This window comes from Sardina pilchardus, chromosome 21 (assembly GCF_963854185.1).
Source record: "Sardina pilchardus chromosome 21, fSarPil1.1, whole genome shotgun sequence".
Classification (NCBI taxonomy): Eukaryota; Metazoa; Chordata; class Actinopteri; order Clupeiformes; family Clupeidae; genus Sardina; species Sardina pilchardus.
The window spans coordinates 28,864,180-28,936,268 of NC_085014.1; the positions used below are offsets into that span (position 1 = coordinate 28,864,180).

Below are 72,089 nucleotides of genomic sequence, written 5' to 3' on the forward strand. Positions count from 1 at the left end.
TAGAAAAGTGACGGTTGATGATGTGTACTAGACGAGCAGGCTCTGCCTTCTCCTCCTGCAACGCGCCTTTTTTGTGTACCCTTGCAAAAAGGCACTTAATAGCACCCCAGCTTATGCTACCCTGTCACGAAAGGTACTTCTCAGTACCGCACAGGAAGTGTACCCTTTCATCAGAATAAAGTACTTATTTTGTACCCTACAGGATGTGTACCCAAAAGGTACTTCTTAGTACCCCTTGGGAACACAATAGGACCTTTAATGGTACATTTCTGAATGTTGTACCTTAAAGAACTAGATTGTACCTTCACTCTTACTTTATGTATGATAATGTACCTTTTCAAAGGGTACCTATATGTACTTGTCAGCATTCATAATTCATTGTGTGCCTTTTTCTTTGGAAAGGTACTTATTTGTACTCAGCCAGAGACATGTTAGTAACTTGGATGGTACAGTTCTGAAATTTGTACCTTTAAGTACTTGATTGTACCCTCACTGTACCTTTATTTCTGAGAGTGTACACAAGAGACAATGTAGAACGTCGGTCATTAACGAGAAAATAAAACCGTCTGGCGTAAATCAGAAGCACAAAACCTATTGCCACTGACAGCGGTTATCATACAGTATGTTTCAGTGGTAATTACACGATGTGTATTTGACCATAGAGTGTTTGTGGAATCCCATTCAAGTCAATGGAGTGCTCTAGTAGCATTGTGATGTTAATTAATTAAAAATATATAATGCAAAATAAGTGTATGAATGAGCACTGTTTGTTATCACATATTTTGCATGATATATTTTTCAAATAATTAACATTACTTTGTAGAGATATGCTTTCACTTTGACATTAAAGGGAAGATTTTTGTAAATGATTGAAATTAAATTGATCACGATTCGATTTTATAAAAGCAGTAGAGGGGGAATGAAACTTTCTATAGGCACTATAGAATAAGATTCAAGATTCAAGATTCCTTTATTTGTCATTTTTATGGGCCACATTAAACTGTAATTGAGTTTCAAACATTCACCAGCTATAAATAACAAGCTAATAAATAAATAAGAACATCTATAATTTAGCTACAATAGATCATTTGATTAAAAATGTTTTAAAGGGAACAGTCCCTGACATGCAGTTGACAACCTCTGGTTTAGCAGTCTGATTGTGGGTAAGAGGCAGTAGAGCTGGGTAGTTGTTGACTGGGCTGCAGAAGTGTGAGCTGAGCATGAGAGGGATGTGTGGAGCGACACGATGGCGTTTGCGTTGCACACACAGCGCTCAGTGTGGAGGTCCTGCAGACGTGGCAGCCAAGCTCCAATTATTCCTTCTCAACTAGTCTCGCTATCCTGTTCACTTTGTGTCTCTCCTCTGCTGTGCTGGTGGTGCCAAAGAAATGCAGTCGCAGTGATGGTTATGGTGGGAGGGGAAAGTCAACCTTGTTCAGCCTACGCAGGGACTGTAGGCGCTGCTGTGCCCTCTTGGTGACAGCTGTGGTCACATGAGGTCACCTTGTCTTTAGATGGATCCCCAAGAGCTTGGTGCTGTGAGCCCTGTCCACCTCAGAGCTGCTGATATCGTGGGAGATGGTGCAGGTGACCAGTCCTCCTCAAATCAGTGACCATCTTCTTGGTCTTGGTGTTGATGGCAAGGGGGGGTGTGCACCAGACTGTTACCGTAGCTACTCCACCTCATTCCTGCAGGCTGAATCATTGTTGTGATGAGACAGCGTGGCGCTGTGGGCGATCTGTATGATGTGGTTGGCAGAACAGTAGTGTGTGGGCCGTGTGGAAGGTATGGGGCTCAGTACACACCCTTGTGCTGATCTTGTGCTCACTGTAGTTGTTCTAGATGTTACACTACCTGCTCTGACTGTCTGCCATCTCTCCATCAAAAAGCCCATAATCCATCTGCACATGCAAGGATCCACACCCAGCAACAACAAGCTGATCCTGTGAATTTTGTTGCTAGGTTACAGGTATTTCTGCTTTTTATTTGCTTTTTTGCACTTCTGGTTAGCACTTGGTTGTCTTTGTACATGTACTCTGCACAGTGACAATAAAGTGCTTGACTTGACTTGACAACTGCATCTTTAAAGGCTGAGGGGCTGTAAGTAGGCTACTCAAGAGAGATATAGCCAACTGGACAATATATGAGATTAGGTTGGATTAAGTGTTATATGAAAAGTCATATGGCAATAGCTCATGATATTTTCTTTAGTTTCAGCCTCAGGCTCTGCAGGAATAATTATTTTCAGTGTATGCCTTGTAAGTATATTTCCAGCAGTTTAACTCAATAGTCATAAGGAAGAGTAAACAGAAAAATCAAACATGACTACAGCATTTCATCCCCATTCAGTCCTGTTTCGTCTCAAGAATTATTTACCAGTAATCTCAGTCAGAAACCTACAGTATGTTTGCCAAGGACAATATAAACATTCCATGTTTCCATTCCATTCCATGCAGAAAGCTCTTTATAGATGGAGTGATAGAGTGATGAAGGGATAGAGTGATGGAGGTATAGAATGATGAAGGGATAGAGGTGGAGGTATAGAATGTTGGAAGGATAGCGTGATAGAGTGATGGAGGTATATAATGATGAAGGGATAGAGTGATGGAGATATCGAATGATGAAAGGATAGAGTGAAAGAGTGATGGAGGTATATAATGACAAAGGGATAAAGTGATGGAAGAATAGAATGATGGAGGAATAGAGTGATGGAGATACAGAATGATAGAGGGATGGAGGGATAGAGTGATGAAGGGATAGAGTGATAGGGATGGAGGTATAGAATGATGGAGGGATTGAGTGATAGATGGTGGAGGTATAGAATGATGGAGGGATAGACTGATGGAGGTATAAAATGAGGGAGGGATAGAGTGATAGTGAAGGAGGTATAGAATGATGGAGGGTTATAATGATAGAGTGATGGAGGTATATAATGATGAAGGGATAAAGTGATAGAGTGATGGAAGTATAGAATGATAAAGGGATAGAGAGATAGAGGTATAGAATGATGGAGAGATAAAGTGATAGAGTGATGGAGGTATAGAATGATCAATGATGAATCTACCTGTTCTGCTCATCTACCTCATGTGCACTTCAATCTTATAGTTACAATACATTATTTTTGCCCTCTTTACCCTCTTTTCAATTGTATATTGCATCTTGCTTGTGCCTTGTGCTTGTTGAGGTGTCCATGACCATGGCAACCTGACAGGGACAACCAGAAGGCAGACATTCCCAACTGCACTCCTCCTCGGACAGCTGCATTCCCACCCATAGTGTTTATTTATTGCAAATGTACATACTGTATTTACTCTTCTACAGTACATAGCCTTATTCTACTGCCCTCCATTCTATTCGTACTGTTCTGTATTTTTATTATTTTTATGTTTTATTTGTGGAGTGTTGAACTTTGAAAGCAAAGATTGATCAGAGTCAAATTCCTTGTTTGTTTACACAAACGTGACCAATAAAGCTGATTCTAATTGTGATGACCCACTATGTTGATAATGAGTAAAGCTTGACATGCTCGCTGGACAGTTTCTAATGCAATCTGGCTCCATTTGTGGGCCACTGTGCCACTGGGGCTTCTAGTTCTACACCTTTAATTTGACAAGACAGCGGAGAGAGTGACAGGAGGCAAGTGGGGAAGAGAGATTGGGTGGAATCGGGAAATGACAAGGGCTGGACACGAACATATCTTACGCTACAGCGCCCTCCCACACAGAGCTGCTTTTTACAATGACCACAGATGACGTGACGTGTGGATAAAATAATTAATAATAAATAATGTAGCTACTTGGGCCGCCGTTAACAATGGAAAGGCCCACACAAGTCCAGTGTTTAGGCTGAATGAGAAATCCTGGCTATCCACGCAGCAAAACACGTTACCTACACCTAACGGCGCAGTCACACGCTTGCGTCGGCCAACGTTCGTCCGTTGTTTTCCCATTCACTTTACATTGGCTGGACTTCATTTCATGCCGCACTGAATTGTGGGTCCGATGCGTTGCCTGACGGTACGGACAGATCTTTCCGGCACTTCACTTTGTCGTGTCGGAACCCGCTATTTCCCTATGGGTGACGTCAAGCGACTTTAACGGACCCGCAAAGCATTCCGGGAAGGCAGCGCTGCATTTGAAAACCTGTCGCGCGACAGAAAAGCTGGCCGATCCCCAGCTCTATGCAAATGAGTCCGTTGAACGCGAGCCGTCTGTCCAATGAAAGCACGAGGTAGTAGGTTCGTCGTTGTAGTACAACAGTGCCCGTGAAACTTGGTTCCGTATACAAGTCAAATTCATGTTTAAACGAACTCTTCCACGACCAGCTAGTTGTCCATAAAATAAACGAAACTTGGATTTGGAGAAATACATTGACTGTTGGTGTTTCTGGTGAGGATTTGAGATTGCATTGAGTAGTTTAAATAAAACAATATTTCAAAATGGCTTGCATAGTTTGTGTAGGCTATTAATATTTTCGTATGCTGTTAAATACACGCCTAAAATGGTGTATATTTGTGAGAAACACTTTAGACAAGTTAAAACGAACTGCTTATGAACTGCTAACTGACAATTCAAACGAAACGCCCACTCACGACAAACGAGGGGAAGACGTGCGACACCTTCCGACACATATGTAGTGCAAATGTGTCCACACCGTGAGATACGTTGCCTCCGCTAAAAAGTTGAGAAATGTTCAACTTTTGACGGATCGCGCAAGCGCCAGCCAATGAAATTCCGTGTATGCAAATTTTCGAACACTGACAAACCAATCAGTTCGCGTTTATGAGAATGTGACAAAATGAGGCATACGTTGGCGGACGGAGGCGTCTGACTGCACCGTTAGACATGTGAAATGCATCTTCACATTCTATAATGGACTTAGTTAAAATGCCATCATAATATTTACCCTAACCACAGAATTAAGCACCGCCATGGAAGATATTGCTCTGAGCTCCCTCGACTATTCATCTTTATTCCCTGAATCATGACTCTACTCTTCCACTTCATGGAGACAGATGAATCTGGGATGCTCCTGGTGTCCTCGCCAGCCTCTGCTTATCATGCAAAGCCAGCGGTGCAGCTCCACAAAGCCATTCCATTTCTCTCCCATTCACCCTAAATGATGACAGCCGTGTCCAGGACCACAACGCAGGATTAATGAAATTGCTCTTCTTGCATCCATACAGTTTCACATGCAGGGCTTATGTGCATATACATATACATATAGCCTACATATACATATACATATACATTAATGTGATGTACTGTATATAACTCTCTCTCTCTTTCCCTCTCTCTCTATCTCTCTCCTCTCTCTCTCTCGCCCTCTCTCTCTCTTACACACACACACACACACACACACACACACACACACACCTCATTTCCAGACTCACACTGTAACATTCATTGCAAAACTATTGGATAAGTCCTCTTCTCTTTATTTGGTGCAGTACACTCCCCTCTGCTGTCTCAGAGGAAACATGGCTTTTGATTTACATTCACATTTTGAGGACCGATTTGTTATCAGTTCATTACCTGCCTCGTTGCAAGAGCATTTTCCCTAATATGCAGCGCTCCGTCCATGTTGTCCTCTTAAACACAACCAGTGTCTTTCTTTCTAGGTTAGGCTGCCAGTTTTATAGAGAATAAGTGGTCGTCCACGATTTCAAGCTTTTTTCAAGCTTGTCTTTATACTTTTTTTTTGTTGCTAAGAGAGAGATCAAATGGGGCAAAAGCGAGAAAGGAGGCAAGTCCTGCTATTTCTCTTGTTCTTTCCTCAGTGCTCTCTCTCTCTCTCTCTCTCTCTCTCTCTCCTGCTGTGTAGACTGATGAGGCATGGCTGGTTTGTGGATCAGTGAGGGGCTGGTCTCCAGGGAGCGGGAGCAGCCCGCAGGAGAGCGAGGATGACGAGAGGTTAGCCTGGGCGCTGGGGGAGCAGCTAGCGGAGACAGGAGAGCCCATCGGAGGGAGTCCAGGCACGGCCAGAGCCGCTGGGGGAGAAGGAGGCACTCCAGAGGAGATGGAGGGAAATGTTCTGACTTCTGACCTGGACTTCTTCCCATGCTGAGTTGGTACATGACAGTCGCTGTATAATCTTTGCTTTCATTACATTTGAATTGGACGGCTGACACCCCCATCCCATAGTGTGGGGACAGCAGTGCACATGGCTCTGTATGAAACATGCATGTGTTATTGATCTTGTCTGTTTGCCTCAACCTTGGGCCGCTGCAAGGGATCCAGCCAGTGTTTGTGTTCACCACCTGCTCCCTGCATTCACTATTCAGTCTGCACACACTCACACTGGGCCATTATCGCCTCCTAAAAACATATTGACCTCCTGTCCTCCTCCTCCCACACTGTGTGTCTTTTCTACTCTTGCCAGATCTAGCTATACTCAAATGTTCTCTCAGAAATGTTATAGCAATATTCATTAAAAAAAGGACTACAATGCTTACGTAACACTATAAGCATGAGATTGGAGGAGGTGTTTAGCACAGCAGCAGAGGCCAAATTCATTAGCTTGGGCTCCTGCAGCTGCGGTCAATGACATGATAATGGAGAACATGAGTGAATACATAAAGTTAATTTAAAATAAATTGCATTCTGTCTTAAAAGGAGAAACTAAAGGAGTTCCACATTCCCCCCCCCCTTAAGCTATTATCTGGGACAGGTAGGTGTGAGAGGTAAGAATATTATTCTGAAGCAATGACGTAACGCAAACCACCGTGTTTAATGGAAGAAATGTACATTGTATTAGCCTACTTGAGTCTATTAAAATACATGCTAATAAATGCATAGAGACATCTCTAGAGTTTAGAAGAGTAGTGGAAACACAGGGACAGCACTAGGGCACCAGAACATGTCCTACATTAATCATGGGAACAAGTGAGTGGTTCTACAAAAAGATTAGAACGGTTCCACGGACGCCTGACTGGTGAAGGTCAGACGGCTAAATCCCTGTTTGCTATGAATAATGATAGGAGTGCACATGAGGGGATCATGCCCGTGTGGAGCGGAGGACAATCACAAGCTGTGGGGCTATCAACGGCAATGGGCTAGGATGTGGGGATCGTGTGTACTGTGCAGTCTTTACTGTCTTGAGAGGAGATATGCAGGGACATCCAGGAGAGGATTCCGGAAGCAAAGCTTTGAAAAGACACTAAAGGGAAAAAAAAAAAGAATTTCAATTAGTATGTTAGAGTAATCATTTAAAATTGAACTGAAGAGGATTTGTGAGGCTATAACCATTGAGATTTTGATAGCAAAAGCCAAAATCCGACTATGAATGTCCAGGGTTCCTTTGAAATGATCGCTTAAGAATTGACTCTGTTACTCTGGAAGCACTGGCAGCTGTAGGGCAAAATACTGGATCCAGGGCAATGGCGCCTCTTTGACAGTTCACTGGCTGGTGCTTTTATGAGCCAAACAGAACAGATACCAGGCAAACACACACACACACACACACACACACACACACACACACACACACACACACGCACACACACAAACACACACACACACACACACACACACACGCGCACACACACACACACACACACACACACACACACACACACACACACACACACACACACACACACACACACACACACACACACACACACACACACACACAGGAATCACACATACAAGTCTGGATAGAGCAGTAAAGCTTTTTCTCCCCCCCCCCCCCCCCCCCCATCTCTCTCAGCGTGCGGCTGAAGGGTCTGAGTTGCAGATCCATGTCCATTAGATGGCATTCCCCACATCTCTCCCAGGAGCCACAGTGAGGTCATCCTCAGAGCAGGGATGCAGCAAAGCACCACTGATGCTGAAACCAGGCAGTTCTGGATGGCTCTCCAGATGCTCTCCAGACACCAGACACCACACCTTCTCCCTTGTGTGAATTACCCCTAAATGCAAGTGAGGTATCCAGTAGGCCGACACAGTGGGATGCATCAAATAATGCACAGGCCTGCAATGTAGCATATGGTGGAACAGAAGGAAACATTCCCCACTTGCAAATGTCATTCAATATTTGCCATGAAGGCATGTAAATTCACATTAGCTCAGATACTTTTGAATCCAAAACCTTTGTCACGATTCACCCTCCTGTCCACATTACATCATTGCATCCAAGCCCCCGGAAGCAGAGAAATGTGGATCTGCTTGCGACCCTGTAGTTTTGACTTTTGTATTTGTTTTTTAACCACCAAACTATGACATATCGGAGGATAACAGCAGTCCAAAAAGATGTGTTATTAGATATATTATAGAAATGATACCTATATTATTTTTTTCTTTTGTGCTAAAGCTGTACAGTATGTGTTCTGGAGACCATGACAGTTTCTGGGTGCATGTGGCATATGATCATTGTGGAGAGCTGAGGACTCTTGGCTGAGGGCCAGAAGTGAGGAACTGAGTTCAGAGAGGAGTTCCTAATGTTGGGGGCATTCAGCGTAGCCTATTTGGGTCAGCTGGTCATGTAAAACTGCTTCAAGTCAAAGGAGATGTCCCTTTTAAAAATCCATTTCAGTCTGGTATTTTCTGCCCTCATTCCCATTCCTTTCCTCTTCACTTCTAAATCATAAGTTGTGCTCATCCAACCACATAATCTTCTGTGGAGAGAAAACTCATTTTAGCTATTGAAGTAACCAGCCCCTTTTCTTCATCTGTTTAATACTCTGCAACTTGAACCACAATTGACAGTGACCTAATGGAGGATCAGGAGGGATGAGAAATGAGATAGATTTACAAATTCAGATTAAGGAATGTAAATTATATTTGAAGTCCAATGAAATTCCCTATGTACCGTACACTTGATACTAAAATGGGCTTTTAAGGATAATGGCCTATTACTCACCTTTGAAGGAATATCTGGGACTACACTAAAGTTGTGGGCCACAAAGGATGGGGCATTCTGATTTCTGGGTGTGGGATGTTTTCATCTTAAATTGCAATGGTTTAGGTAACAGGTATGAAATCCCTGGAGAAAATACAAAATATCAGAACTAAGCCCAGGCCATTTGTAAATACTTATAGAACAGATAACACAGGCCTTTCCGTAGTGCCATTACAAGATCCGCTGGGATGCAGTAGAAATGTGCATGAGATGATTTAACCTACATTTACACTGCAGCCCTCTTCAGCTCCGTCACTCCCCTAGTCTTGCTCTCCATGCAGGAGCTGGACCTTTCCCCTGTGTCTAATAGTTAAATAATAGCTATGGCACAGGCTTGCCTTAAAAGGGAGGAGATCAGACAAAGGCTCGTTAAGTTGCTTCCTGGGCCCTAATTGATTTTCCTGGATCTACAGCTCTAATGAGGTCCAGGGGAGCACTCATTACTCCACTCCATGTTGCCTGAGATGCAATGGGACTGTGAGTTAAGTGAAAAAAGAGGAATTCAATTACACTCCATGGCATGGAAGTCTGGCACACTCTGATAAATCAAACCTCCAGACAATCCTCGAATATCTCCAGCCCTGCAGTGGGCACATGGTACATGTAGCTCATAACATGGTGGAAAATATGGGGAAAGAGCTGTGTGGATGTGTTCCCGGGGGACACACTGGGGGTAATATGTACTACCTATTGCTTCCTATTAAGGCCAGTTTCAGCGCCTGCTGTGCTGGAACCACTGAATGCTCTCTGCAGGGCTGGGATGATGGAGTCACTTTGTCTCCATTAGTCAAATTAGGGACAAAGCTGGCTATTTCAAACAGGAACTTTTACACATCACTGGAAACAAGGTGGTAAACATTACTTATGGTTCATTTCTACAAACTAAGTAAGCATCAATATCACTAAACAGCACCTTTAAATAGTATTAATCTATTCTAAATTAACAACAGTAAATGCAGGCAATTATAACAGACCACTGTTTCTCTCTATTCAGTTGAGAACAAATATGTTGTCATCAAAGGTAGCTTTGGCTACATATTCATGGATAGCTATTCTTCGATGTCGCTCCATCCCATTTTAGAATGTGAAATAAATGAGATGAGCATGAAAGGAAATGATCTTAGTCCATGGCTGTTCAATCTCAGTTCAATGACTGCTGGCTCTTGCCAATGTATTTTTTTTCCTTTTGAAATATCCATCACACTAAATATAGATGAAATGAAATACTGTCGTCTCATTCATCTCTCTTGATAAAAAGCGTAGACCACTAGTGTCTATGAAATTAGATCATACAGTTGATGTCAGACTGTAGTACGGTAACTAGCAAAATGTGCTGAAGACCTCTGAATTAAAAGGTGAATATGTTGATTCATCATCGACCAGACATCTGACCATGCACTTACAGAATGTCAAAACTATATTTTCAGCTGAAAGCAGCTGAAAAGGCAACCAGAGGCGTGGTGGCTGAGCTCTGTTCTGAGTGGATGCGGAGGGGGAATGAGCACCATCTTCTCCCCTCTCTCTTTGTGAGGCCTGAATGAGAGGTCTGTGATTATATCTGACAGATTGCTTTGTGGGCTTTAAAAGGAAGACAGAATGCTAGAATTCAAAGTGTGTTTGAAATGAATGGGCCATAGAACAAGACAAGGCAGAGGGCAGGTATTTAAACCCAACCATAAATACAGGTAAAGTCAAAAAGGTTGTTCACGAACTAGCTTTTTAATGACTGTTTTCACTATGTGTAGCCTACACACATTTCCTACATATTCTGATGAAAAGAGATAGTTTGTGACCCTGGGAACACTATAGCACTCTACAAACATTTCACGAATTCAAAGTTTACTCTTATTGGTCCGTTTCTGTACAGTAATTTCCTCTTCCATTCAGTCAACTAGACTTTGAAAGAATGAGATCAAGCCATTCCTCTGAGTGATAGAAATGTCTTATTACCATGCTTTGTATTACAGTAAGGGTGACTATCATACGCTAGTGTGATTGACAATAGCACTAACATCCTCTTTTTGTTGAACTTCAATAGAGGGAAGCGGTATTGAAGAAAAAATGTGCACAGATCGATTTTCTTTCAGCACACACCCCCTAAGAGAAACAGAAGCTGAAAAGATGTTCCAATGACAGAATGAAAGACAAGCAGCCCACACAGGGCACATGGATGACGTACATGCACTCGTTTTGTACCTGTGTGGGAGTTGATGTGTGTTCACACGAGAACTGGTTATACGTGTGTGTGTGTGTGTGTGTGTGTGTGTGTGTGTGTGTGTGTGTGTGTGTTGTGCAGTCCCTATATGTATACACATGGTTGTGTCAGTATGTGTGTGTGTGTGTGTGTGTGTGTGTGTGTGTGTGTGTGTGTGTGTGTGTGTGTGTGTGTGTGTGTGTGTGTGTGTGTGTGTGTGTGTGTGTGTGTGTGTGTGTGTGTGTGTGTGTGTGTGCAGTGCCTATATATGTATACACATGGTTGTGTCAGTATGGGTGTGTGTGTGTGTGTGTGTGTGTGAGTTGTGCAGTGCCTATATGTATACTTGGTTGTGCCAGTGTGTGTACAGTATGTGTGTGGGGGGCAAGTGAATGCTGCCTTAGGATGGTAAGGGCTGATGATGCACCAGAAGAGGAGGGGAGCTATTTTGATACTCTGTCACGGGGCTGCTGGTGCTGCTGCTGCTGCTGAGGATGGGAGTGTGAGCTGTTCCCACGCACCACACCACACAGTGACTGATCACACACCACAGGCTGCTGCTGCTGCTGCTGCTGCTGCTGTCGCAGGGCTCTCCTCATGCTCCAGCATCTTTCAGCTACAAGAGTTTATATGCAAAAAACACCTGTGTCAAACTTACTGCAATCACCCTGTTAGCTTAGTTTGTGTTAAGATCACAGAATGAAATAACCACCCTTGGAATCTACCCACAACTAGGCATAGGAGCACATGGGGATAGCTGAAGGTTTCGCTTGACCATCACTGTGTCTAATCCTCAGTTCAATGGAGTCTTGAGTAAACCCACTCCTCTTTCTCTCCAAGTGTCTGTGCTGTGCTGCCACTGACAATGACCTTGTCCTTCCAGGGATGAAAGACAATGTAAAGGATTAGCATGATGCTAATGATGGCAGAAGTGGCTAGAGAGAGGCCGCCGTGGGATCACAGCTTAGTTATCAAGGAGAAACACAGAGCGAGAGAGGAGAATCAGCTTGGCATGGACCATTACGGTCTCACTATATTGAAAATCTGTCACAAAGGTAATATCCTCGTGCTGTAATGGTATGCAAATGTATATGGACGCTCTCAAAAAAGGGCACCGTTCAATTTCACCCCCCCCCCCCAACATAATGACCACCCTTGCATAATTACAGTTCCATCTTAGCTACTTTTTTTTTTATACCTCTTGATGCTTTATTATTTAAAACAGGGATCAGAGTTGCCATGGCAGCTGTTGTCGTGGTTACAAACAACTACGCAGGTCTAGGAGAGTGAGGAATGTCTTGTGCTCGCGCATGTCTCTCTCAGAGCCATGGCTGAACTGAACACATGAACTGATATAGACATTTCACACTAAGAAATAAAGATTATCCCTAAATTATCAGTCATTTTCACTGTGGTACTGAATCACCCCAATGTATTCTGAATTAAGACAGTGAAAGTAGCTAGATACCATGTTCTTATAATTTCTGAACCAGTTAGGCCTATGGCTTTTATCGAGATTTGTTTCACATGAACAAATCCTTTCAACACGTTATACCACATTCCAAGTCACTACTATCTACCCCCATTAACAACTCTGATTCATATGCATTTTTCATATGCAATATTGTAATTTAATTTTCATCAAAACACCCTTACTGTGGTTTAAGCAACAGCTAATTTGGAAACAGTCTTAAAGTGTATGCAGATGTTTTCCTTGATAATCCTCAGACTTTCTCAAATAAGATATTTGGTTTCATGGTTAGTTTTAGCGACTGGCAATTCAGTTCATTCCAATGGAAGACTCATGCACAGGAATGAGGGAAGAAGAAGTGTTTTGTGGTTCACCAGCACTTGACATAATGCTGCCTTGTGGCTTATTTGACATTCTACTCTGTGGTATGAGGACATGCCTCCCTGATCACCACAGTGAGTCCATGTGAATACATCTCCACCTAGTGATCAACATCATCAACTACATCAGACCGGAGATCTCTGTTCCCAGTTTCATTATTGTGCAATGCAGTGTCCAGTTAAATGCCCAATGTCAGTCTGCAAGGAAAGACCAAACATGTCATTACTGGTCATTTTGGTCATTCCATAGGTCATTCCTGGGTAGACAAGATACAGTGCAGTTTAATCAGGTGAAATGTGGCTCATTTTCTTTTTTCTTTTTTTTTTTATGGAAAGCCATCTTTACATTCCAAACATTTAATGATTACAAATGTCAGCAAATTGTGTCATAGAATGCATAGCCTCCTTCAAAAATCTGTTGATATAAAGACACTCTTGTACCATGAGCTCCTGATAAATAATTTTATATTGTGAGGTTTCGGGCGTTAGCCCTTCCTCAGACAATTTCTTCGATTCATTTGATATCCAGTTTGTCCAGCACCCAGATTTTAGAGATTGGATGTGCATGCTTTGCTTTTTTTTATTTTTATAAAGATACTCCTGGACATATTCCATATCCTCAACCCTTTCTATCCTAGATTCTCAGCTATTGGAAGTTCCTGAAAGTCATATGAACATGTAAACATACAAGATGTTGCCCTTTTTAACCCTCAAGAGGTCTCACCATTGCTTGGTCTTTCTATCATCTGGCTCAGAGTGCAGTTGCTGGAGTTTGATTTCACTTTGGTTCATATTGCGCGACAGGGAGAGGGTCTGCAGTCGGCCGACAGCTCTTGTGTCATGTTTGTTGTTTTAATGTTTCAATGTTGCCAGAAACAAAATATTAAGAAACAAAATAAAATAAATCATCAGTAGACTTGAATTCAAGTGCTGTGCAATGTACAACATGATCAAATGCTACCACTGTCTTAAATATTGCAATTACTTTGAAAACATGATGTGTTTGGATTGTAGGAAAAGACATTCTGGTCAACAGGAGAGTTCAAAGTCAGTGTCTCTGCAGAATGACCCTACGAACATTTACAAAAGACCATCAGCAAGATGAAATTTCTGCTTGCCAAGTAGTGTACTGTACCTCAGTACTGTACTGTACTGTGCTGTACAAGTATACCTCACTGTCAGTGAGGCTCACAATTAGAACACATGTGCACTCCTCTGAATAAGGATGTGCTCTTAGATGACTTGGCCCTCCCACTGGGAGCTGGGCAACAGCTGATCTTCATGTAATGCAGAGAGAGAGAGAGAGAGAGAGAGAGAGAGAGGGAGAGAGAGAAGAGAGAGGGAGAGAGAGAGGGAGAGGGAGAGAGAGAGAGTACATTGGTCCCGTATCCCTCTCGTGTCACACCACAACACTCCGTGTCAGAGGATATGCCCCAGGTGGACAGAGCCATTGAGCAGCAGGGCTAGACGGGAGACCCAGCCCCTAGTGGACCTAATCCTCACAGTGTCCAGTCCTCCCTGACCACGCTGGTCCCACTGGCCATCTAACTGGGCGGGCCATGGAGCTGAGGACCATTCCCTTGGGCACACGCAGAAGGGCCAGCTCTGCCTTCACTGACCCTCTGTACGATAACTGCCTGTCCCACTCAGAGAGCAGCGACCTCGGGGTGACCAGCGCTCTCCCTGCCCCGGTCACCGTCCTTCCTGCCGCGGTTCCCACGCTCCGAGGGAGAGAGGATGGCAGCGGTCCAAGCGGCCCAGGAAGCAGTGGATGGGCCACGGGGGGACAGGGCTGGCCAAAGCTGGCCGCTGAGGACCATGACACTGTTAGCTGTGGCAGTACACACGAGAGCATCCTCTCCCTCTACGACAACCTGGAACTGCCCAGGAGCCCCACGGAGGACAGCCTGGACACGGACCGCAGCGAGAGCGCGTCGGAGCTCTCGGAGCCCAAGGACTGGACAGACTTCACATGGAGGACAGAGAACAGATGGATGTCCTCTTGTGAGAGTCTGGAGGACAAAAGCCGAGGAGCAAAAGGCCAGCCCAACAAGAGAAGCGGTTGCAAACCCGACCCCTTTCTTTTCACGGCAGTGGAGTCCAGGCCAAAAATCTTAAAGGTTCCACACCCGTTCTCCAGCACAGAACCTCAGACGCAACCTTTTGTCAGAGACATTGCTGGAGACGTCTTACATCAAGGCACTAGAGACCTCCACGCTCCGCTCTCTCTAAATCTGCCGCTGGTCCCAACCCCTTACCCCTCTTCCTTACCTGCGGCTCTTCCACCATCAACCAGCCACCCTGAGGTCCACGTGGTCCAGCAGTCCAGCCAGCCGTCCAGCACAATGACCGTGCTTCTCACCAGCATCAAGCAGCAGATAGCCCGACAGAGGGACGAGTATGAAAGCCAAATAAGGAGGTAAGGCTCATTTTGCTTTCAAATCCTTACATTTCATTTTTGAAATAAGAGGCAGAAAATCCTTTAAAATTATTGGCTATACTGAGGTGAAATTAAATAATTTGGTGTAGACATCATTAGACAGCCTGATTAGTTCCTCTTCCTAAGTGATTGGCTTTCCTTTCAGCATTTTTACTGTGCAGGGCAAGGTTGAAGATGTGTGGGGTTAATGGAGGGTTAACTCCTATGGTTTAAATCGTGATGTTGTTTTCTCTTCAGTCAAGTCTCTGCAGCCATAAACAAAACAGGAAAACAGGCACTGAGATGAAATGGACTCTATTTCTAGTGTAATGCTGGAAGCAGCTATTTGCAGTGCTGCTGCTGAACAAGACACTCCCACATACTTCCACCCAACTAATATAGACTCAGAGGAAAGGTCGGACTTTCAATCCTTGCAGAACATTTCCTGGTTCTTTTAAGATAAGATGAGAGTGTCTGCTATGTCTACAAGCAGCACAATCACTTTGTCGTTTACAAGGTGAACTTTAGGAAAGGATGAATACAATTAAAAAGAAGTTTACATGCTTACTGTAGCTCCTGGGAGGTTTTTAATCCATGGACCATGGGAACCCACTCAAATATCTGGGAACAATTCTGAAGCAGACACACAGTACTGTAAGTGGTACATGCAATAGAGCCATTAAATGATTATGACTAGCACCCTCTTCAAAATATTTGAAGTAGAAATGATCAGTGTTGTCACTGTATAACTTCAACTAGGGCCATCACAGGAGATGGTGAATAGCAAGTCAACAGCAGCCCCAAACTCAATAAAGATGCCCATGCTGATTAGGCTCCTCTGTTATCTGCCTCCATGTGTACTCTGGCCTCCACCTGGCCTCCACCTGGCCTCCACCCGGCCCGTCAGGCTGGAGCAGCGGAACGAGGCGCTGGAGGCGGAGGTGCTGGGGCTGAGGGCCAACCTGGAGCAGCAGCGCCGCTGGTACCGCGCCGTGGAGCTGCGGCTGTGTGAGGTGGAGCGGGCGCGGGCCGACGCCGACCGCCGCAACAGCGAGCTCCAGAGCCAGATGGAGCAGTTCTTCGACGCCTTCGGCGAGCTCACCAACGAGGCCAAGAAAACCGAGCGCATCGTGCAGGGTTTCTGACACATGACAGTGACACCCAGAAAATACTACTCTCATGTACACTGGTGTTGATACCAGTTCTAAGCAGAGGTAACAGTCATCTGGTTTTAGGTGGTATGAGAAAGGTAATTCCCAAGTTTATGTTTTTAGGTCCCAGGGTTTCCTTTGGTAACTGCTACCATTACTGTAAGAGTGCAATAACCTGCCAATATTGTCAAAAGTTGAAATTTCAATTAAAAGTAACTCATAAATGAATAATTGCTTTCCATGTTTCCATTTTGAATTAAGATTTTTCTCCATTTAATTAAAAACAAATTTCCTGGATTCAAATAGATCATTTCATTGAATTTTGTCATCATATAGTAAGGCTCATTTTCCTGGCAGCATATCTTATCCATGCCTGGAAAGGTTTCAGAGCTGAAGTTCAAGTGTTCCACTACTCAAGAATAATAATAATAATAATAATAGTGATCTACAGAATATGTGCTTCTGAAGTCATGATTAAAGGTTTCTGTGAAATACTGTTGTGCATTCAAAGCATCATGCGCTTCACTGTTCCTTCAGAATTAACAAAAAAAGGCACACTAACTAACACAAAGGGTATACTCATGATATTTCATGACCGACCGGTTCACAATCATAAACCACTTTTCACATGACCATGGAATTCATTTATAATGATCGAAGACATTTATATAGCCAGCTAATAACGATCTTGTTTTCTTTGGAGGTAAGTGTGAATTACAAAGTAGTCACATAACATATTATTATGTGGTAAAATACCAATTTAAAGCTTTTGAGCCAAGAGCTGTTACACACAGTCTAGCTGTCTTTTAGCGCTGGGTTATACTTGCTGGGTTATTACGTACAGTATTTTACGCACACTGGCCGTTCCCACAGAAACATCACAGAGAAAACAAAGACCAGTTTGCAGATCATTTATAGAGGCCATTGCACAACACACAATGCATACTATGGTCAGAACACTTCACAATTCAACTTGTGAGATGTCCTCATTTTAATCCACATCCACTTTGGGGTCCCTGTACTGTATATAATGTGTCCTTCACATGTAGAATGTACTCAGTATATTAGTACAAGGAGCATATGGTCCAGTGGTGGTGGATCATATCATTACATTCATTAAATAGGCATGCACACACACAGAGTCCTCTGGTAAATTACACTTACTCAGGAGCACACACATGCACACATGTTTGTTAACAACAAAACAAAGATGAAGGTTTGTAAAACCAAATGAATATTTTGGCAGAAGGCAGGACTGCATGCTTACTTTTTGATCATCAACAAAGTCACTTCGTTCAGCTCCCCAATATGAATAGTGCTGAAAGCGTACAGGTGTTTACAGGTGCTAAGAAACATTCAGTTCTCAGTTGCCATGCCAGTTTTTCTGACCTCTACGTCAGTAGCTCTTCAGTGAACTGGACATTTACATACCAATCCATCTAACCCTGATCACAACTGGCTGTAACTGATTTACCACAAAACTATTTCCTGAAATTAATGAAGAACTTATACACCCCTATACGGATACACCCTGCACTGAGATTCAAATAAAAAATGGGCATACTGAGCCAAATTCAGTTTAATATTAAATACTTTGGTTCATTATTGTCAGATGAATAAATAAAATGGAATTGCACATTGCTACTTGAAGTCTACTTCAAGTATATTTCAAGTAATTCAGACATGCACCACCTCATGGAATCCACAGTAGTGGTGCTATCTTGGTATAAAAGGCCACTAGATGAAACTAGAGTACATCTGGGACCGAAATCATATTGGCAAGATACTGTACCAAGAACCACCTTGGGCTGAAAATGGGACTTCACAAGTAAAGACCCACATAAATATAAAACAAAGCATAACCATGTAACACCAGGGGGAGGTGTTGTGTGGGGGAGAGGCCGATGTGTGCCACAGGCAGTGTGGAGATCTAGCGTCCCATCATAGGCCCTCGTCCGGCGGGTCACTGAGGGGGTCCGCAATGCTGCTGTCGGTGTCCGAAGCAAGAGTCTGCTCTGTGGACACGGAAGACATGTCATAGATGGAGGCGGACTGTACGATGCCTGTGGCACTGCTCACAGCTGAGTCTATCATACAAACACGCACACACACACACACACACACACACACACACACACACACACACACACACACACACACACACAAAATACAAAGGACGAGACAAAAAAGATTCTTTTGTTACTGGAAAATGTCACCGACTGCAGACACATGATACCAATTGTGTGTGGCAAGCCTACAGAGAAATGGATCATAGATACCCAATGACTCCTCCCTCTGCAGTCCCGTGTTTAGTTCACTTCTATCCTCCCAGTCCATGATCTCTTCAAATATCAACACTGTGGAAAAAGCAAATCTCAGTATAGCATACTCAGGGTAGTCCTGTCATTGTACAGATGACTTGTATTTCATTCGCTTGAGGAGGAATCACCTTTCCACTGCTCAATGCTGTGCTCTCGCTCATCCAGCTGCTTATCGGAAATGTGCGGAGGTGGCTGTGGAGCATGCAAAACACAGACGGAAGAAGTCGAAGTAAAAACACACAAGTGAAAACATCAAAACAAGCCATGAGAAGGCATGAACCCCCAGGTGTATATCTCAATGAAATAGTCTACTCACAGCTTTGACTTCTGATGGGTCATACCACAACTGAATGTAGGGGTGATTTAAGGCTTCCTGCACAGATATTCTTCTCTCAGGGTCAATAACAAGCATCTTGGAGAGAAGATCTCGTGCTTGGCTGGCTGTCATGGCAACAATAAAACTTTGAGAGATGGTTTTGCTACCAAGGCAACAGCCCTGGAGGCCAATGGAGCAACAGGACTGTAATGCAATTTATTCTGAACCGTTTGCTCTTTGCCACAACCTCAAAAGTTCTGATAAAAGGATAAACCCGTCATGAAAAATATATCTTTTCTATGTGAATAAAAGGTGTACAAATAAACAAGGCACATGAACTTTCATTCCACTTTAAATACACAGAAGTGCAGTGAGAGAAACACAAAGGGTCCGGAGCAGAAGGCTTACTTTTTAGCTTATCTTGTTCAGATTCACAGGGGAAGGCCCAGTCTGGCAGCACCTCAGCAAAATTGATTCCTGGGAACTGGGGCTTACTCATGACATAATTCCTGACAGTTTCCATGAGTTGACTCATAAACTCCAAGCATGGTGTACCAAGGACTTCAATAATTTTGTTCCACTGGTCAATGTCTGATCATTGTGGTTAAGATCTTGTTGTATTAGGATGGTGAAGAGACATGTTTCCTCAAAATGAAGCAAAATTGTCTCAAAATGGAGCAAAAACAAATGATACAAAATTACATCATTTGTTTCTCTTTCAAAACTTTGAATGAATGTAATCATATAGCTGAGAGACAGTATGCATGCACATTCCATCAAGTCAGTAATGATGCAGGGTGTTGTGCAACAGTCAGAGGAGACTGCCTCCCACTGGTGGCAGAACAGGCAACATTCTCATAGTGCAGAAAGGGGAAGAGAATGGGGAAATGAAACAAATGAAACATGGGATAAAATGGAAAAGGATACATACATAATATAAAATGGTACGCAGATGGCAAACAGAACACAGAATCCACAGAAATAAACACAATCTGTAGAAAGGGTGAACAAACACAAGTGATTACACGGACATGTATTTTTAATATGATAATATATGTCTATCTTATGTCTATAATAACACAAACGTCAATAACCTGACATGACATGCAAACAAGTGCCAAACTCAAAAACTCATTAAACACCATGGTCAGTATGCACTGGTTAAACAATAACACTGCCAAGAAGGATACAGTCTTTCCCAGGAAACAAGATCCGGTGCAGAACCATTTCCGCCATTATGCAGCCTACAGACCATAGGTCAACTACAAAGAAGCAGGATCACGGTTACATGGTAGAGGTACACATAACACTATACGCATGAGTTACTGTAACATGTGTGGTATACATACCACTATACAGTATGTATGAGTTCAGATAAATATGTTTGGCTGCTCAGAGAATAACTGTCCACCTTTGACTGCCCCCCCCCCCCCAGCCCCTCTACCCCCCACTACTTGAATTGGCCCTATACAGCAATCCCAAAAAGTCGTCATGGCCTATTTCTTTTAAATTGCTTTTTGGAAAATAATAACATGGTTATGGTTATGGTTATGGTTATGGTTATGGTTATTTAGCAGACGCCTTTGTCCAAAGCGACATACAAATAACATGTCATGTCAAAAAACATGTCTGCATCTGGTATTTTGTTGATTTTTTTCAGTTGAAAATTGACATTTAGTTATAAAATGAACTATTTATATTTTCATCACCCGACATGCTCGAGATCAAGCAGTGACAGACAACGCACGCGCAGAGAACTGTCAGTGTTCAGGACAGCAAAATGGCTAGCGTTAAACGAAAAATTGATGGAGAGTGCAGAGTTTTCAAACAACAGTGGACCAATGATTATTCTTTTGTTCAGTGTAAGGACTGTGCAGTTTGTATTACACATTATGCAAAGAAAGTGTGTTTTCAAAGAATATAATGTGTGTTGTCATCACAAAACCTGCCACAAAGAGTGCCAGGAATCAAGTGTTGATATAGCAGTGGGGATGGCTATGTCAGGCGAGGAGAGAGACAGGGTGAGATCGGGACATGACCGCAGGCTGGAATTGAACCTAGGTCGTCATGGGTACTAATACCCATATGTGATGCCAACCAGGAAATTGTGGTTTTGGTAGAGCACATCACATATGTAATATGGTGGTTTTGGTAGATCACATCTCACATGTAACATGGTGGTTTTGGTAGATCACATCTCATATGTGATATGGTGGTTTTGGTAGATCACATTAGCCTGACGAGCCAGACCCACATCAAGATGTAGGGTCTGGGAACTCACCGTAGTCAGGGCTCAATCGGAGGGGTGGGATAAACAGTTGTCTTTCAAATTCCCTCTCTGCAATAGGATAACGCTAAACGAATCATCTTCTTGTTTTCAAGTGGCAGGATGCATAACCTTCCCTCTCCTCGCAATAGGATAACGCTAAACGAATCATCTTCTTGTTTTCAAATAGCAAGATGCGTTACCGTCGCAACTTCTGGTCGCATGTCAGTCACCATTATGTTAAGCCCGCCCATCTACTTTATACACGCTGTGATTGGCCCGCTTGATTTTCCAGTACTCAGCTTCTAAGCTTTATGGATCGTGCCTAGACTGCCCCGCCAGCCAAATTACATTTGCTGCCGCTAGGGGCGTCTAGATTTCTAAGCTAAGATCACATCTCATATGATGTAACAATGAGTTTGTTTGAGACTTTTTATTTATTTAAGTGTATTATTTAAAGCAATAAATTACTAAAGTAGCATATGTTATTATTAACTCCCCATTATTAACTTTCTAGGAGGGCAAAACCTTCATTATAGAAGACATATTTCTCCCTTACCGTTCTCCTTGTACTTCATCCCTAAAATGACTTCTGGTGCCCTATAATATCTGGTCACCACGTAGGGAGTCATCATGAAATTAGCGCAGGCCGTCCGTGCAAGGCCAAAATCTAAAATCTTCAGTGTGCAATCCGTTTGGACCACAATGTTGCTGGGCTTCAAGTCCTGCAATACAGAAATAATATAGTCTATACTCAGATCTCTGTCTCACACACACACACACACACACACACACACACACACACACACACACACACACACACACACACTGTGGGGCGAACATGTATTTGATACCATGCTTAAGTTGCCTAAAAAGAGGAATATAAAATCATCATTTGACAATTGATCTTAATGAATCTTAATCAAACAGCTAAGGACACCAATTTTCTTTGTGATTGAAGAATGTATCGTACATAAATACATGTTCTTCCTTAAATGTTAGGGGGAAGGAAGTATTTGACCCTTATGTTAAATTCCCATAGAAGCAGGAGGATTTTTATATTTTCTTATTTTTAAAGGCCAGCTATTTCATGGATCCAGGATAGGCTACTATGCATCCTGATAAAGTTCCCTTGGCCTTTGGAATTAAAATAGCCCCACATCATCACATACCCTTCACCATAGCTAGAGATTGGCATGGTGCTTTTTCCAGTAGGCCTATTAGCCTGTATGATGCTCATTGAGCTCAATGCAAATCAAACAGGCTAATAGGCCTACTGGAACATTTACTTGTTTACGATACATTCTTCAATCGCAAAGAACATTGGTATCCTTAGCGGTTTGATTTTTACTATTTTTTTTAATTAGGCATTAAGATCAATTGTCAAATGATGATTTTATATTCCTGGTATCAAATACATGTTCTCCCCATATAGAGAGAGAAATAGAGATAAAAAGATAGAGACAGAAAGAGGGAGAGAAAGATAAATAGATCTTCAAAAAATCACCCTGTGAATGATTCCAGCCGAGTGGAGGTGATGAATTCCACAGAGCATCTGGTAGAGCAGATAGGACAACCTCTCATGGTCCAGATCCATGTGGATAACCTGACAAAGATTGGCATCCATCAGCTCCATCACAAGGTACCTGGGGAGCACATCACAACAGCAGGATAACGATGTCTTCATCTGGTCCATTCACACTAAATAAAGACTGTGACTGAAAGCAAACAGACACTTACAAGTCCTGAAAATCCTCCAAAGATTTCTGAGGTGTGAAGACATTGATGAGTCTGATAATCTGCATACAGAGACAGTTTGCGTCAAATGAGTCGTGACAATTCACATGATGGCTAGTCAGCTGGGGCAGCATCATGTTTCCCATAGTGTCCTATCCATTAAAGTGACAGAAGAAACGGCCTGTACACCATACAGATTAAGAATCCCAAATCTGACTCACACTGAGAAATTCAAAACCGTGCTAGAGTAGTGATGGTCAATAGTATTTGATGTTCAATAAAATGGCCCATACATTTTTGTGGTTGACACACTTGAGCAGGACCAGCTCCCTGTAGGCCCGTTTGGCGTGGGTTTGGTTCTGGAAAGGACGACTCAGTTTCTTCACTGCAACTGGGATATCCAGAACTGTGTCCATAGCAGAGCTTTGAACAAAAAACAAACAAACAAATAAAACAGATATAATATAGATTATATGAAATGTTGTTCTTACATTTAAAACGTGGAGAAATGCTTGTGCTCATTAAATGACGCTGCACTGATGTTGTAAGGCTGCTGAGAGCAATAACTAGGGAGAAGTGTACTATGAGGTGCTGGAGGTATTCTGATAACAGAACAGGGCCGTGCTGCTCTAGCTGTTAGATATCTGGACTTCCCAGTGTGAGGAAGAGAGTGATGGGCTCAATAGGAGCTGCCACTGCGGTGCCCCAGAGCAAGGCACTTAACCCTGGACTGCTCCACAGGGCCCTCCCTGTAATTAGTGCTCTTACGTCCCTCTGGATGAGAGCAGCAGCTAAATGCCTGCATACAAACACATGAAGAATACTCACTGGACTAATGAATTTCTGTAGAAACTATTTAATGATGCTGAGGGCACACTTTTTAGCAGTTGCTTACCACACAATTCCCTGTGCCCCAGATCCAATGGCACGAAGTTGTTGGTAGCGTTTGAGTATATTGAAGGTTGAGTCCCCCACTTGGACGTTGTAAAACTGCTCCCCCTCGTCTGTCATCCTGCCACAGCGTTGACGTGTGGTGTCAGGCTGACCAGACTAAAGGACACACAGCTCAGTAAAACACAGTTGAAACCTTTCCAAGTTCTTGTTAAATAAAACTCATTCCGTTTTTGTAATACTTGGGTCATTAACAGCAGACAGAGGCTACAGTATATGTTTTTAGATCTGCAATATAACATTCTCGAAGCCTTCTAGCAGTAGTTTAAGGAAGTTAATACTGTACTGCAACAGAAAAACGTCTTTTTTTCACTCATGGTTGATGAGTCCTATGACATTTGGTGCTCCAGAAGGCTGCTAAAAAATAGAAGCTTTTGGTCAAAGTTAATTAAATTTGACAAGCTGTATTCTTATTCATTTTTGTATGCATGCCATATTTCATGCAATTAGGGGACTGATCCCCTAATCACCACTTTTAGATGTGTGTGTGTGTGTGTGTATCTGTGCATTAAATCACCTTAGACTTTTTACATTTACACGCACACATGCACACACACACACACACACACACACACACACCTGAAATATACACACACTCACTCACACACGCACCCCCCCCCCCCCCCCCCCCCCACACACACACACACACACACACATACAGTGCCTATAGAAAGTTATCATACCCTTTTGAAATAGTTACTTTTTTTGTCTTACAGCCTGAAATCAAAACCCATTTAAAAAAAAATCTTTTCCAGTTTTATTAACAAATTTAGCTGTACAACATCAAAATAATGAAAAAAAAGTAAACAGTTCTGAAAATTAATAAAAAATGAAAAACTAGAATAACAGGGTTGGAAAAGTCATCATACCCCTGACTTAATACTTTGTAAAGCTTCCTTTTGCTTTCATTACAGCCATCAATCTGTTTGGATATGTCTCTATTATAGCTTTGCATACCTAGATAGGGGAATATTTGCCCAATTTTCCGTACAGAAATGTTAAAATTTAGTCAAATTCTATAGGGAATGGCGATGGACTGCTCTCTTCAAGTCAATCCACATATTTTCTATAGGATTTAAGTCAGGGCTCTGACTTTGCCACTCAAGGATATTCACCATCCTATCCTTAAGCCACTGCTTTGTTCTTTTGGCAGTATGTTTAGGATTATTGTCGTGTTGGAAGGCGAATGACCTCCCCATCCTCAGCTGTCTAGGAGAGGGACGCAGGTTTTCCTTAAGAATGTGGGTGTACTTGGCAGCATCCATTTTCCCTTCTATCCTGACCAATTGCCCAGTTCCCGCTGAAAAGAAACATCCCCACAACATAATGTTGCCCCCACCATGCTTCACACTAGGTATGGTGTGTTTTGGGTGGTGTACTGTGTTGGTTTTCGCCAAACATTGCGCTTGGAGTTCAGTGCAAAAACACATCTGGAATATTCTGCTACCATGTGGAAAAAGCTTATATGGTCAGATGAGACTAAGATCGAACTTTTTGGAGACTAAGATTGAAGTTTTTGGACTGAGCTCCAGGCGCTAACCAAACACAGTATACACACCCAAACACACCCAAAACACACCATACCTACTTTGAAGCATGGTGGGGGCAACATTATGTTTTGGGGATGTTTCTCTTCAGCGGGGACTGGGCAATTGGTCAGGATAGAAGGGAAAACGGATGCTGCCAAGTACACCAAAATTCTTGAGGAAAACCTGCGTCCCTCTCCTAAACAGCTGAGGATGGGGAGGTCATTCGCCTTCCAACACGACAAAAATCCTAAACATACTGCCAAAAGAACAAAGCAGTGGCTTAAGGATAGGATGGTGAATATCCTTGAGTGGCAAAGTCAGAGCCCTGACTTAAATCCTATAGAAAATATGTGGATTGACTTGAAGAGAGCAGTCCATCGCCATTCCCTACAGAATTTGACTAAATTTTAACAATTCTGCACGGAAAATTGGGCAAATATTCCCCTGTCTAGGTGTGCAAAGCTATAATAGAGACATATCCAAACAGATTGATGGCTGTAATGAAAGCAAAAGGAAGCTTTACAAAGTATTAAGTCAGGGGTATGATGACTTTCCCAACCCTGTTATTCTAGTTTTTAATTTTTTATTAATTTTCAGAACTGTTGACTTTTGTTTCATTATTTTGATGTTGTACAGCTACATTTGTAAATAAAACTGGAAAAGATTTTTTTAAAAATGGGTTTTGATTTCAGGCTGTAAGACAAAAAAAGGAACTATTTCAAAAGGGTATGATAACTTTCTATGGCTATGGCTATGGCTATGGCTATGGCTATGGCTATGGTTATTTAGCAGACGCCTTTGTCCAAAGCGACATACAAATAAATAACAATACAAATTAAATTAACAGTGAACAATTACAAACTAGGGAGAATAGTAATATTATCAGTAAAACAATAATTTTAAGCACTAACCTAATGAGGCACTGTATATGAATATACTCTCACTCACACATACACACAAACACAGTTACACAGGTGTGTACAGACACACACATACCCACACAGGTATGCACTAGAGATTGCAATATTCTGGGCAGATTCCGCAGCAGCACACACAAAGAGCTATTTTTTAATACATTTTTTAACATAGAAATGTAATCATCTGATGGATAGCTGGTATAATAAATGGAGCCGGTGAACCGATAGATTCTTCTGAATCTAACTCAGTCTAACTTCAGTTGCAGTAGGCCTATCAAACTATAATGTTCCCAGTGTGGGACATTCATTTTATACTAAATGCACTGCGTTAGGGAACAACCACTTTTTTCTTCTCATATCAACATCCAACTAAAAAAAAGATTTCATATGCATTGCATTGATGCATATGCATTTCTAGGAGGGTGAGGGAAAAGTGGGAGTAAACACATGCAGGAGGAGTTTGTTCTGTTTTGCGCTGAAAAACTTCGGTCTGTTAAAAGCAGGTAATCTAATTTCCTAGCCTGGATGCCAGCTGAACTGAGCCACACCCACAACATTTGAGGTCGGAAAGTCATATTCTGACTAGAATTTTGAGTAGCCTAGATGACAAAGTCAGTCTACCAATTTCCAGTTAAATGTATCAATTATAGAAACTTTCAGAGACAGCTGAATAAGTATTCATCCGTTTTCGAGAATATGACGATGAGTGTTGGAAAACGTAATATTTTTGTACATTTTAGTTAATTGTTTTTTTTGTCTGTGATGCTTAAAGGAGCTGTAGGAGTATAGGGGCATTGAGAGAAGTTAAGAAGCAAGATTGACTATCTTCAGATAGGCTAGTGCACCGGCTCTGTGGGTCATACATTGACTCTATTTAGATGCGAGTTAATGAAAATATTCTTAAAAATAAGAATAAATTAACAAGTAGACGGATGCTTTGTTTTCCCCAAAAATATAAGGGCTGGATTGCACGAATTTAAGGGGTTTAAAACAATACAATCAGGTATGAAGATCAGACATTTCAGAACAATTATTTCAGAATTTGAAACACCTGAATTCATCAGTTATGTCTCCCATCATTTCAAATTTCTGTGATAGGCAACTCCATATGATGAGAGAGAGAGAAATAAATAGAGCACAATGACTCATGAGTGTGGGCAAGCATGCAAGCATGTGTGTGTGTGTGTGTGTGTGTGTGTGTGTGTGTGTGTGTGTAAGGGGGGCACTGTGAGCACACCTACAAGTTTGAGAGGTTTTGCAAAGCAGTGCGTAATTCATGTTTTTTGTTGATGACTGAGAGCATTACATTTGAACAAAGTCTAGCAGACCTGTGACAATATTATTTATAGAGACAGCACCCTTCCAGTAGGCTGGTGTTAATTCGGTTCATTAGGATGGAATCATTTTCAAGAAGTCATTTTGTCTATCCATCCCTCTACGATCTTAGCTGTAGGCTGCCTCTCAAAAATGAACATCACAGCTAGATTACTTTTTGTTAGATTGATTAAGGTTGGCTTCATCATCACTTAGCCTATGCCAGTGTAACACTAACAGATTATCTACTCGACAGCGTTTTCACTGTCCACCTATACTGTAATGCCCATTGCCCAGGCTAGCTATAGGCTATGGTTAGTGCCTATGCAATCCGTCCGTATCTCAACGAATTTCCAGTCATTTATTACGTTTAACTGACCCTTCAACTCACAGAATAACGCCAGCGAGTCGTATTACACTGTACTTTTCAGCGGCAGCCAAGAACCGGCGTTTGTGCATGCAGAGGCAAACCGGGCTCCACCTACCTTGACTGATGTGTTCTGCTCTATCGTGCCTTTATCAGTTGAGCAACGCCAACACTCTTATTACCTTTCCTCGACACAACAACAATTTTTTACAACCCACACGATGTCCTTAATACTTAAACCTTGTACCGACACATTACAGTAGCCTAATGTGTGTGATGATGGTTAGAGAGGGCGGCTGACACGTGTTTCACGTCATCACGCCCTTACCGGGAAGCTGGGATGACACTTCATAAACTGGGGCATCCTTCGTGACGAACATAGCCGACAAGAGAAACATCTGGTATGGCCTGATACAATTGTATTCCCAGGGAATTTCCTTCATACGTTTTAAAAGGAATATACACTGCATACACATGGCTGGTGTAATTAGCGAGAAGATAACACATTTTGATTTGGTTATTCCTAGCCCTAAACAGTGATCCACATATCTGGTCTTTTTTCATAAATAATGTAGGCTATAATATGCTAATCATATCCTTTCATTATACAAATGAGTTGTGATTATTTATTGAACTTGTGTTTGAACTTATTTATTATTCATGTCCTAGGCTATTGGTTCTTGTGCTTGATTGTCTGACTCAGCAGAAAGTTTTTTCAGAATTCTTGTTGACATTTATCATATTTCTTTATTCAACCATAATTATTACACTACATTACAGAAAGACACATTGAAAAGTTAATGATTGTCCAACTCTGACTCTACATGTATCATCAGATAAAAAAAGTGAACTCTTTTTAAAAATATAAATATATAATAAAAATAGCAATTTGATCTTACAGTAAGATTCACCTATAAAGAAACAATTATAGACCAGTGATATGGAAGTTAGGCCTACTGATTGATCCCCACGCATATGACAGTCACAATCACCTGATAAACCACACAAGAGCTTAAAGCCTTGAGACCAAAAGCTTTACACAATTCATAGCCCCATACCCTTGTGACATCTGTTTAGAAAACTATTCTATGATTTGAATCAACTTATCTGTTGACAAATTCTGGAGAGGAGGCTACATGATCAGTGAAAGCTTCCAAATCACCATTGTCAGGGTGCCTGATATCATGATGCAACATATGAAATAAACTTTGGTTGTGTAGCTATGCAATTTATCATACAGAATATGTTAAACAGAACGGAATGCTTTTGTGTATCGTTTACATTCATATGGCAAACCTCATCTCTGGCCCACTTTAACTTCCCATGTCAGACAATATTGCACATTTGCAAGCACTTCAGTTCACCATGTGAACACGTCAAAACAGATTCCTCTGGCTCGTTATGTTATAAGATTGGTTGCAAAATACTTGACAACTGCCTATTGTAAACTATAATGCCTTTGGGATAAAAAGCTATTGAGCTTCTTAAAAGTGACTATCAGTATCATAATGTGCTCTCCATTCAAAGTTCTTCCATTCAGAGTGGAGTTTCACATTTCAGTTTGATAAACATATCCCCACAATAACGCACCATATACACATACATACAGCTGTTCACTGCTCACATCTCCATTCTCCATCTCACCTTCACAATTCCCCATCTCTGCTCTCTCTCTCTCTCTCTCTCTCTCTCTCTCTCTCTCTCTCTCACACACACACACACACACACACACACACACACACACACACACACACACACACACACACACACACACACACACACACACACACACACACACACACACACACACACACACACACACACACACACACACACACACACACCTTCTTCCTTCTTACACATAGATAGGCCTACACACTTAATTGCACTATACTGGAAGATTCCAGATCCCCGCCTGCTCTGTTTTACTCCACAGTGACAGATTTGGCCAGATTCCTGGGACAGTCCACCTAGCATGGGAGAGGGAAAATGACACGTGTCAAGTTGAAGTGCTTAGAAATAATTAAAATCTCGAAAAGACTATTCATTATTGCAGTAGCAACATGCAACAGGGGTGACAAGTGACAAGTGTCAGAGATAACATACACTAGACTGCCAAAAGTATTGCTAACCTGCCTTGACTCACAGACAGTATGATGGACGACCTTTGGTCACTTAAGGGTTTAATATGACATCGGTCCACCCTTTGCAGCTACTGTATAACACTTCCGCTCTTCTGGGAAGGCTTTCCACAAGGTTAAGGAGTGTGTTTATGTGAATTTTTGACCATTCTTTCAGAAGCACATTTGTGAAGTCACACACTGATGTTGGATGAGGATACTGGCTCTCAGTGTCCACTCTAATTCACCCCAAAGGTGTTCTATTGGGTTGAGGTCAGGACTCTGCCGGTCAGTCAAGTTCATCCACACCAAACTCTGTCATCCATGCCTTTATGGACCTTGCTTTGTGCACTGGTGCAGAGTCATGTTGGAACAGGAAGGGGTCATCCCCAAAAAGCTCATATGTGAGTCAAGGCAGGTGAGCAAATACTCTTGGGCAATGTAGTGTATAGCCTATATGACAGCAATGGCACTGAAGCTGGACCCAAAGCCAAGGCAAAGTGTTTGACTTACATCAAATCCGCGGAGCACAGCCAGGTGGAAGGACATGAGCTGCAGAGGGATGACGCTGAGGATGCCCTGCAGGCAGTCCACCGTGTGGGGCAGCGCGATGGTGTGGTGGGCGGACCTCGTGGTCTCTGGGTCGTCCTGGGCGCAGATCAGGATCGGCCGTCCCTGGATGGACAAGAGAGGGGAGAAAGAAGAGCGACAACATGTTTAGCTTGACACTCTCTTTTGAGACTTCAAGAGAACTTGATGACTACTTGGTGAACTTGGTGACTACTTGTGTACATGCTTTGTATGTGTGTACAGTATGTGAATCGGCAAGCATGTGTGTGTGTGTGTGTGTGTGTGTGTGTGTGTGTGTGTGTGTATGTGCTCTGTGTTTGACTTACTTGTCTGGCAGTGACCTGTTGTAAGGCATTTTGGCACTTGGTGTAACAGGCATCCCTCATGATGATCATGATGACAGGCATGTCTTTGTCGATCAGAGCGAGTGGTCCATGCTTCAGTTCTCCAGCCAGAATGCCCTCTGAATGCATGTAGGTGATCTCCTTTATTTTCTGTTGGGTCAACGAGTGAACCATCAGTTATGCGAATACATGCTAGAGTCTCATAATGAGGATTTTGACTTCATGTCTAATGACATGAAGTATTTGATTAGGACTGAAAATTGATCAGGAAAATGTCTGAATAGCCAAAGCTTAGAGGCGTTCTTGTGATATGAGATGTCTTATGTTACAGTATATGACATATCCTCAGTGATTTGTACTTACAAAGAGAGTAGTATCAGTAATAATATCAGCATTTTTCACCTAGATACTTTTATAACTGTAATGAGCAAGTATACTGCTTTACAGATATGATGCATCATCCTCTGACGTCAAAGAGGGAGAGATTTGTTAACTTGTGCACGTGCAGTGTGTGGGAAGAGTAGTAAACTGCTCTTCCTGTGAGGTGAACAGCTATGGCAAAGGTTTCGCATTCGCATTACGTTAGCTTGTGAAACACGTTGACATCCCTTCTAATATCATTCGAAACATATCTAATGGCAAAGGTAAAGAGTGCTGGTACTTTAATTGAGAGGCCCAAACAGAGGTCAGGCCTTTGAGGACTGCTGAACTCACCAGTGCCCCCTCCAGGCAGGTGGCGTAGTTGAATCCTCGACCCATGACCAACAGGGATCTTTGCTCGTAGAGTTCCTTTGCAATGGTCTTGATCTTCTCATCCAGTTCCAGCACCGTCTTAATCATGTCTAGGGTCACAACCATCACAGAGCCATAAGCCACAGGGACAAGGACAAGAGTCAGGCACAACATGCTGAAATGAAGCTGATGATACACAGTAACTTTTTAAAGCTGTGTTGCTGCAGTAGGAAGTGTTCCTGACTGTTGTTAGGACACATTCCCTTTGATATGGACCAACAAATACATTTTACAAGTGGGAAAATGGTCATGATCATGGAACCAGTTAAGTGGTTGGCAAGCAAGACTGCTCAAAAAGATGGCCCACCTTAAGTGTAGAGAGGTTATTGGAATAGGTGAGGATGAGTGTTAAAAGCTAGGCTTGCGGAGCAGGAAAATGGCTCACCTGGAAGATCTTTGAGCCCACTGATGATCTCCTCTCTCCTCTTCTGCATTGAGATTCTGTCCTCGCTCATCATCAGACTAAACATAGTGATGGCCACAAACTGACTGGTGTATGCCTGACGCGCGCACACACACACACACACACACACACACACACACACCATAAATATAAATATGTTAATGACAAGCTAACGCCATATGCTTTCGAGTCGTCAGCCCTGCTGTGTACTCTAAGTTGATTTCTGTTAGGTGTGTCTCTCTACCTTTGTGCTGGCCACGCCGATCTCTGGGCCAGCATTGATGTGCACACCACAGTCTGTCTCCCGTGAGATGGAACTTCCCACTGTGTTGGTAATGCCCACGGTTAAAGCTCCTCTGTCCTTACAGTACCGAAGTGCCATGAGTGTGTCAGCTGTCTCACCTACACACACACACACACACACACATACATGTTTACAAAAACACATTTTAACGTGCACACACCTGTAAACAAACACACACACACAACACACACACGCACATGCACACGCACACGCACACGCACACGCACACGCACACGCACACGCACACGCACACACACACACACACACGGCTATGCTCAATATAAGCAGGCATCATTAAATACCTGACTGGCTGATGAAGAAGCACACGTCATCTCTGAAGACAGGTGTGTATCGGTCCAGGAAGTCACTGGCTAGCTCCACCATAACAGGAAGTTCTGTCAGCTCCTCCAGCATCTGCCTGGTCTAAAAACCATAGCAATCCCATTTATAACATATGCATCCACAACCATACATCAGCTTATGTCTACTCTATATGCCAAGACAAATACTCTACACATGTGTAAATATATCAATGCATAGATTCTGACGGAGGAGGGAGAGGAGGGGTGGGGTTGTGGGTGTTTCAATAACCCTGACAATTTAGACTCAAAGCTTATGTTTGCTGAAATAATATATTATGAAACTCATGACGTTGTGTAGTCTTACTGTATAAAGAACAGAAGCAAGTTAAACACATATCTATTTCCTATGCCCTTGTCCCCACCACTGTCAACGGTAAAACCATTTCAGTTTGTATTTATGTTACATTCTTGTTATGATTTTAGTCAAATTCATACCGCCACAGCTGCATGAAAGCTAGTGCCACAGCCGATCATGATGAGCCTCCTACAACGCTTGATCTCTTTCAGGTGATCTTTCAGGCCTCCCAGAATCACTACGGGTTCAGAAATGAGATGTGCTATTCATTTTCACAGACAATTCACTTGATTATTTCATTTCTTTATGTTATTATTTTCACCAGATTTGTATAACATAATTAACAACAACATTAACAACACCTAGTGAATTAATGCAATTTGACTGAGCTGAATGAATACTGACTAAATACAAGCTTAAATGTTTTTCACGCCACAGTACAATGATTAACTGAATTAAATTGCACCAAGATGGAACGCACTAAGGAGAAAATGGCAGTTGCCAAGAGCCTTTGTGTGTCCACCTCCCTTTGTACATATTAACACTGCACATAATACGCTACAGGGAGGAGTGGAGTCCTGTGAATAAGCAAATAGTGCATTCGTCAGAGTTTTGAGGGCTTTAATAATTTCATAAATGATGTCTCCCAACAGCAGATAACATTTCACAGTAATAAAATGGTATGATCTGTCCTTCACCGGCCACGTGCACAAAGGGAAAAATATGACTTCATTTAAATGAATCATTCCTCTCCTAGCATTTAAGTGTGTTGAAACAGCATCCTGGATTGTTTGTGGAACAGGATGTACAGTAATTGCTATGCAAATGGCCTAAGAGAGCCACTGTACCTTTGCTGGTCTCAAAGGAGATCCGGCCCCTCATGGTGTTCACCACTGACTCCGGCTGCTCAAAGATCTCCTTCTGCATGAAAGCTTCAAAATTACCTGTGAAGGAACACAAGAAGGTTCATTCCCATTTTAACCAGATCAATGAACCAGAAACAGTATGTTTTCCTGCTTGCTCTTTGGACGAGCACTATTCTACTCTTGGGGAAATTCCATAGCTGCAACCTCTTACTAACACCTGAATGGATTTAATTCAATATCGCTCAGGCAGTAGTATGATGTAACTGTGCACAGGTACTGTCTTAAAATGTTCCCAAAATGAGAAAGCAACAAACAAGGCAAAAAAATGTCCATGCTTAAGTAAATGAAATAGTGGAGCCTATGGAGTTCATCTGGCCAATGGAGATTAGTGGCCATGGTTATCATTAGTCAGCATCATGACACCAAACTGACCTTTCATGATCTGCTGCAGTTCCATCTGCAGGGTCTGGATGACCCGTGATGGGGAATCTCCTGTGCGACGGTTTATACGGTGCAGAGACAGGTTCCCCTTGATCACAGCTGCGATGTCGTCATCCTCCAGGTAGATCACTTTGTTGGTGTGCTCAATGATGGCACTGAAGAAAGTTATACGACCCAGGTCAGTTTATTTACTGTATGTCAGAGTAAGTGAGGAATTGATGTGTTTTAGCCCTTCATGTAGTAAAGAGTATGTCATGCCACTGTGGTGGTAGGCTACCATGCAGATTTCTCTTTTGTCTAGCGTTTTCTCTCTAGACATAGGGTCAATATAACATCAATATGGGATATTAGCCATATCTTAATTTTGTTGCCTGAGAAACAAACCCTCATCTTGTCTTAGCTCAAGTCCAATTCAAGTTTGACTTAAGTTTGACTGTTCTCAATCTGTTTCAGGGAAATCAGGTCAGGTCTCAAGAAGAGCTAATTTATTTATCATGAGACAAAGAAAAGATTTCAAGTCTAGACATTTTTCCTCTGGGTAGCGGTAGCATAGCCTACACTACAGCACATGACCATTTGGCAAAAGATCAATCATGACTCAAAGGCTGGGCTGTGACATCACAACAGCAAGATCCTGAAAATGGTCTGCATACGTGGCATCTAGATTTTCAGGTCTGTTTTCAGGTCTGTGCAGCCACATTCCTGTCATCAAACACGCTGCGCCTTTTCGAGGATGTAACAAGTGTGGGCGTAACATCCACTAAATCCATGAGAAAATGTCATCTGCCATTCCCTTTAAAGGCATCCTATGCAGTTACAGGTATTTTTGGCATGAATGACTGAATGAAAATTAAGTACATCCAAACATATCAGTTATTGCCTGGGACTTGCTGCTAGGGCACTGTAGATAAGGTTTTTCTTGGTCAGTGGTGTTATAACATAGCAATTTTTTTATCATGAGCCTGACCACACCTATTTTTGTCATGGACACCCCCATGGGTGCGCAACGTTAATTTGACAACTTATGAACTTGAGCGGGGAATTGACCACAGCACTGATATAAGATAGGAACAAGGCTTGGAGCCACCATTCATCAGGTCTAAGACAGGGCCTGTGGTGTTATTACAAGAGACTTTTCAGTGATGTAACGTGGATTTCTTTAGATTTAAAGATATTTTTATTCAAAATGAAAAGTACAGGTGAAATCACTGTTCAAATCGGTGATTAGAAGAGTTCAGTGAATGACTCTAAAATGACCAGTAGAGGGAGAAGTGTGGTCCAGTGATACAGTAGCCTAACTGGACCAAGTTAAAACAACATTTGCTCTATATCATTATCTACTAGAAGATAGTAGCCTATGATCTAATCTAGATAAAGGAGAGAAAACGTTTTCTTCACAGTAGTTCATAGGCTACCATATGGCTACCGCACAATTGAACTTTTTGGTTTGATTTTTGCAGCCTGTGTTTTACTTACTCCGTGGACTGTTGGCTATTTTGATTTTGCTTATGTGTTTTGCATACTCTGTAGGGTCTTGATACTGTATGTAGCCGCTGCCATCTTTTTTCTACGGTAATTTACCTCACCAGGTATCAGGAAATTGAACTCACCTGGCATCTGAGGCAAAGTAGTACTCCACAGCCGTCCCAGCCACAATGTCCTGCTGTTCCACTCCAGAGTCTGTCTTGTTTCGACTGTTCCTCTCCTGAACTCCATCTGGAATACGTGCTAAAGGAAACAACACACAAGGTTACCTTTCCAATCTGTAAAATGTATCCCAGAGAGACTGAAATAGACAGGCATTATTAACAAGTGGTGAAAATGTGTATTTGAAGTATTTTATATGGTCATACTCAAGTTCTCTAACTTTGTAAATACTTCAAATAAACATTTTACTTGATTGGTTGGATAGACGATCAAAGCAAAAGGAGGGATCTATAATCGAATGCGAATGAATGGAGCAAATTACCCAAAGCACCCAAACTTACTAGACATGACAAGATGAAATAGAGGGGAATGAACCTGAGAAAGATGCTGTCTGCTTTTTCAAGGGATAATAACCTCGATAATCTCGATAATAGGCTATAGATGTTGCACATCACAGTTTGTAGGCTACTGTGAGAATTGTAAGCATTGGCTAAATAGTAATTTGAGATTAGTTTAAAACAAAAAAAATTGCATATAACCAAAATTACTTCACTTACAAGGGGCATTCCCAGAGCATAATACTATAAGTGACCTTTGTTTTGTTGGACATCTGTCAATGGAATATTTGCCTGTTTCTTCCTCCTAATCCATTCCCCTCTTTCCATCTTCAGAACTGTCTTCCTGGTTGCAAGCATTGGACTTTATACTCATTTAACACCTTGCAATTGGGTGAAGAGTGAACATAATCTTGTGTAATCTGATAACAGATCAGGTGTTTCACCGACACAACAGCGCCAACATATTCATTTGTAAGAGAATGAGTGGCATGCTCTTTGCTCTTTGATTGAATTGCTATCATTTAAAAAATGACACACTACACACACACACAACAACTGCATCCTGCCATTTCATTGATGTCTTTATACTGTAAATTAGTAAATGAAACCTTAGAGTAAATAAGAAGCAGATTTCACATAACACATTTATATCAAAAGATACAATGAAAGCAATAAGCAAAAGCACCCAGCATATGCAAGAAATCCCCCAGAAGAAGCCTATAGACTCCGCATGCATATGTAACCCCATAAGAAGCCTATAGACTCCCCATGCATATAACCCCAGAAGAGCCCTATAGACTCCCCATGCAAATAACCCCAGAAGAAGCCTATAGACTCCGCATGCATATAACCCCAGAAGAAGCCTATAGACTCTGCATGCATATAACCCCAGAAGAAGCCTATAGACTCTGCATGCATATAACCCCAGAAGAAGCCTATAGACCCCGCATGCATAATAACCCCAGAAGAAGCCTATAGACTCGGCATGCATAATAACCCCAGAAGAAGCCTATAGACTCGGCATGCATATAACCCCAGTAGAGCCCCGTGGCTGTAGGTCTGCTGCTGAGCCCCACCTATGGGCAGCACCTCACTGTGAGCCTCAGTGGCACTAGAGGCCTTGGGCCCATCATGCAGTACAGAGAAGTACGGAGCTACGAATGAAACACATATGACAACATCAGGACTCAGGAGACTGCAGTCTATTTAAAGCTCCAAAATAATCAGGACAAACTGGTTTGGTTACTGGACGTCCACAAACATGCAGTTAGTTTTAGAATTTGCATACTAAATTTAAACAAAGTTAAACATGGTGAACTACAAACATTCAGGCTCAAAAATAGAAAAGCTCTCTCAAGAAAGTGTTCCCAAAAGTGCCCTGATGCAGTGTAGGGCATCAGACTGGGTTAATGCTCACCGCTGTTGTACTGAATGGGGATGTGTTCAGAGGGCAGCTCAAACTGGCTCCGCACACCAATCAGCAGTGGGCTTCCCCTCCTAGCACACAGAGGAGTGGGCAAGAGAGGTCACTAAAAGAGATCGCTGGCCATGAACGCTGACCACAGCAAAACAAATACTTTGCAGGTGCTTATTTGCATATTTACATGAAAATAACATACAGTATATAGCATATGTGTGTAGAATTAGACCGGTTTTCCTTCTAATTCGGTCTTTTCTGGTTTTCCTGTGTGTGTGCGCGCGTGCGTACATGCATGCGTGCGGTGGTGTGTATGGTGATGTGTGTATGTGTGTGTGTGTGTGTGTGTGGGGGGGGTTACTTGTAACAGAGAAGTGACTTGTGCCTTGTCTAATAACAATAAGCCAGAGCAGAGCAAAAGCAAGTGGGAGATGAAAAGGAAGAGGAGCTGTGACTAAACCAGCCCTGCTGTCAGCTTAGAGCTCAAGCAAAGGCCCGGCCTGCCTCCTAATTACAACCAGCCATGCTTGGGACTGACCAAGACAGCAAGGGAGGGAGGCCACTTTTGTGTGTGTGTATGTGTGGGTGTGTGTGTGTGTGTGTGTGTGTTTTGGATTTTTAGACAAATCTCGTAAAACAGAATAAGGGAGACAGCTGAAAACTGGATGAAAACATGTCACGAGTTTGGTGTGTGGCAGGATCCTCTTCCTGCACCAACTAACCAGTGCTGGCCACCTCTCCTTATTTTTCACTGAAGTCCAGCAACGTGTGATGTTAAAGAGGACACAAGTGTGCGTTCTCACACGAGCACTAGAGCACTAGTGCACTGTAACCTGAGCCCTGCGGCGCTGCGCAGAGAGTGAGTCAGAGCTGCAGGCTGAGCTCCAGCTGACTCCAGCCCTCTGAGCCACTCTGGAGTCTGCACTGGAGCAAGGGTCTGGAGGGACTCCTCCACCTCACAGGGAGCGCAGGCTACAGAGCACGCCTAACTAGTCACACCAGTGTGTGTGTGTGTGTGTGTGTGTGTGTGTGTGTGTGTGTGAGGAATCTGGAGACTGGAACTGACCTGGTGGCCACGGCCTCCCCTGGGAAGTGGCTGCTTTTGAAGACCAGAGCAAAGGCGCCTTCCTAGAATCACAGCACAAAAGGCTTCATCAGCGTGGATGAGCTAGCACGCAAAGCCCTGTCACAAGACACCCACAATCACTTCCGTGGAACAGGGAGTAAAGAACAATCAGGAAAACATTTTTCTCCTGTTACTGACACAGCAATACAAAATGTCAGGGAGGGAGAGGCAGTGAGAGTGTTAGTGATCGTATCCTTAAAAACTCAACTGAGCTTTCACTGATGGCTCCATTTCAGATACAGTAACAGCAATCCCCCTTCCCCCTCCCTCCACACACACACACACACACACAGACACGTAGTGTGCGCTGAGATCAGGGAGGGGGAGCAGAGGGAATAAGACGGCTATTGTGCAAGCCTCGCACGGGCTCCTGCTCACCGACTGCACGCTCTCTGAACCAGGGCACGCGTTAACAGAGGCGCTTCACAACCCAGGCCTCTCTCGCAAGCTCAGGTGGGTCTCCACAACGCAGGCCTCTGGCATGAGCTCAGGTGGGTGCAGGGGCTCTGGGCCGCCTCTCCAGGCTCTTGTGCCATCTGCGTGGAGGGCTGGAGTTGTTTTATGGTTGTGCTCAGCAGTCTCACAGATGTCATCAACACAAACAGGACAACACTTTCAACCTCACTCAATCCCGGTGCATGTTTGAAACGAGACAGTGTGTGTGTGTGTTAGAGAGAGCGAGAGAGAGAGAGCGAGGAAAACTGTGTTTTTCTCCAACCAAATGGAAAACTGATGTCATGATGGGCTGAGGCTATAGCTGAGTTGCAAAGCTGTGATGTCATAGGGTCCAAGGGTGCAAAAGACGGTCACTAAGTGGGTTACACCGTCTCCTAACACACTAACTATGGGCCACACACACACACACACACACACACACACTCACACACACACACACACACACACACACACACACACACACACACACACACACACACACACACACACACACACACACACACACACACACACACACACACACACACACACACACACACACACACACACACACACACACACACACACACACACACACACACACACACTGGCATTTCTAGCTTATATGGTGCCCTGGGTGACCCACCCTTCAGGCCCTCTTCATCTTAAAACAATGTGTGTCTATCCCCCCTACCCCCACACCATGCACAACCAAAACACTATTCTGTACTAGCTCGATGGCATGCAAACTGGCTGTATACTATTCTAAATGCAACAACATACCTAATATTCAGCATTTGATAGTGTGACTGATTTTACTAATTGCATTAGGACTGAGCACAGTTGGAGGTGTGCTATTTGCTAGATTCCCCCACTGCCCCCTCCTACCTCAGGCTTTCCAGTGGGGAGACCTTTCACTAAGTGAGTCCTGTAGCCCTCCCTACAGTATCTTGTTATGGGACACCTTCCCACCTAGCTCACCAACAGAAATCAGGACACGCATCTCAACAAGGAGAATCGACTTTTATGGTGAGATGGTATCATTGACGTGATGTGAAAATGAACACTATTGTCACCATTCAGATACCATACACACACACACACACACACACACACACACACACACACACACACACACACATACACATACACACAAACACTGAGAAACAGCGTAAGTAACTGAGTCTGAGTCATTTGAGACCGGTTGTAGAGAACATTAGCACATTCAGGGCTAATCCTGCCACATTTGGTGCCTTAAGCAAGCTTTTGCTCACACCACATCTTACTAAAAAGAGCCAGGTTAGCTATGACGCACACACACACACACACACACACACACACACACACACACACACACACACACACACACACACACACACACACACACACGCACACACGCACACACACAGACACAGACACACTTACACACACACACACTTACCAGCTGTTGAATAACTCGTTCGACGAGAGTTGAAAAGGACAAATTTTCCTTCTCCCTGTTGTCATAAACATATTTGATCAGTTTGGGGATGACCTCGGTGTCTGTCTCCGATTCAAACTCATAGCCTTTGGAGTTCTGAGGATGCAAAAGATAGGGTTAGGAGAAGAAAGAAAGAATAGGAGCTACCTCTGGCAATGTAGCCTACAGCACCGGGACAATACACATGACACACATGACCATAACAAGTTATACCAGTCATGGTCTACAAGAAATACTGTACCTCTTGAATACATTAAAAGGCATCATGCATGTTTTTTAAGGTAATTGTGGGTATGTGCAACTGGCCTGTACAGTCAGTATATTGCCCTTACCAGGTACTTCTTCAGTTCTTTGTAGTTGGTGATGATTCCATTGTGGACCACTACAAACTCTGGTGGAAAAATACTTCAGTCAGTCACCTCTATCAGACGTGCCAAATAATCCTTGATCCTGCCATGCCATTTTCTATCACTAGATAATAAAACATTAATACTTATATTGCCTACTTCCTTTAGCATCAATCACTACATTTCTTATAGCACAAGCACACATCCCATTCTCAGAACTTTACTAAAGTCAATTTCACAGAGGCACTCATTTGTTAAGTGTTCATAAGTATGTGAAGGTCACCATTATTTTTGTCAGAGCGGTGAGGATGGCTGTTGATGGGACTGGGTTCTCCATGCGTTGCCCAGCGAGTGTGAGCGATACCAAAGTGGGTCTCTAACTCCTCCTCAAGATCCATGGAGTCTCCCTCTGGTTAAAAGCAGTAACATTTATACATTATACCTTTTCTTTAACATGTTACACTTCTGCTATCATACTATCGTTATACTATGGTCAGGGGAAAGAGAGATAACACACTTGCTGTTGCCACCAACTGCTTTCTGCCCCTACAAAACAATACATATCAAAGTTCCTTCAAAATAAATCAAGCTACTGTTTGTTGCACAGCAAGTCTATAAGCTGTTAGCAACTTCGACTATTAGTTCTAAACAAAACCTTTTAAGATAAGATATTTTATACTATAAGTGCCAACTTGTAGGAGTTATAATGTTGGGACATGCACGGGGTGATGCACTGACACTGAACTGAATGAACAGGGTAACTATGCACACATAACAGGCTTACAATATTATAATACAATACACCTTCATACAATATGACTCTTCGTACTAGCTGACAACCAATGAGGATTCATGGAATGATTGATGAAGTCTGAACAAGAAAGTTCTTTTCTGTGCAAACACCCTTGAGAGAGTAAAGTTTGGAATACTTCAAATGACTTCAAGTATTCCAAACTGCAAAAAGATAGCAAATCACATCCATAGATAAATGCCTGCAATGTCAAAATCAAGCTATATGGGCCTTACTGTAGAGCTCCTCATCCAGGTTCTTGACTTTGCCCTTCTGCTTGATGAGGCAGATGTTATTGTTGGCATCCTTCGTGGTCTTGCTTGGACTATCCACTGCAATGCCTACACGCCAGCACGGATACAGTTGTGAAACACACAGAAGGGAATACCCATGTCTATATAGTGAGCAGTGACTTATTGCAATGATGTATCCGAATAAAGTATTGGGCGACAACTCTGCAAACAAATGAAATACTTCTATAGCAAAGATAAACAAGGCAGGAGGACAGCTGGAAAACGTTGAGAAAAAGGTCTTAGTCAATACAATAACTTTCTTTTTGTAAAAGCACATATGCAATGCTTGAGGCATATAGCTTATGGCTTTCAATCATATACACACAACAAGTTGAATATGTTATAAGGGATATAGACACACAGCTGTTTGGCTTGACATCTGTCAATAGCTGTCACTAGCCTTGCATGCTTGACTGTGTTCCAAACATGAACATTGTAAATGACCTGAGCAGGAAGTAAAATGTAGGCACAACACACCTTGAGATTATTTGGCTCAATTTATTCACACAGAGAAGATGCTTTGCATTCTTCAGTAGTTCCATTGCATTAAGAACTATGCTAGGAGGTGTCCTGTATTTCCTGTATTCCATAGCTTCCAGCGCTCTCTTCCCAGCAGTTCCCTGATTACGTCTGTACCCAGCCCTATCCACTTCTGCTCTTACTGTATATACTGCCACTACGCTCTACCTTTCAAGCTCTACTTTGTTTTACTGAGTTTACTTTAGAGTGGACTCATGGAACCAGGCATGGTGTAAAAAATATGCCTTTACAAAAAAGAAAAGTATTTGTCTAGATATCTCAAAACCACCTGCCATCTGCACATATTTTCACAACTTTCCAGTTAATCTCAAGAGGTGGTTTAGGCCATTCATTCTTTTGTACATACATTATGTGTCTTTAATATTCTGTCCACAGTGAAAACAGTGCCAAAGATTTACCATGGCAAATATGTGCCTAGGAATTACAGGAATACAGGGCTAATCTGTCACTGTCATCTGTGCATGAAAATGACTATTAGCAAGAGTACTTTTTATTTGAATGCACAGGACAACAATGTTCAACGATGAATGGAACACTACATTGCCTGATAGATGGGAATACATCCCTATGGCATAAGGTCATAAAGTCATATCGCTACATTTAATTTAACATATTTGCCAATACATCTCTTGTGTGGTGGTAAGTTATAGATCAAGTAAAGTCTCACCAGCTGAATCATATCCTCTGTATTCCAGCCTCTGGAGTCCTTTCACTAAAGTGTCAAAGATCTCCTTCCTTGTGCGGGGCACTTGATAATTTAGGTAGGCAAATATTCCTGTGAGAGATATAGAAATGATGATTACTTCTCTCTCCCTCCACTCCATCTCTAATCATTACACTTTAGCGGTTTGTTTAAAACAATTCTATGTATCTCAACTTTCATCAAGAAATAGCCTACTTAAGTTGTTAAGATGGTTTGGATATGTTGGGTTTAAGCCACTGTCAACATTGCCTATGTCCAACACATTTTCATTGTGGCCTTTTTAATTAAATATTCTTTCATCCTGAGCACTTCAGGTGTGTTGGCCTTCAATATCATTGCGCACATCACGTCTGGCATAATGGACTGAAAGCGACTCACACTGACAGACATACAGAGGGAGGGAGGGAGGGAGAGGGAGAGAGAGAGAGAGAGAGAGAGAGAGAGAGAGAGAGTTCATTGACTACATCGAGACATAGAACTCAGTCATGTAACGTGGCGTCTGGATAATCCTATATAGCCTCTATTTCTATTCAATTTGTAACCACATTTTGTAGATAGTAACTTCATTCCAAGGCGGAAGCGCATTAGCCCTATAAGTATCTTTAGTCTTAAAGCACGTTGAGAAGTTGCCGACTGAGCGTAAGAACTTAAGAAAGAAACACATAGAAACATTAAATCCTACGTGAGGTAGCCTACATTTTGTAAATTGGTGAAAGGAGCAAACAGCCTTTACAACCAAGCAGGCTATTCAAGAGCTGCAGTAACACCTGAGAGGATGGAGGAGTGACACGTAGCGCCCAGTGAGTAGGCTATTGCCTGCATTTCTGGTATCTACAGCGCTGGACTCTCCTGTAGGACTAGCCCATGTCCTTACTTTTGACAGAAAAGTATTGTACTAAGCAATGTAGGCTATCAATAGTCTATATGGGCGATGGAGAGACGTTCTGTCGTTAAAGACCACTGACAAAATGTTTCCTTACAAGACTTGACATCTGCGCAAATCTTGGGTAAGTCTTAATGTCTGGAGATAAGACAGTTTGTATCTTACCGCACATTCTGTTGTCCTTCTCTTAAAAAGGTTCGTGGTCCTGTACACTCTTAATGCCTTTGATGCGCAGTTCTTCCTTAGTGCGTCCACAGTGAGATCCTGGTATGCTGAGTGACAGAATATGTGTAGAGCGGGTTCTTTAGCACCACAACTCCACCCCCTCATAAGCATAATAATTGTAACACACCTTCCGAGAATGAGGGCTGCTCACCTGGTTTTGTTTTCTGGCGGCCTAGTTACAAAGTATACCTAGACCTATGTCTCCTCTGCGCTGTAACTTAGGCTATGTTATTCTGTAAATCGTTTTGGATGAACGAGCGTGTATTTTGCTCTACTGTCAGAGCGATAGGCCTGGCTACTTTCTATTTGTTAGTCAAGTGAAGTTTATTTATATTTTTTAATATTTTATACACAGAGGTCAGTGCTTTACACAAACAAAAGCAAAGAGTAGGCCTATAGTAAAAGCATAGCCCAAGGGCAAGAGTCAAAGAATAGTTTAAAGAGTATAAAAGATCATAATAAAAAGAAACTAAAACGCACAAGGTAAAATCATTTAAAAATAGAAAAGCACTCAGAGAGCGCAGACCTCCGCCTGTATTGTTCTTCCTATAGGTTGTCATACATTTGAACCTAAACTATTCCGATCGCCACCACGTGGCCATACCATGCCATTACACCACTAAGCGTAACACATAAACGGCTCCGGAATCCCGACGGTGTTACGGATCACTGCCAAAATGTAATCGTTTTGTCTTTGGGTCATTTCTGACCTTCCCTGAAAATATCGAAATCCATCCATCACACAGTTTTCGTGAGAACCCTATAGCTGCTGTGTTTTGTATCACCTGAAGCTGTTTGATAATGTTTTAGGAAGACCTGTGAAAAGCCCATTGGAGTAATCAACCCTGCTGGAGATAAATGCATGAATAAGGGCCCCAGCTGTGACGCCACTGGCTGGGGCACCTGCACCGCACGCCGGCGACCCGGGTTCAATTCCTGCCCCGTGGTCCTTTCTGGATCCCACCCCAAACGCTCTCTCCCACTCGCTTCCTGTCTCTCTCCTATCCTATCATTAAAGTCATTAAAAAGCCCAAAAAATATACTTAAAAAAAAGAAAAAAAGCTGAGTTAGTAATTGCTTTCATTGCTTTTCCCTTTTCAGCTGAAGAACATTTTGAGACATCCAGATTCGAAGGGACCATTCGGTAAGTATTTGGATGTCTTCTGCATAGCTACGATATGAAATTATTTCTGATGATTTGTCCAAGTGGGAGCATAGGGATTTAATAATAGTGGCCCCAAGATCGATCTCTGGGGAACACCACAGGTCAAAGACGTTGGTGTTGAGGTACAGTTGCTGTTGGAAACTATTTGAGCCAGTTGATAACCAGTTGATAACTATCCAGTTGATAACTGTAAACCCAACCCAGTGTTCTAATCTGTGTAGTAATATGTAATATGAGTGTCAAATGCTGCACTAAGGTCCAGTAGCACTAGGACTGATGTTTTTCCTGCATGTGTATTAAGGTACAGTATATGCCATTTAAAACTTTAATAAGAGCTGTTTCAGTGCTGTGATTTGCCTGAAAACCAGATGATTGGAAGTAATCAAAATACCCATTTGGTGTTAGGAAGGTGGCAATTGATTAAAGACTACTTTTTCAATACATTTGTCAATAAAAGGTAGATTGCATATGGGCCTGTATTTGATTAGCATGGAGGCATCCAGGTCATTCTTCTTGAGAAGGGCCTTTAAAACAACTGTTTCAGGGACTTAGCAAAAGTGCCAGACAGCAAAGATATGTGAAGGACGTCTGCTGCTATAAGGTGAAAAACTGTTTTGAAGAAATTGGTAGGCAGAGTCTCTAAGCCACATGTGGAAGAGCTGAGATTCTGTATTGTTGCGTGGTCTATCAAGTTGAACTCTGATATGAAATTAAGTTAGTAATTGAGAAGAGATATTGAGTCTGATTTTGCCCATTTTATCTTTGAAAAAGATGCAAACTCATGGCATATTACTTGTGAGAAGTTCAGGTGCTAATTGTGAAGGGGGATTTGTTAACTTCTCAATGGTTCAAAATTGTACACAAGTGTTTCTGTACTTCCACTGATGATGTTAGAGAAGAATAAGGTGATCTGCAGTTTGTATTCGTGCCGTTGCTTTCGGTCCTCCAACACTCTCTTTTTAGGAGGTTAACCGCTGGATTTTGCTTCCATGAGGTTTTCTGTTTGCCCTTAACTTTCTTGAATTTTAATGGAGCAATGTCAAGATATTTGTCATTTTAAATTTAAAATGATCCAAAACGTCTTGAATCTGACAGTTGGCCAAGAGAGTGTACTTTGCTCCCTACTGTACATGCGGTGTTAAGAAGGAAGTATCAAGTAATGCAATGAATCCCTTGGCATAATCGTTTTCAGGATTTACAGTAGGAGTTGTTTTCAGAATTATCCACATGCACATTGTTATCCACATTGTTATCTCCATCATGTTTGATACTGAGAGTAGCCATATGCTCAGCCATATCATATGTGTGTGATCATATTGTATTAAGGCCATCTGAGATATGAATATTCAACTTGAACATAAAATTAAAGCAAGCAATATCATTGGAGGCAAATTTAGATAGCCCTGTTGGACTGTCCAGGGGAAAAAAATTGACCATGGGTATTTCTTGTAATAATAAAGACCTACAGTATGTCAGTAGCCTAGTGAAGAAGTTTAGCATGAATCATACACATTGGTAATCGAGTGTGTTACTGAGCAGATAAAACAGCATTAGATCAATTATCAAAACGTAAGAACAGTTTCGTTTTGAGTCAACAATTTGGCTGCATTGATTTGTGTCATCAGGAATATGGCGCCAGAGCTGAGCAGCATGGCATCTAAAAGCGGCTCCACCCATTTAGTGATCTAGCAGGGGTGTATAATGCTGAAACGTATCTGAGAAGAATTTTGGTCATGTCCCATTTGATTTCATGTCCCACTTTGATTGGCATTATATTCCAACGTACTGTATATATTCACATATCCAATGTTTGGATTCCATTTCAAATATCAGTAGACCTCTGAAGTTCGTCTTAAAAAAACTACTATCTTTGCCCAAATAAGGAGCTCTGGTATCTTGAGATTTTATTCTAATTTTGTTTCATAACATGGGAATTTTGAATTAGCACCTGATACTGTGTGGTAGGCAAACTATTTGATATTTTTTATATGAATATGTTTAAATAGACACATATTTAATACTACATGACATCATTTTCCAGATTATCTTTGTTTCAGACATTCAGTGACACAAAGAAAAGCAATCTACATCAATAGGCCTACTGTGCTCAAGTTCAATGTCCAATCAGTATTATTGCTGGGTCTACTGGAATTTATACCCAGTGTCCACCCACATGTATTACAGCCAAGTTACAGGAGCGTGTATCAAAGTTTTACAGCCCCAGTGAAACTCAGTAATATCAACTACGTGACTGATTTACATAGTGTCTGGTTGATTGTGAACCTTTATTGATAGTAGTTTATCTTTATAACAGAGAGCAAGGAAGACATGTCAAAGCGATGATCTCTGCAAGTTCAGACAGGTATATGTCAAGTTTGAATGAGATAAAAGTGGCATCATGAGCTCACTTTAGTGAAGACACCTACTGTATAACCTCCATGTAGCTTCCCGTAATTGGGGTAATTTAGATTGTATGGGTGGGGGAAATAATAAAGGAAGTGGGTAAGTCTCTGTCATTCAGTATTGCTATCTTATTCTCAGAGAGCAGTTCACAGCTCACCTATATTGTGTGTGGGTTTAGCAATACATGGTCGAGAGTATTTTGTGGCTATTAGGAGCTTCATTTGTTCTCTTGGTCATCATGTTAAGGTCAAGCTGTAACAAAAGTTGGTAGCCTATAAATTAGCGCTCTGTTTTGTGTGAAACATCACTTAAGATGACAGGCAGCTTAATGACTGGCATTCTACCCACTGTGCAGGATGACATGATGTGTTTTGAGCTGCTAGATTAGTTAATCTCCCCAGTTTCCCGAAACACTATCACGAGGAACAGCAGATATGTGCAATTCTGTGTGAAGGGCAACTGATTGAAATTCCTTGCTGTGGTGTGTTTTCGTTGTGCAACGTGTAAATGTGATGGTGTGGGTTTGTGTGTGATTGGTTGCGTTCCATCTCTTTTTTTTCGCATGAATGAACATGGTTCAATCTTTGTGGTCCATGAACATCTTATCCCATCAGTACTGGCCAGGAGATCAAATGCCTTGTAATGGTGGATATAATAGGACATGGCAGTATCAGCCCATTTACTCACTCTTTGGTTCCTTCAGGCTGGCATGGCTTCAAAGACCTCCATGTTATAAACTGACATACACTGATACAAGAAATGGATGTCAAAATCATGTTGTTTGTATTAATATTTAAACCATATGGAGAACACATTATAGTTTGCTTATTGTTGTATAAGTCTCCATATGAATTATAATAGGTGAACAATTATTTGAGATTGTACCGACTGACAAAACCTGTAGCCTAAACTAACTGGCACTGAACAACAACATGACTGGTACAAGTTTCAAGTATTAGGACAAACATGGAACATATTTTGCTCATTCGTTTTTGCATGTATGGTGGCTGTGTCATAAGCTTTATACTTATCTTAATTTAATTTGTGTTGCTGTGCTATGCTGTGAGTTTATTGTAGCATATCTTACAATTTAATGTTGTAACTAGAAAAGCACTCAGAGAGCGCAAACCTCCGCCAAGCGAACACATAACCGCCTCATGCGTTAATCGATCATTTAATCGCTTCTTCCTTGTGTCATTTCAGACCTTCTCTGAAAATGTAATCGAAATCCATCCATAGCTTTTTGAGTTATCTTGCGAACAAACAGACAGACAAACAAACAAACAAACAAACCAACAAACCCTGATGAAAACATAACCTCCTTGGTGGAGGTAATAACAGTGTCCACAGTGGTTGCCATTAATCTATTTATTCCTGTTTTGGTTGATTTCAGGGGTAGGTCTGAAGTTTTGCCCTACTGATGCTCCATGCCATCTGTTTCAGTTCATTACATATTCAGCTATTTGGATCATGCAGCTCCCACCACTATCCCAAGCAGGAATTTCAGGTTTTGTGTGCCCTCATGTCTATTATTGAGCACAGGTTCAGAATAAGTTAATGTGCCATGAGATGCAAGAGAGGCTCACTCTGACTCATACCGAATAGACAATTGACACAATTGACCGCGTCTTCCTGGTTGCCCAGCCCATCCATACTTTTTTGCCATCCTCCTTGGTCCCAAGTCAGCTCCAGCTGTGGCTTCAGGCAGGGTTATCACCCTGATCACAGAGGATCTTCCCCTCCACATCTGGTTTGAGTCCGGTTTAGTGGGGAGGGGGCCTATAGCTCTATGGGTCCAATTGTACAAAACACCCAGACCTCTACAAAATTCCAGATAGTTATTAGCAGTGAAAGGAATGTTATACAAACTGGTGTGGTAGGCTCTGTGGAACTCAGGTGCGTAATAAACTGGTGTGGTAGGCTGTGTGGAACTCAGGTGCATACTTAATTAGGGATATTTCCAATTACTTCCTCATACGTTCTAATGATAAGGAACTGCACCTGCAACAAGACCTGTGACATCATTTTGTTAATATGAGTATGCAGTGACCTCCTCATTATGCTATTATTGTCGCAAATAGGTGCAGAGTGTGACATACAGTACTTAAAATGTCTAGCTAATAAAATCAGAAGTTTAATCATGTGCACACGTGTACACTCCCTAGCTGAACTATGCACCGGAAACGACAGAGATTTCTGATGAACAATGACACCTTCACTACTGGACATAAATTATGCAAGGGATAATGTATTGTCTGCTGGTAATTATCGGAAAATAAGGCCCGACAGGATGAACAGAACCCCGGCGTGCAGCGTCCCTTTAAGCCGAAAGTAAGGATTTTTAACAGTAAAAACACCACATTGGCATGACAAGGCTGACAGAGCTGGTAGAATACTCTGAAAGAGTTCTTTAAAAAAAAATTTTTTTACTTTTTTGTAATGCAAAACCTGGACAATGACAGGTGATGATATTACTGGTATCTCAGAAAAAGTAATGAAAAGCTTCAAAATTAATTAAATGTTGCATACTGTCTCTTAAGTTCTACTTGGAGTGGATTTAAATATTTGTAAATATGGCACGTCATAATAAACACTATCAAACTATTGACTACTGTCATTGGTGCCTGGTAAGAGCTAGGGTAAGAGTTTTCCCCATGACATCATGCATCATGTTCTAAAACATCAGACAGGGTAATGATGTTTTGCTTTCTGACCGGCAGGGTGGTGCTGCTTAAGCCATCTGTGAATTCAGCCTTTCTGGTGGAGTGTTATGTCATGTCTACCCTGGGACCCCACCCTTTGCACCCCAGACAGTAGACCCCTCCCTATGTTTTATTAGCGTTTGCTGAACATGATACCATTACACATCTGGAGTTACCCCACTGATAATGTATCTCAAATAACACACAATTTGGAATTTGCAACAATACTGAGGCAGGGAAGATGTTCTGGAGTCAAACAGGACATTATCCCTTTTTTTTCCAAGCAGCTTCAAATTTTAGACATTTAGGGATGACAAGATGGTTGATGCACACAGCACAAGAGAAGTTGCCTCAGTCAGTCAATAAAGTTGCCTCAGTCAGTCAAGGCACATTTATAAAAAACTATTCCGTTGGTTCCTGGTTGACTTGATCATTGACCCCCCCTGTCAAAAAGAGAAATGTATAGGAGGAGATGGTACACCTGGTTTCCTCTTGTCTGTGTTTGATCTCCCCCCACGAGGAACATCTGAAACCTCAGAGTCCTGCCTGAGCTTTGTCATTAGTGCAAACTGCATGGTGGACGTTTCAAAGACCAAGGTCAAAGGTGCCAGAAAAAGGAGAAGCATCTACCTTCAGTTGATAGCCTGGACAGCACACAGACCTTCACCATTGGAATAGTTTCATTGACTTCCATTCCTGTTGGGAAACTGCTGAGCCCTGGGAATAGAGGTGGAGATTCAAAACTCTTCAACAGACTTCATCACAATGGCATGTAAAATTATTCAGTTATTTCCTGCTTGAGGCATCAGAGGCATTAAAAGAATCATCTGACATCTTATCTTAGTTTCACAAGAATTCATTTGCATTTGCATGACTTTATGCCTCAATGCAAGACTTGCTCCTTTACTGGAAAAGGAAGGCTTTACAAAGAATTTTAACAAATTGGCACAGGTGTTTATGTCCTCAGAATAGATGTCCTTTCCCTCGAGGTTGGATTTCCCCTCATGGGTAAACTAAGAACATAATTGTATACCTCTTTTTACTTATCTTTACCAGGGGTGCCAATAAATGTGGAGGGTGCTGTATAAATCTGCAGGGATTCTTAGACCAAATGGCTTAATCTCACAAGAGAATGCAAACAAGGATATTGCTTTGCCAGTGAAAGCATAGGTGCTCTTTGACCAGGTTTTAAAGCCCTGTTGGTCCAACATCTACAATATATCCTGCTACGGTAACATTTTGTAGCACTCACAAAACTATTCCACTCTGTATGCAGGGTTTCCTTGAAAATGCAGAATGGAAAACATAGCCTACATTCAATTAGTTGACTATTAAACCACATCTAAATAGTCAACTGCCTTTGCAAGTTTGCAAATGAATTTGTTTCTAAATCACATTCTGGCATTAAGCTTGGAGCATAATCACATCACTGCATTATCACATAATCATATTTGATGTGGCTTAAGAAATGAGTTCTTCAGACAAATGGGTTTACATTGTCTGCCAAGAGGATAGAGAAATGTGATTAGGCACATTGACTAAGCCACTGTCGCCACCTATTGGCAGAAGTTGAAACATGTTGTTACATTTCAATTTTGGTATGCTGTAACTCCTCATAGAAGCCATGTTGATATCACGTGTCTAATTGGTGTTAACAATTAGTAAGGACGATCATGAACACAAGTGAAAAACCTGAAATAAGTTCAACTTACCTTTCAGGTATTTTAGTTGTGTTCATGGCCGTCCCTACTAATTGGAAACACAAATATTCTTCTGCTACCCTTTCAACTGTTACATATGGAAGCCCGTTTCCGCCACTTGGTGGAAAAAAACTGGCAGATACTAAGTCATAATTATGAGATGCAAAGTCGTAATTATGAGATAGAAAGTCATAATTATGAGATAAAAAGTCATAATTATGAGATAGAAAGTCGTAATTATGAGATAGAAAGTCGTAATTATGAGATAAAAAGTCGAAATTATGAGATAGAAAGTCATAATTATGAGATAAAAAGTCATAATTATGAGATAGGAAAGTCGAAATTATGAGATAAAAAGTCATAATTATGAGATAAAAAGTCGAAATTATGAGATAAAAAGTCATAATTATGAGATAAAAAGTCATAATTATGAGTTAAAAAGTCGAAATTATGAGATAGAAAGTCATAATTATGAGATAAAAAGTCGAAATTATGAGATAAAAAGTCATAATTATGAGATAAAAAGTCATAATTATGAGATAAAAAGTCGAAAATATGAGATACTTTCTCATAATTATGAGATAGTAAGTCATAATTATGAGATTATAATAAAGTCGTAATTAAGATTATAAAGTCAAAATTTTGACTTTATTGGTTGGTAGCCTGCCTTGACCTCGCATCACTTCCTTGCCGTTCAAAACTGTTGCCGGCAGTGTTGCGCACGTTCACACTCTTCAGTAGCCGGCCTACCTAAATCTAACAAGTTAGAATTATTAAAACAATATTTGAGATGGGAAAGTGGTGCTAAATTTCCATAAACTTTATTCAGTGAACGGGTAAAGCCGTCCGTTTGTAAGCAAAATCAAGAAATACGATCTTTTAGTTCTGTTTACCGTTACCTAGCAACCCCAACAACAAGTGAGTGAATAATTAGTATTCTACTATGCCATCACAGGAGGGTGTAGTGTAGCGGGTTAATGATTGGTTCAGAATGCTTGAGATGTGGGGTTCGAATCCCAGTAGGACTGCAGGTTTTTGCATGTCAAAGTACGATCGATTACTTCTTTTTTCTTAAATGACGTTAACTCGCGGCAAATAAGAGTTTGTGCTTTTTGAACCTATAATAAATATATATATTTGACAGGTTCAAAAAGCACAAACTCTTATTTGCCGCGAGGTAACGTCATCTAAGAAAAAAGAAGTAATCGATCGTACTTTGACATGCAAAAACCTGCAGTTCTACTGGGATTCGAACACCACATCTCAGGCATGCTGAACCGATCATTAACCCGCTACACTACGCCCTCTTGTGATGGCACAGTAGAATACTAATTATTCACTCACTTGTTGTTGGGGTTGCTAGGTAACGGTAAACAGAACTAAAAGATCGTATTTCTTGATTTTGCTTACAAACGGACGGCTTTACCCGTTCACTGAATAAAGTTTATGGAAATTTAGCACCACTTTCCCATCTCAAATATTGTTTTAATAATCCTAACTTGTTAGATTTAGGTAGGCCGGCTACTGAAGAGTGTGAACGTGCGCAACACTGCCGGCAACAGTTTTGAACGGGAAGGAAGTGATGCGAGGTCAAGGCAGGCTACCAACCAATAAAGTCAAAATTTCGACTTTATAATCTTAATTACGACTTTATTATAATCTCATAATTATGAGAAAGTATCTCATAATTTCGACTTTTTATCTCATAATTATGACTTTTTATCTCATAATTATGACTTTCTATCTCATAATTTCGACTTTTTATCTCATAATTATGACTTTTTATCTCATAATTATGACTTTTTATCTCATAATTTCGACTTTCCTATCTCATAATTATGACTTTTTATCTCATAATTATGACTTTCTATCTCATAATTTCGACTTTTTATCTCATAATTTTGACTTTTTATCTCATAATTATGACTTTGCATCTCATAATTATGACTTTGCATCTCATAATTATGACTTTCTATCTCATAATTTCGACTTTTTATCTCATAATTATGACTTTTTATCTCATAATTATGACTTTTTATCTCATAATTTCGACTTTCCTATCTCATAATTATGACTTTTTATCTCATAATTATGACTTTCTATCTCATAATTTCGACTTTTTATCTCATAATTTTGACTTTTTATCTCATAATTATGACTTTGCATATCATAATTATGACTTTTTATCTCATAATTATGACTTTCTATCTCATAATTACGACTTTGCATCTCATAATTATGACTTAGTATCTGCCAGTTTTTTTCCACCAAGTGGCGGAAACGGGCTTCCATAGTTACATCTGGTGCAGCTACAAATACAAATAAAATTACAATTCACACAGGATCAGGATATGGTTGTTTTATTTACACTGGAGTTGCCTTGGAAGCAACATGTTGCCCCCAGTACATTTCTGAAATCAAGGATGATAAAAAATATACACATTGCAAAAGACAAATGTATCATTCAAGAATAATGCTGTATAAAAAGAGGGAAACAAACCACTTCTTCTGCTGTGCTTCCAACCCTTACAATGGATTCTTTTCCACCTTGCATACTAATATTTGACAAAATCACCAGGTGAAGTCTTACAACTTTAATGCAGAAAAATATGACGTGTGCAAGATTAATATATTCTTTAATCCAGGTTAGCAAAGCCGCTGGAGCAATAATACTATTCCTGTCAAACAAATTATACTTCATATTTAAATAAAGCATTGCATCAGAAAAAGAAAAGTGTTTGCTTAGGCACCAGGTTAAAGTTCACCGCAACTTCAACACCATGGCAGAAGAGGAAGTCACAAAACAACTCTGAGTGAAATCACTAGATAACATCAAGAAAAGAGAGTTCTGTAAAATAAAAGACTATGCGACTTGCTTTAAGTGTAAATTCACATATTGACTGGAACAATGCAAGGACTTGCTACTCTAGTGAAACAAGAAGGGTTATGTGGGAAGGAGAATTCTCAAACCACCCCAAGACTCAGGTCACCACTGCTGAAATGTTTGGCAAAAGGGAATTAACAAACACACAAGAAAGATACCCTGTTAGACTCAGCCTTGGGAGCTGGGATTGCTCCCATTCCCTTGCTTTAATCGGACCTGGGACTTCTGGCCATATTCATTCTAGACATATTTGGCACTGATGTGTGAAATAGCCTGCACATACACAATAAGGGGAGAGAAGGGAGCGGAGAGGTTGGGGCAAGAGAGTGCATTTGTCTTTTCAGTCTTTTCACCATGTGACACGTGGGACAGGGACACTAACAAGGGTAGACCGGCTACCTACAGCAGGCGGGGTTGTGAGAGCTAGAGACGAGGGCTAACTGTTTAACATTGCAGGCCATTATTATTGAGTTGTTAAATAGTTTGGTTTGTAAGGACCGATTTGTCGTGTGAAGTTTGCTAGTGTCAGAATCCAGACGGCGTGAGGATGTTCATGTCCCGGGGTTTGAGTTTGTGTGGACGAGGCAGTGCCTTCCTGCCCTCCATATCTGTGATCTCTATCTTGGGGGGCATGAAGCTGGTGGGGTCATCCACCCTCAGGCTGACCTGGGTCTTCATCTCCTCCAGTGTACTGGACTTCTGAACCCCAAAATAGGACTGGAGGGTGAATCCACCTGTGTGGGAGAAGGCAGAGAGACAAGAACTCTTCAAAGCCAGCCAAATACACGCTCGGAAAAAAGCCCATGATGGGCAAATGTGAGCACATGAGATGAAGCTATGCACTCATCTTAGCATTAGTACATATAATGGTCAGTCTAATATAAACAGTACAAAACTCCTGGCTTCTACAGGGAATAGGCGACGGCACCCTCAGTTTACTGTATATTGCACTCAATACATTACAAATGCAACTACAATCCTTCTGAACAATGCATTCAGCTTGTCAAAATATGCTCTCTATATGGTCTCCTCCAATCACCACCTAAAGCTGGAGGAGGAGGGACTGCAATGCAATGAATTACAGCTTATGACTTAAACTCAGTTTTCTGTTCAGCTTCAGTAGTTCTTCATTTCATTATTCATAATCATATAAATCATTAATAAGTCAAATACATGTAAGCACAAACAATGCATGCTCAATGGAACAATCTCTACCAGGTGAGGTGGAGTCTGATCCTGGGTCAGTAGAGGACTTCTGCACAACGGGGCGCGAGGAGCCAAAAAAGCTCCATCTTTCTCCGCCGCCTGAGCCCTCGTTCCCGCCCATATCCCAGCTGCTGGTGCTGGTGCTGCTAGCTTCTGCTGAGGGTGTAGACAAAGCAGGACTCAGGCCAAACCAGCTCCTGTGAGGCACACAGAAAGAACAACAAGCAGCTATTAGTTACCATCAGACTGATGCCCAAGTACCATGCTAAATTCATAGACTTGACACACGTTACAGGAACACGTGCCAGTTTCTGTAAGCAAATGCACATCAATTATGTACTCACTATATCAACAGTACTTACTATATATTTATTGACTAGTTCCTGTTGTTCCCATTCACTATCACAAACTACAGTAATGCTTACTCTGTAGTGCTACAACCAAATATCCTAGCACCGACCACAACTTGAAAGCAGCACTTTTCCTCTGATGCACGCACGCTATTTGTTTATCCACCAAATAACGATGTCCACAGACAAGGTAGAGCATGTTGCATGTTTTTATGAAAGTATGATGTATTGCGACATCGAAGCAATTCCAATGTGTGGTTTCCTAGGTTTCATTTCATCGACAGGTACGCTACCCAATATGGTAAAGTTACATAGTGCGGTAATAGCCGATAGAGGGCCGCGAAGTCAATGCAGAAGTGCCGTTCACCCTGTTACGAGTTGATGAACCGCTGAAATGATTTTGTAAACATTATGTTAAGGTATGAAAAACTCTTTAGCGTTGCTTTAACTATCATTTCCATCTTTTCTATTCCAACAGTTTTTCTTGCAGTCTAGAAAAAAAAAGTAATTGCGGGAGAGAAGATTGCTATTTTGTTTGTGCAAGTTGTTGTCCTTAGTCCTGTGCAGTTTTTCATCTCTTGATAGATGAAAATGAAAACAAGGAGTAAACAACTATTACCACCCAAGCTACAAGTATACTCCACCATGTGCCGCTAATCACCATAGCTGCTTGAACCAACTCAGCTGGTATAGGGTAACTAAGTTGAGATACTGGTAAGGCTCAGCAAAAGTTTGATATGGCAGCCTAATTAATCTACATAGTACGTTGATGGTGCATGTCCAACTGCGGTGAAACCTCGCTTGTCTGAGGAAAAGCCTTTCCCTTTTGTTTCCATCTTTGAGGCTGAACCTGGGATGTACTGTAGCCCAGAACAGCCTCAGTTGAGTCCTGTATTATGGCTTTAAATTACCTGTAGTTATCATGCTACATTTTGCATTTGAACACTGAAATTCGTACCAAATAACCTCTACCATGAAATATACATTATATACTATACTACTATATTATATATGCAACACTTACACAGATCCCTGCAGAAGTATCTACAGTTCCCTGAACCAATGGCTGAGTGAGAACCGCATGATTATTATTATTATCTTTCAGCTTTCTAAAAAAATGTGCCAAACAATGGTAGACAGGTCATTCATTGTTCATTCTAGTAATATATTAGGCCTACTTGTTAATACTTTGCTCTGAAAACAAGACTGCAGCTGACCCAATGGACTTTCTTCACATTAAGCGGGGGACACACAAAGATTTTATAAATCTCAACCGATCTTTTATCTGTGAAAGAACCCACACAACGATAAAAAATCTTTCTCGGCTGCCCTCGGAACATCCCACACACTACAGGATTTCCAGTCGCAAATATTGAACATATTGAACATAATTACGATGATCACCGCCGAACTTTTTCCGTCGTGTCATAAAGGCTATTGTCTGGAGAGTTTTGACAAGATTAGCACACCACACACTACAAGAGAATCTCATAAAATAATCTTAAGAGTTTAAGATAATCGGCCGTTTTCTGTCTTTGGCCGGAAGGGGGGAAATCGGGGCAAATTCAGCCCGGTTTTCTTTATGTGTGTACCCCGCTTTACTAACTGGACAATACTCAGGAACATGTTATTATGGGCATCCTGATTACAGGCTCCTAATTAGCAAGGGGGTGGGTTCGGAATTTTCTGAGATCTGTGAATACTTCTGTAGACTGATTGTAAATTTGACATTAAAACCGTACATTTAATCAATAAATCATGACATGGACACATTTGGAGCAACCATGGGCCAAAATGGCACATTTGTTTCAATTAATCCAGACTTGGGGTACGTCCATACTATAGCATTTAGATTTAGAATGATTTGGATCCACTGTTGACACTGTTTTTATTTTAAGCTAGAGCCATTGCATAGTGTGGATGACTGAATCGTGGAACCATCTTAAACAGATGATGTCCATGTTCCCTTCCCTGATTCGTTGTGCTTGTATCAGGTGACAATGGCCATGGACTCATTACTCACTACACGACTACAGGAAGTGGATGGCAATGGATTAATATGCAATTCTCTCCGAAGATGCTGTATACTGTAGCTGTGTCTGTGACAAATAAATCCTTCTTGATCATCAGATTCAGAAGCATTGTGTAATGTTATAAAATGTCCACCACACAAGATATTTTTGTTTGTTCTTTTAGCTTAGCAGACAAAGCTAGCTCGCATAATGGGTATGTATGTTTGTCAATGTATGTTTATCATAATTTTCAATACTGTATGGACACGGTTTATCTGACCTAGCACCAGTAACACAGGGATACAGGACTTGTCATGTCAAGGATGAATGGTTGTGAGATTTCAGTCTCAATGGTAATAATAATTAGGGATGCATGATATATCGGTGGCCGACATATTATTGGTCGATAATGGCCACAACAAACCGATTCATATTGATAACGATTTTCTAACATGCTCTTAATACCCTATATTAAAAAACAAAGTCAGATTTTGCATCTGAAATTTAATTTCGTCATTAAATTTGGGGCACCATCTTTAGGCATCTTCTACAGGGGAGGGAGCATAATGAATGAGAGCAGTTGATCACTTCTATGATGACATAGAAACACTTTTTCTAATTCCTCCCTGCTCTATGACCATGTCCCTTTCTATTGCCTAGAATATCTAGTACAGTGTTTCTCAAACTATGGGCCGCGGACCGGTACCGGGCCGCGAGAAGATTACCATCGGGCCGCCGGCCGACCCTCTCTGCCGCCTTCAAGACGCACCATGCGGCCGCGGCCGCACTCGTTCTTCTCGGTCATATTGGTGCGAGAGATTTTCGCACAGAAATAACAGGCATATCATATGAAACTGCATAACCTGACCTTTCTAATGACGCTAGCCACTAGTTTCTACGACAAACGGTTCGCGAGATAATTAGCGTTGAAAATTACAGCTACATACAAAAATAAAATGTCACATTCAGTTCTGCGTCATACAGATTCTTCTCTGTGAAATATCTCATGATTTCGGAACTGCCCTATGGCAAACTGCATATCAAAATAAACAGGAGATCCTACTGATTCCAATGGCATATAGAATGTGTCTGTATAATTAGCGGTAATCACGAGAAATCCCTTTTTAAAATCACATCAAATTTCTGCCTTTTTTCATACCTCCCCTTTTCCCCCACTTCAAAATGATGTATTTTTCATAACAGAAGTTGTATTCAGACCCCTGTTTATGATATGGCAGATGCTTAATATGCCATTTCAGGACCCAAAATAGCAATAGATTGAAATGTTATACGTAGGCCTAATACTAGTAACTGTTAATAATAATAGCCTATAATAATGATAAATTATCTATCTATCTACCTATCTATCAGGCTTGTGCAAAATTCAGAATTTAATTGAGAATGACTCCTAAATAGCCTACCAATTCAATTCTTGGGTCTGAATTTAATTGAATTGAGGTCAAAAACAGGATGTAGAATTACAATTCAAATTTGAATTAAAGAAGAATTGAAATTCAAAGAAATTCTTTAAGGGTAGTGTTTAACAATTAAGTTTCACAAAATGTCAGATATGATCGCAACGAACACACAATTTATTGAAAACAGTAATCAATTACATTTCCAAAGTAACCTTCCCAAAACTGAATGCAGATTCAACACATTCTTCCTGTTATGTGACTGTGGAATTGTCTTGAATTGCCATGAATTGAATTCCACTTACTGTCATTCCAATTCAAGTTAAAATTCAACTTCCTGTGGGGTGGGGCCAACTCGATTCAAATTCCAATTCATGAATTGAATACTAAAAATTCGGAATTGTGCACAAGCCTGCTATCTAAAGGCGTACATGGTGGCGGGCGGTGGAAGTTGGGGGCATGGGCGGGTGTTCAGAGGGTGTGCAGACGCCTATGCAGGGCCTTGGAACACCAAGGCCTAACATCACAGGGCCCCAGAGCAAAAAAGTTTGAGAAACCCTGATCTAGTACATCCCCTTAAGTAGGGTTCAGTCCGAAGATTCGCAACTAGACTAGACGAGACGAGACGAGCCGAGTCGCAACGTTCTGAAACCTTGCAACTGCGACTAAACATGTTGAATGCTTTGAGACGGCTAGCAACTCCATGCTAATTCATACCGCTGCAACTCGGTCTCGTCGCGTCGGGAAACCCTTATTTATAAGTGATAAGCTTTTATTGTGATATGCTTTAGAGAAGACAGCACACACTCATGTGAATTTAGGCCCATGGCTTAATATTCATAGGTGTTCATCTCCTACTTACCTGCGATTGACTTTTGGGGAAGCGTAGGGGCTGGCACAAGGTGTGACTGAGGGGGTGACTGCGGGGGTAACAGAAGGGGTACAGGATGGGGTGCCACAAGGGGTGGATTGTGCTGATGTTGAAAGCTTGTCCTCCTTGAAGTCCCCAGCAGGCATCTTCAACTTCTACAAGGCAGAGGGTAAACAGATAACATTACCAAAGTGGTGAAGGTAGCACTCAGGGACACATTCTACCAATGCATGAAGTTAGGCAGCACAAACGGAATGTCTGCCAGTTACTCACAAATAGTACAATGCTTTAAAGGTGAACTTGGCAACTATTTCAACTTAATAAACCTGTTTAGAAATCATTTGGATGATTAAATGATCTGTTACGGTGAAAATGGTGACTCTCCCCACTCCCCCTAGCGTCCCCAGGCTGAAAACCAACCTTACAACATTGGAAGAAGTGAGGAAACTCGTTTTAAATTGTGTTTCTTACATTGCAACATCCACATTGTTCTACTGAACTTATGCTAACCGGATTGATATGAAAAGTAGCCTGGGTGTTCCCATCCTGCATTGCGCGGTGATTTCATTCACGCTGCTAAGGCAGTCTGGAAACTAACACCCACATTTTCGCCTGATGTTGGCAACCAATCACAGAACAGGGGAGAAAGCAAGACCATGATGAGCTATGCACAGACGCATTTGATAGACATCCGTGGCGCCCAATGAACGGATCTGGGCATTTCTTCAAATACGAGAAAATGAACGTCTGGTTGCCAGACCACGTCTCATTTGAGAAGTGGTAGGCGCTAGCCAGGCTAATGAAAGACCTGAAATAGAAGCACAAAACCCATTTCCTTGACAGCGGTTTGTTATACTTAGCAACGGTCTGTTATCGAGAAATATCAGACCTCCGAACATTGGGAAGGCCTATTCAAGTGAATGGAGCATTCTACAGCATTATGAAGAGTCATGTAATAAAACATCAATAGCCTAAGGCTACAATTTCTTTAAAAGTTTATCTTTCTCTTTTGGCTTAAACACTTCCTTTTTATTGAAGCACCAATGATATTGAATTCTAAATGTGTCAAGGCTAAACGCTTGAGGTGGGGTGGACTGGGGCAAGAGTCACTAATGAAAACAACGGGAACAGAGTTTGGCAGGAGGAGTATGGCAGGTGGTGCTCTGAGCTAGCAGAATGAACTGGGCAGGCCACTAGATACTGCTGGACCTTATACCCACGTCCTAAAATAACCTTAACTGGAAAATCAATAAAACACCCCTGTGATGTCTGTTCACATTTTCTGATAGTATTTTGTGTATTTGTTGGTAAGTATTGCCATTTTTCACCTATTATGTCAATACAAAGGCATCAAGTACACAACACAAATATTCAAATCAATACAATATACAGTATAAAAATATGTTTAGGCCTAAGACCACAACATGGCATGACACCTTGTTCTTGGCAGTCACAGAATCAGCTAACCTTATTTGCTCAGGCAGAGCATTCCAGAGCTTTGGGGCACAGAAAAACACAGAAAAATATTTCTCTCCTTTAGTAGGAAGCTAGGGCTCAGGAATGTTTTTTTCATGGAATAAAACTTTGCCTGCAGACCTTAATGTGTGTGTGTGTGTGTGTGTGTGTGTAGTAGGACTATAGAGCACTAAACAGGGGTCAAAATTAACTTTTTGAAATGTGAATATCTACCAGCCAGAGACAGATGAACTGGTGAAATCCACCGGCCATTCAATAGGAAATACGTCTGTCTGAAATCTACCAGCCAACTTCAAAATTTACCAGCATTTGGCTGGTGGCTGGTGCTAATTTTGAGCCCTGGCACTAACATATCAGAAATGCAACCAAGGGAAAGGCCATGAAGAGCTTTAAATGCAATGAGTAACATTTTAAACATTCTCCAGCATATTAGGAGCTAGTGATGCAAGAACAGGAGTGATGTGTTCATACTGTTTGGTCAAATTTAGGAGCATGGCAGCAGAGTTTTGGACTATTTGAAGCCTGTGTAAGTGAAAAGACAATAATCCAGGCGTGAGAATATAAAAGCATGTAAGATAGTTTGTTTCTATAAGATCTTATTTTGGAAAAATGTCTTAGTTGCTAAAACCAAGATTTGCAATATGGTGTTCAAAATTTAGATTGCGGTCAAACCAAATGCTAGGATTCTTTGCAACAGGCTTGACTCTATCCTGTAAGGGACCTACAAATTAGTTTGACATCCAGTAGCACACACTGTTTGACCTCCAGTTATTTGACATCCACTTTTTAACATCACTAAGGCAGTATAAAGTTACTGTTTTAATTGGAGAAGAAGTTTACCTACAACCATAGACAAACAGAGCATAAAGAGAGAGGATTGACAAAAACAATAAAACAGGCTGCCAGTCCTCTCTTCTACAAACTCTGTATTCATCCCACTCTTGCAGACAGAATAGTCTGCCTGCCAACTAGCCTTACAATCAGTTAGATCACGACAATTCCTGCACTGCTGATGACAAGGTGTTTTGCTCTACTGCAGTGTCAACTGTTACTCTTAAGATTAATATATTGTCACGTGTAAACCAGAGACGCTTGATAGGTGTGTGTGCACTGAGAGTTCCAATGATGCTTGATATTGAAGACCATTTTTACATTCGTAAACTGGTGAGCGTTCCCATTTAAACTTCCGATTTAGACATTGGTAATCCCAACCTCAGAGACTTTACAAAGGGAACGCACAACCAGGTCAGACGAGTATAGTACACATAGGGGACTCAGTATTTTCTTGGTTTATTCTACTGGCTTATTATCAACCTACTACAAGCTAACGGTACCTTAGGTGGAATAGCAGGCCCTCTGCCTGCACCAGTTGGCCAACAGTGAATTATAGCTAACGTAAGCCAACCTTGGTTTTATGGATCACACTGTGGAACGTGCTTTGAATAACGTTAAATCAATGTTAATCTTCATCCAATAAACATCGACAAATCTGTCATATTTCCGACATTCCAGTATCCTGTAGGATAGCTTTTCGGACCTCCGGCATTTTCTACTCGAGGCTCAGAAATGTCAGCTAGCTAGGCCTCTATGATAGTATTGTTGTTAGCAGCTAACATTATCAAGCTAGCCAACTTTCCCTTGACGTGAACTTCCTTTCATATCAAGCCATACAGGCTAGCAAGCTATCGCTAGCTAACGTTACCTGTGCTACGAAACAGGTCACACTCCTGTTAAAACAAAGTACAATTGACCAATATCCACACGTTCATAAACAAATGTAGAAGCTCAATACTAATCTTACATTATGATTGATCATACGGTGGATAAAGCGAATCACAAACGGTGTAAGGTTTAACTATGGCTAGCTATGAATGCAGCTAGCTGCTACCGCTAGTTTGATTTAGCTATCGTCGCTCAATGTTACGTTGAAGTTGTATCACCACAGAAATAAGAACATAAGGAAAAATACCTTTTGAAATGTAGATTTGTTTGACTTTCCAGTCCAATTGATATTATATTTGTATCCATGTTTCGACTCGTTTTCAGGTTAAGCAAATAATAATCCAAAGAGACGGGGCCTAGGATTATGTTGAAAACAAGATTCGCAAAATGTCCCCACCACGTCATGTAATACAGAATGTGATTGGTCCTTTACGTTCAACAGGGAGGCTCGTCTCATTTGAACACGTTGCTTGGTAACCCATCAGAGGAAACACGTGAAATACCCATATATAGAAGACATTGCGTAATCTGTTTACTTTGCAGGAACAGAACAGAAGCAACAGGACAAGGCGTTCAGAATCGAATGCGGACTAGGCTAGGCCTAGATTTTTTAATTTGACTCACGCGACCAATGAGCCATTCTCAGACCGCAACAATGCAGGTCACCAACAAACCAATAGAAAAGTGTTGGGGCTGAGGCTAGAGTTGTGCAATTAATCAATCTAGGTTAATTTAGAGAAAAAGAAAGAAAGAAAGAAAGAAAAAATAAACATTGTTATATTCTTATGCCTATGTGTGGCACTGCTCTGATTGTGTGTGTGTGTGTGTGTGTGTGTGTGTGTGTGTGTGTGTGTGTGTGTGCGTGCGCGCGCACGCGCGGGTGTGTTCTCTCTCCTATTGTAAATCCTATCCTGAATATGTGAATTTATTGATTGTTCTGAAAATGTATTTAACAAATGTATTTCCATCATCCTATTGTCTTTTCATTGCAATGATTGAATTATTGTTTGGAACTCCCTACTGGGTGTTCCTTGATGGATGTCTCTATGAATGAAGCCCCCATGTTTTGACAAAGTTATTCTGATGAAGGCCTAGTGCCGAAACGTCATTATAGTCAAATGAAGTGGTGATTCTAAAGCAGCAGTGTTGCGCTTTTTCCTACCTCTTATAGGCTACTAGTAAACCCTATCCTAACATTAACTTCACATCACCGTCCAGTGGACTGAGAAGTCTTGGCTGGACTTGCATTGGACCATGGACTATGGGCACGTCTCTGTTTCTGTCTTCCTGAAGTCTGACTGCTGCTGATACAGAGCCGAACGATGTAAGCTTACGCTAACGATGGAGAATCTGTAATTTTTGAAGATTCATCGAACTGCTGATCAGCTGGCTGGCTTCAAAGTGCTCTCACAATTGTTTATTTATTTATTTATTTTTTAAATTGTTTGTGAAATTGTTTATGTCTAGGTGTCATGGACAGATAGGCCAACGCTGGCGACCCCTCGATGTCCTGTGTGTAAATGCTTTGGGTTGCACTCATACAGTATACATGTAGGTGCTAAAAGGGACTTGAATTGAGATAGTCGGGGTTTTGTTATGTGGCCCCTTTCCTGGAATGGTCTTCAATGTTATAATACAAAATATTCATATATATATATATATATATTCAGATATATATATATATATATACAGTGAGGAGAAAATGTATTTGATACCATGCTAAAGTTGCCTAAACAGAGGAATATAAAATCATCATTTGACAATTGATCTTAATGTCTTAATTCAAAAATTGAGTAAAAATAAAACCCCCAAAGTACCCCAATTTTTTTTGTGATCGAAGAATGTTTCGTAAATAAATAAATGTTCTTCCTAAATGCTAGGGGGAAGGAAGTATTTGACCCCCAATGTAACCCTATGGGAATTTAACACATAGGGTTAACATAGGGGCAGGCAGATTGTAATTTTTTAAGGCCAGCTATTTCATGGATTCAGGATATTATGCATCCTGATAAAGTTCCCTTGGTCGTTGGAATTAAAATAGCCCCACATCATTACATACCTTTCACCATAGCTAGAGATTGGCATGGTGCTTTTTCCAGGAGGCCTATTAGCCTGTTTGATGCTCATTGAGCTCAATGCAAATCAAACAGGCTAATAGGCCTACTGGAAAAAGCACCATGCCAATGGCAATGCCATGGTTCCATTTTGGTGAAATGGGTTGCCCAGTGCTCTTCGTTTTAAGTTTTGAGTCTTTCAAAAGGAGTCTGAAGACATATCTATTCAATATGCACTTAGTCTATTAACGGTTCTTATGATTAAGGTTTGTAAGTTATAGTGTTGTTTTGTTTCTAGGCCAATGATTAAATTCACATAGTTTTTTATTATTGCTTATTACCTCCGCCAAGGAGGTTATGTTTTCATCGGGGTTTGTTTGTCTGTTTGTTTGTTTGTCTGTCTGTCTGTCTGTTTGTTAGCAAGATAACTTAAAAAGTAATGGATGGATTTCGAAATTTTCAGGGAAGGTCAGAAATGACCCAAGGAAGAAACAATGAAATTTTGGGAGTGATCTGTAATTCCGTTGGGATTCCCGGAGGTGTTGATGTATTTCGCGTAGTGGTGTAATAGCATGGTATGGCCATGTGGTGGCGATCTGAATAGTTCAGGTTCAAATGTATGACAACCTAGGAAGAGCAATGCAGGCGGAGGTCTGTGCTCTCTGAGTGCTTTTCTAGCTATTGTGTTGTTTTGTTTGTATGTCGCTTTGGACAAAAGTGTCTGCTAAGCATCATAACTGTAACTGTAACTGTAATGTAGGCTATGTGGAGGAGCGAGTGTGACAGTTTTTGTAATGATGTCATTAAAATCTCATTAATCCCGACTACACCACTGCAATTGAAAAGTAGTGAAATGCTTCAGGCCATCATCAGTGAAGTTCTGTGAATTCAACAGGTCATTTGACTTCAGGATTAGCCATTAATCAACTTTTGGTCTATAATGTGCGGTGGCCCTGAAGTGCAAAACACAACGGCAAATCACACAACACAACACAAATAAGACAACACAACACAAAAAGAGAAAACACGGCCCCGAAGTGCACAACACAACGGCAAATCACACATCACAACACAAAATGTTTTGTGTCTTTTTGTCTTTTTGTGTTGTGTTGTCTTATGTGTGTTGTGTTGTGTATTTTGCCGTTGTGTTTTGCACTTCAAGGCCACTGTAATAATCATCTAATTCATCTGTACTTACTGGTAAATTCTCTCCTTTGCGGAAAAAGTGGGTGTCTTCAGCAGAGAGCCCTTTGTGAGGTGTGTAGCCAGAATCAGTCAAACCTGCCTGTTGTTCAAATCTTTGGATGTTCTCCTGAGTGAGTTCTGAGGGTCAGAAGGGCATCAGTCAATTAGGCGACTGACTAACTGAATTTCTAAAATGGATTGTTCCTTAATTATGATTGGTTGAATCACGTTACATGCAGCTGTAAAACCCAGCACAACCCTTGATGTTGACTGCATTTAGTTCTATATTACTGTGCTACCACAAATTAATACAAAATTGATGTGGCAGCATATTTTTAATGTAATAAAGCCCATAATGTAATAAAATTGTCTGAGCAAAAAACATAATAACCAGCTCTCCCACTGGAGTAACTCTCCAAAAGGCTCAGGGAAAAAGTTCATAAATCTGAGAACACAGTCAGTGCATGTTGGAATCCTGCAATCTGATTGGCTCCCAGAAAGCTGCAATTTGATTGGCTCTCAGAAAGCTGTAATTTTATTGGCTGTGGGAATCTAGCATTCTGATTGGCCGTTGGAATCCTACAATCTGATTGGCTCCCAGAATCCTGCAATCCAATTTAAAAATGTTATCTGTTTTGGGCTGTTAAAAGTGGTAAAAAATGGTAAACTACTCAACTATTTAATTGTGCGTTCAGACCAAGACCGTCAAAAGTGTCAAGAGCGCCGGAAATCATTAACTTTCTATGGAGTCAGCGTTACCGGCGTCAAAAGCGTTCTGGGCGTGAGCGTGGCTTCATGAGCGTCACGGGCGTCAAAAAAAAGTTGAGCCTCAGTTAACTTTATGGTAATGAGCTATGACACGGTTCGGCGTCAACCAATCACAATGTTGAACTCTCAGAATTGCTGCTTATGGTTTGTTCAAATGTTTCACGTCATGGCTTTGACGCTTTCGGCGCTGAACTGGGTTGAGCGTCGCTCTGAGCTTCACCAGCGACTTTGACGCTTTTGACGGTCTTGGTCTGAATGCACAGTAACTGTTCAACCATTCCAACTGTCAGTTGTCATCAACTATGACTCCCTCAACTGTTTCCTCTGCCCACAACTGTTTCTAAATAAAAGTTTGCTTTGCATTTTATGTTAATATATGTTTTGCATTTTCATGCACTGGTAATTTCCTTGAAATTACATTTTCTAGTTACAGTATGGGCTTTATTACATTAAAATGATTATGTTAATTACTGGCTGTTACAGATGGTACAGAAAAACAAGCCATTTTTAAAATCGAGGACATTTCTAAAATCTATTCTGACAGTCTTATAACATAGGTACCTTACACATAGCCATAGACACAAGGAATATAATTCAATACTAAAAGATCACAGTCAAGACTCGAAGAACATTTTTTCTAATTAATTATTTTTCCTTACAGAGTCAGGGTATATGTTTCAGAGTATTGTTATTATTCAACTGTTCATTTCAATGTTAATGTAATGTTCATTGGTGTCATTATAAAATGCTTTGGACAAAAGTGTCTGCTAAGAACCACAAACATAAATATAACTGTAGGGTTGCAAACAATGTCTAACTTTTTTTTTATTGTACTGTCTGTAGCCAGTCAACTAGTCTGCACTGGTACAATATAGTAAGCCTATACTCATGTATACTTATGTTTACCGGAACTTGTAAGACTTAACATGACTTAACAAACGAGCCAAAGCACTAATTAAATTGAATGTGTTTGAAACACACAATGAATATGCACCAAACTAGAAATGTTAATCTAGAGTTTGCTTTAGACTCACTTATCATGAGGGAGCTCATAACAGTTGTAGCCTTGGCCTTGGTTACTGGGATGGTTGGCTTCACAGCAGGAACGCCAAGAATCCCTGTTTGTGCTGAAGACTGCCCAGATTCATTACTTAACTGCTAATTAATTCAGAACAAAATAAATACAGTTACACAGGTCTGTTTGAAATAAAACAAACAATGCTATTGCAACACTCCTGACAAACAATTACCTCTTCCAAATGTTTGAACTTCCTCTCTGGAATTACAGGGTTTTTCCAGAGGATTCCGTCAGTAAAGTCTGAGGGTGGCGAGTGCATAGGTGCCTCAAGTGACTCATCATAATTGAAAATCCGACGGCCCATTGCAATGGGTGATGATGTCCCACCCAGAAGACCCGCTGTAAAACCAGACTCCAGGGCTAGAAGGTGAACAAAATGCACTGCCTGAGTAGTCAGGTAAACACATAGACATGTGGGCGTGAGTATTTATGAAACAGGCAGACATGTACTTTAATAATGGAAATTGGTGTATCCAGCTTATTCAGATTCTTGAGAGCACACAAAAAGAAAACTGCCAACAAATGTAAGTCAAATGTAGACTGTATAAAATCAATGCAGACTGTATTGTGCTTGATTAAAAGCGCTAAGCTATGTTATGCAATTTCTAAGCTAACATTTTTTTTTGTTACATACACATCAAACATCACCTCATCATCCGCTAGCCGGCTGTGCCATGAATACACTGTAAAACTAGAAAAGCACTCCGAGAGCGCAAACTTCTGCCAAGTGAAAACATAACCGCCTCCTGCATCCAGACGGTGATACGGATCACTCCCTTTTCTTCCTTGGATCATTTCAGACCTAACCTCATTTCAAACATAACCTGGTGGAGGTAAAAATGCGGTCTCTGGGGACTTCCCAGGCTCCAAAAACAGCAACAACAAAAAAAACTGGTCCAGCCTGGACCATAAAAATTCATAACAAACATAATGAACTGTTTCACCCAATCCAGGAGAGTTTCAATTGCACAGGAGGGAGTAGCGAGCTAGCTCTCTGCTTTGGAACGTCAACAGAAGTGACATTACCCAACATCATTTAGAGTGTCTTTAATACTGGAAAGGTACCAGATGAAACTCATGAATAAGCTTACGGGTAGGGAGTGAGGTGAGCTGCTGTTGTGTCAGGATAATTGGCTAAGACATAGTGAAATAGAGTGGTTTAACCTAAATACCTGTATGTGCTTAATTTGCCTGAAAAGGAGACAACACATAGGCTGGCCACGCCCCACTAGATCTCCTTTCAGGCAGATACTCTGGAACGCCACAATTCACTCACATTTTCATCCGACCCCAGAAAGGGCCGGCCAATCTGTGATGAGAGGTTATGACGCTACAGTTTCAATTTAAGTGGTAAACCATCAACAATTGACCCTTCCAGAAGTCCCGCCCTCCATAGTTACTGTTGCTACGCCTGTCAAACTTTCGCACCTTGCCCGTCTATTACAATGGAGGAGACACGGGATTTTTTAAACAAATGTAATTTACAAAGACATCGCACCACACTGAAAGCTCATATTTGGTCACTAGCGAGCTACATCTGTCCTCTGTCAACTACAGTTGCATTTTCAGCTCTGAACAAAACCGTTCATGAGTTATTTAAGCAAAAGTCGAAGGTACGCGTTGTTTTCGATGGTTCCTCCAGGCTAGTACGAATGAAACGGGCGGGGGACAAAACTAGCATAACGTTTTAAGCTATACTTCCATAACGTCAATATTTGACAACATAACATGATTGGTACTTCAACTAGGTATTATTTTAGACAGAATTGCTGACGGGCTATACATACGTCTCGTTGAATGTCTGTTAAGAACTTTTTGCCGCCATCGTGAAACGTATCTCGCGGTTATGGAAATATCACGCAATATGCAAAATTTAAAGTTAGAAAAATACGTATTTCAAACTAGATCATGTCTTTATAGTTCAACATGTTATTTCACCGTGATTTCACGTGTTTGGGGGCACCACACATCCAAATAAATGCCCTTAATGGCCCACAGGCTATGCAGTCTCCATAGGTTAACATGGCAAAAACTCGAAAGCTTGCCAGGCCTTGCTTGCCTAGTTACGGGTTGCTAAGCCACGATTGGCCTGTGGCGGTTTTAGGGCGTGGCTCTGGAAGGGTCAATTCAAATCAGAAGAAT

At 41.5% G+C, this 72,089-nt stretch overlaps 4 protein-coding genes across 8 annotated transcripts in view; 1 reads left to right on the forward strand and 3 right to left on the reverse strand.

Moving 5' to 3' along the window:
• The first annotated feature begins 14,315 nt into the window (after positions 1-14,315).
• Positions 14,316-16,814, forward strand: LOC134069070 (rho GTPase-activating protein 25-like). The gene is made up of 2 exons (XM_062524925.1): positions 14,316-15,366; positions 16,274-16,814. Exons 1-2 carry the CDS (start codon positions 14,507-14,509, stop codon positions 16,509-16,511), a joined length of 1,098 nt encoding a protein of 365 aa, XP_062380909.1. The 5' UTR covers positions 14,316-14,506; the 3' UTR covers positions 16,512-16,814.
• Positions 16,815-17,426: 612 nt separating this feature from the next.
• On the reverse strand, positions 17,427-28,453 carry LOC134068406 (mitogen-activated protein kinase 9-like). 2 transcript variants are annotated; one of them, XM_062524001.1, is made up of 12 exons: positions 28,354-28,453; positions 24,053-24,207; positions 23,451-23,580; positions 23,161-23,219; positions 22,928-23,066; positions 21,980-22,145; positions 20,345-20,416; positions 19,563-19,745; positions 19,155-19,279; positions 18,967-19,030; positions 18,797-18,874; positions 17,427-18,532 (listed from the first exon to the last, which is right to left on the reverse strand). In XM_062524001.1, exons 2-12 carry the CDS (start codon positions 24,166-24,168, stop codon positions 18,459-18,461), a joined length of 1,206 nt encoding a protein of 401 aa, XP_062379985.1. In that variant the 5' UTR covers positions 24,169-24,207; positions 28,354-28,453; the 3' UTR covers positions 17,427-18,458. The 2 variants fall into 2 exon arrangements, with proteins under 2 accessions (XP_062379985.1, XP_062379984.1); XM_062524000.1 differs by having other exon boundaries at positions 17,427-18,604.
• Positions 28,454-28,925: 472 nt separating this feature from the next.
• LOC134069012 (glutamine--fructose-6-phosphate aminotransferase [isomerizing] 2-like) lies at positions 28,926-45,003 on the reverse strand. 2 transcript variants are annotated; one of them, XM_062524859.1, is made up of 20 exons: positions 44,897-45,003; positions 43,813-43,920; positions 42,549-42,653; positions 41,806-41,931; positions 41,508-41,566; positions 41,137-41,271; positions 39,201-39,262; positions 38,135-38,214; positions 37,794-37,871; positions 36,343-36,460; positions 34,724-34,887; positions 34,274-34,369; positions 33,566-33,663; positions 33,071-33,191; positions 32,709-32,866; positions 32,447-32,561; positions 31,984-32,111; positions 31,252-31,419; positions 30,869-31,030; positions 28,926-30,205 (listed from the first exon to the last, which is right to left on the reverse strand). In XM_062524859.1, the coding sequence occupies exons 1-20, from the start codon at positions 44,901-44,903 to the stop codon at positions 30,161-30,163; spliced, it is 2,133 nt and encodes a 710-aa protein (XP_062380843.1). In that variant the 5' UTR covers positions 44,904-45,003; the 3' UTR covers positions 28,926-30,160. The 2 variants fall into 2 exon arrangements, with proteins under 2 accessions (XP_062380843.1, XP_062380845.1); XM_062524861.1 differs by lacking the exon at positions 37,794-37,871.
• Positions 45,004-55,270: 10,267 nt separating this feature from the next.
• Positions 55,271-72,089, reverse strand: part of LOC134068360 (putative monooxygenase p33MONOX) — a 19,054-nt gene continuing 2,235 nt past the window's right edge. For 2 of the 3 annotated variants that reach the window (XM_062523913.1, XM_062523914.1), the window contains 6 exons: positions 70,120-70,307; positions 69,904-70,027; positions 68,115-68,239; positions 61,656-61,819; positions 57,026-57,213; positions 55,271-56,544 (listed from right to left, as the gene is read on the reverse strand). In XM_062523913.1, the coding sequence (XP_062379897.1) occupies positions 56,336-56,544; positions 57,026-57,213; positions 61,656-61,819; positions 68,115-68,239; positions 69,904-70,027; positions 70,120-70,307 (998 nt within the window). In that variant the 3' untranslated portion in view covers positions 55,271-56,335. The remainder of the gene's footprint in view (positions 56,545-57,025; positions 57,214-61,655; positions 61,820-68,114; positions 68,240-69,903; positions 70,028-70,119; positions 70,308-72,089) is intronic. The other variant, XM_062523915.1, reaches the window with a different exon arrangement.

Coding starts and splice junctions, on each gene's coding strand:
- LOC134069070 (XM_062524925.1), top strand. CDS start 14,507: ATGGAGCTGAGGACCATTCCCTTGGGCACACGCAGAAGGGCCAGCTCT. Junction 15,367..16,273: donor TATGAAAGCCAAATAAGGAG/GTAAGGCTCATT, acceptor CCGGCCCGTCAG/GCTGGAGCAGCGGAACGAGG.
- LOC134068406 (XM_062524000.1), bottom strand. CDS start 24,168: ATGACAGACGAGGGGGAGCAGTTTTACAACGTCCAAGTGGGGGACTCA. Junction 19,280..19,562: donor TGAACAAGATAAGCTAAAAA/GTAAGCCTTCTG, acceptor TTGCCATGACAG/CCAGCCAAGCACGAGATCTT. Junction 18,605..18,796: donor GCAGAGGGAGGAGTCATTGG/GTATCTATGATC, acceptor TTTGTATGATAG/ACTCAGCTGTGAGCAGTGCC.
- LOC134069012 (XM_062524859.1), bottom strand. Junction 32,867..33,070: donor CTTCTTCATCAGCCAGTCAG/GTATTTAATGAT, acceptor GTGTGTGTGTAG/GTGAGACAGCTGACACACTC. Junction 32,562..32,708: donor TCGGCGTGGCCAGCACAAAG/GTAGAGAGACAC, acceptor TGCGCGCGTCAG/GCATACACCAGTCAGTTTGT.